At 30.7% G+C, this 72,089-nt stretch overlaps 5 protein-coding genes and 2 non-coding genes across 9 annotated transcripts; 4 read left to right on the top strand and 3 right to left on the bottom strand.

Moving 5' to 3' along the window:
• The first annotated feature begins 23,484 nt into the window (after positions 1-23,484).
• On the top strand, positions 23,485-26,829 carry LOC139847108 (protein BASIC PENTACYSTEINE6). 3 transcript variants are annotated; one of them, XM_071836716.1, is made up of 5 exons: positions 23,485-23,640; positions 24,744-24,792; positions 25,077-25,162; positions 25,247-25,383; positions 25,720-26,829. In XM_071836716.1, the coding sequence occupies exons 4-5, from the start codon at positions 25,345-25,347 to the stop codon at positions 26,626-26,628; spliced, it is 948 nt and encodes a 315-aa protein (XP_071692817.1). In that variant the 5' UTR covers positions 23,485-23,640; positions 24,744-24,792; positions 25,077-25,162; positions 25,247-25,344; the 3' UTR covers positions 26,629-26,829. The 3 variants fall into 3 exon arrangements, with proteins under 3 accessions (XP_071692817.1, XP_071692819.1, XP_071692818.1); XM_071836718.1 differs by lacking the exon at positions 24,744-24,792 and adding an exon at positions 23,723-23,788; XM_071836717.1 differs by lacking the exon at positions 24,744-24,792.
• Positions 26,830-30,029: 3,200 nt separating this feature from the next.
• LOC139850961 (small nucleolar RNA R38) lies at positions 30,030-30,113 on the bottom strand. The gene has a single exon (XR_011760333.1). It is a non-coding gene; the product is annotated as a small nucleolar RNA R38 (small nucleolar RNA).
• A 65-nt stretch (positions 30,114-30,178) lies between these two features.
• LOC139850966 (small nucleolar RNA snoR20a) lies at positions 30,179-30,272 on the bottom strand. The gene has a single exon (XR_011760337.1). It is a non-coding gene; the product is annotated as a small nucleolar RNA snoR20a (small nucleolar RNA).
• An 11,012-nt stretch (positions 30,273-41,284) lies between these two features.
• LOC139847293 (large ribosomal subunit protein eL8y-like) lies at positions 41,285-43,774 on the top strand. The gene is made up of 7 exons (XM_071836968.1): positions 41,285-41,349; positions 41,472-41,516; positions 41,854-42,055; positions 42,751-42,920; positions 43,016-43,144; positions 43,234-43,326; positions 43,446-43,774. Exons 1-7 carry the CDS (start codon positions 41,347-41,349, stop codon positions 43,575-43,577), a joined length of 774 nt encoding a protein of 257 aa, XP_071693069.1. The 5' UTR covers positions 41,285-41,346; the 3' UTR covers positions 43,578-43,774.
• A 942-nt stretch (positions 43,775-44,716) lies between these two features.
• LOC139848636 (uncharacterized) lies at positions 44,717-48,930 on the top strand. Its single transcript, XM_071838355.1, has 9 exons — positions 44,717-44,757; positions 45,396-45,569; positions 45,669-46,068; positions 46,552-46,835; positions 46,912-46,980; positions 47,059-47,115; positions 47,712-47,764; positions 47,847-47,922; positions 48,003-48,930. The coding sequence occupies exons 1-9, from the start codon at positions 44,717-44,719 to the stop codon at positions 48,928-48,930; spliced, it is 2,082 nt and encodes a 693-aa protein (XP_071694456.1).
• Positions 48,931-50,208: 1,278 nt separating this feature from the next.
• Positions 50,209-50,666, top strand: LOC139850699 (uncharacterized). The gene is made up of 2 exons (XM_071840256.1): positions 50,209-50,359; positions 50,462-50,666. Exons 1-2 carry the CDS (start codon positions 50,255-50,257, stop codon positions 50,546-50,548), a joined length of 192 nt encoding a protein of 63 aa, XP_071696357.1. The 5' UTR covers positions 50,209-50,254; the 3' UTR covers positions 50,549-50,666.
• Positions 50,667-59,471: 8,805 nt separating this feature from the next.
• LOC139847164 (uncharacterized) lies at positions 59,472-65,419 on the bottom strand. Its single transcript, XM_071836781.1, has 14 exons — positions 65,125-65,419; positions 63,994-64,084; positions 63,805-63,889; positions 63,642-63,726; positions 63,405-63,474; positions 63,119-63,188; positions 62,851-62,896; positions 62,510-62,756; positions 62,207-62,412; positions 61,878-61,952; positions 61,340-61,409; positions 60,751-60,831; positions 60,295-60,374; positions 59,472-59,649 (listed from the first exon to the last, which is right to left on the bottom strand). The coding sequence occupies exons 1-14, from the start codon at positions 65,256-65,258 to the stop codon at positions 59,571-59,573; spliced, it is 1,419 nt and encodes a 472-aa protein (XP_071692882.1). The 5' UTR covers positions 65,259-65,419; the 3' UTR covers positions 59,472-59,570.
• Between the last annotated feature and the right edge of the window lie 6,670 nt (positions 65,420-72,089).

The raw sequence follows: 72,089 nt of genomic DNA, 5'->3' as shown, positions 1-72,089 counted from the left end.
TAAGTTAGATACAAACATTAGATATATAGAAATATATATAATAAGTATACTACTTTTACTAATAAAATATTTTTTTGTTCATTTACGTTTTAATATAACTCAAATTTATTAAAAATATTGAAATATTAAAAATTATGAGTATTTAAAAATATGGATACCACGTATTTATTCTAAATATATTAATTAAGTATATAATATATTATTATCATAACCTAATGAAATATATAAAATAGAAATATTTAAGTAACTATAAATATTACATTTAATATCACAAGTATATTACTAAAATAAAAATATATATTCATTTGAATATTATTATATGTGTTAATATGCATACTTGATATAGGTTCGTGAATCTGAGGTCGACCCTGCATTGTTCAGTATCGTCGTATGAATATTTTTACTACAAAATATCGTATTGTGAGTTCATTTGCTCTCTTTTACTCTTTATATTTTTGAGACTGAGAATACATGCGCTGCTTTTACCACTGCTTTATTAAATGCTTTTGAAATATATTTTGAACTGAGAATACATAAAATGCTTTTATAAATGTTTGACGAGATAGACACAAGCAAAACATTCCTCGAATGAATTATTATGTAGACAGAAGTTTTGCGGATTATTATTGAATTATGTGGACATGATAATTGCCACCATTGAATTATGTGAACAAGATAATTGCCACCATTGAATTATGTGGACATGATAATTGCCACCATTGAATTATGTGGACATGATAATTGCCACCATTGAAATTATGTGGACATGATAATTGCCACTAATTGCTGTGAATGTTATGTATCGAGAGAATGATTTTTATACACAGGTTATGTGTATTATATTTTGTACACGAGATATGTGTACGGTTACTAAGATTTATGAAAAATGGATTTCGTACACGAGAAAGGTGTACTGTATTTAAAATATATCGCATGTACATTATAGGTGGGTGTAGGATTCGGGCCCATTTGTACCATGCAGCATTTAAATCTCGTGGTCTATCAAAATGATGAATTTTATTGTTTTATGATAAACCTATGAACTCACCAACCTTTTGGTTGACACTTTTAAAACATGTTTATTCTCAGGTCTGAAAGAATTCCGCTGTGCATTTGCTCATTTTAAAGATATTACATGGAGTCGTTCATGGCATTTAGAGGTCAGAACCTCACAATGGGACCATCTGTTGAAGACTTCGTCCAGGTGGATTAGGACGGGTCGTTATATATATATATATATATATATATATATATATATATATATATATATATATATATATATATATATATATATATATATATATATATATATATATATATATTGCAAAAGCATTTAAAAAGGGAGCAAATGAAACTCACTGTACTGTATTTTGTAGTAAAAATACATATGACGACATTGAACAAGTGTGGTTTGGCCTCGGATTCATGAACCTATATCATTCATATATTTATTAAAACATATTCTTGTAATTGAATAAATCAATATGTTTTTATTCTTGTACTTAATAATGTTAATATAGTGAAAATATATCTTTATATAAAATCTTCAATTTTTATATTTATCATCTTAACCAAATCTTTTTAACTTCTATTTTTATAATTATAATTATTTTAATAATAATAATATAGATATTACAGATAATAAAAATGATTGTTTTTAAGAATTACAAAAGGATACTTTTTGTAAAAATAACATTAATGATAATAACTTTTAATAATAATACTAATAATTGAAAATTCATATTAATAATAATATTTATAATAATAATATTAATACTTATTTTAGTAATAAAACGATAAAGATTATAATTTAAATGATGATAATATTAATTATAAGTAAATTAATAATTCTTAAGTTTATGAATGATGCTAATACTAATATTAATGAAGTAAAATAATAAATTCTATTATTTCATTACAATAATATTATTCATAATAATAATCATGATATCAATACTTAAATGATAATATTATTAATGATAAACACATTATTAATATTTAATAATAATAATATTATCAATAATGACATTACTTACTAATACTTAATTACAATAATAATAATAATCATAATTTTAATAATAATAATAATAATAATAATAATACTAATAATACTTATAATAATACTAATAATAACAATAATAATACCTAATGATATTACTCAACAACAAAAATGATAATAATAATATTAATCATAATATTTATGTTAACATAATAATAAAAACAATAATTAATGATAAAAGTAATAATAATAATAATAATAATAATAATAATAATAATAATAATAATAATAATAATAATAATAATAATAATAATAATAATAATAATAATAATAATAATAATAATAATAATAATAAGAGTAATAAGGGAATTAAATAACTACCTCAAAGAAGTAGTTCTAAAAAAAATTCCCAAGTCCGAGTTTGAACCCGCGACATCCTGCTAACCCGATAACACTCCCAAACCAATCCTTTGTCTCAACTTTTCTGATTTAATTCACACTATATTCTTATAACCCGTATTATTTCTGTTTGTTTTTCTTCCCAAATCATCATCAACATTTTCGTCATCTATCTTAACCATTATCATTACTCCATTTCGTGTTTCATCATTATCATAATTTATACGGATATCATGAATCATTATCATGTGATCATTATAGAATTATCACCATAAATCATTATCATAATCTACTCGCCATCATTTTATGTTTTATATCATCATCATACACTAACACCATCATCTACTCATCGTTGTAATCACATATCACCATCATTTACATAATTTCGTTTCACCACCATCATTCAAATCATCTTGTGATTATCATAAACACCATTATTGTTTTCTTAATATCACACTCCTTATAATAACCATCATCATATTGTAACTATCATTATCATTAACATCTCTAATATCCCGTATCAATCATCATTTTCACTTTCTTCTAATCATAATTTAATCATTATCCTAATTTAATCATCATGTTAACATCCTTATTATTATTATTCATTTTAATTACCTTCATGCTATTCAGCTCAACCGAATCATGACTCATCGACCCAAAAAGAAAAAAGTTGCGGCAAATTAGAAGTACACAAGTCCAACCTGTTATTTTGTTTAGTGGATCATGAAGCCCAATGATCTCAGCCCACTAAGGAAGTCCAATATGTTTGGAAGAAAATTTGGTCGAGCCACATAATCATTTAGCTGGGTTTTGTGGTTCCAACTTAGCAGGCGAATAAAAATAAAAAAATCAAGTTTTGGTTTATTTGCAAGTGGGTGTTTATAATCCAAGAAAAAGAACGCGTCTCTATCCTGACTCCTTTTCTAAACATCATCATTATCTCATTATCGGTAGTTAATCAATTATTACCATTATTAATGCTTACATCGTTTTAGAAAATAGGAAGAATGTACATCAGCAGCCGGTGTATTGATCAAAACGTAACGGGTCTTCAGCAGTAGCGATGGTAGCTTGTAACAGTAGCTGCAGTAGTAGTTTACAACTAAAACAATCGAGTAAGAATATGATGATGGTTGGTGTTCGATGGTAAAACATTGGAGGAACCGAATAGTAGCAGTGACAAGTTGCTTGTGGTGATGTTATGATGATCTGTTTGAAGACTAATATGAAGATGATGGTAAGAGTGACGAGTTATGGTGTTAGAAGGTCGAAGATGGTGGTTGTGGTGATTTTCTGGCGAGAATAGGAGAGAGGGAGAAACAAAGGAGGTTTTCAAGGGCTGAAGGTGGTGGTCATGTTTAAGAAGGTGGTGACGGTTCAAAGTGGATAAAAGTAGTGGCGATTGTTGAAGATGGTGTAGAACCATGGCTGTTCTTGGTTATAAATAGAAGAGAGAGAGGACAAGAGTGAGAGATGGGAAGGAGATGGCGGTCGACGATGGTTGTAGGATGATGAGGTAATGGCTCACAAAGAAGATGAAGTGACTAGAAATGGATGTGTTGCTTGGTTGGTGAAAACAAGAAAATGAAAAATTTTTAATTTTTTTTGTAAATGTGAGTCTTTGTATATTATATTTATATATGGAAAGGTGATGAATTATTGGAAAAGTGATGAATCATTGAACACACAGTAATCTTGTTTCATTTATCACGGACGTAATTAACTATTATCTTACCGACACTCTATATTATTTCGGGCTCCGTTGATAACTAGTGGCGGATAAAAGTTCACAGAAAAATTCCAAACTTTTAGATTAACTATATTTATTTATTTTAGTCATTATGGTATAAAATTCGATCATTAATTATTAAATAAAAATTACCTTAATTATTTACTCCAAACCCCAAGTAAACTATAAAAATTTTTAAAATTAAACAAATAGTTCCTATTTATATTTTTAAAAAGTCTATAGCTTATATTACTCATTTTCGGATCACCGTTTATTTTAAAATCATATAAGTTTGAATTTAACTTGCTTAAATATCAATTGAAACATCAAACGAGTATTACAATCATTTAATATTTATTTTTTTAATATATTTTATTTATATGTATTTATTTTAGTAATTATTTTTTTTACATAGTTAACTAAAGCTTATAGTATTTTAAATTTAGATTTCAAATATATACCTATCTATATATATATATATATATTGAAATATATATATATATATCTATTTACAAATAGTTGTTCATGAATCGTCGAAAATGGTCGAATGGTAATTGCATATATGAAACAGTTCAAAGTTTTTTTTTAGACTCAACCTAACCGACTTCGCTTATCATGTCGAAATAATATAAAGATTAAGTTTAAATTTGGTCGGAAAATTTCGGGTCGTCACATACACTTTCTACCCCTGAGAAAGTGTAAATTTGAGGGGCTGTTGTGTAATTTGAGACGAATTTGAGGGGCCGATTGTAGTGTGAACATAAATTCAAAACTACAATCCAAATCAGCTAAAACTACATAATTAGGCATCACTTTTAGTATATAAGGGTTAATTGTTGCAAAAAAAACATGTGTATCGGCAGGGACATGTTAGCCCTGTGTTGACTTTTTCAACCCATCCAGCGGTCCCCGGTAGCCCATTGGAGCTTGGCGAAACACCATCCCCCATTTCCCCATAGCATGCCAGGCCTGAGATTCGAACCTGCATTGTTATTGTTGCAATCTTCACATGCGTGGGACCAAGGGATCATTTGGGCCCGGTAAGAATGGTTTTTTGATCCAATTATTTGGAAAATCCTCACCTAGTATGAATCGAACCCCCAATGTGACGACCCGGAAATTTCCGACCAAATTTAAAACTTGACTTTATATGTTTTCGATACGATAAGCAAAGTATGTAATGTTGAGTCTAGAAAATTTTGAAATGATGTTTCAAATATTCAATTGACCTTCGACTGCTCTCGACGATTCACGAACAATGAATTGTAAATAAATATGTGTGTATGTATATATAAATAAATATTTTGAAATATAATTTGAAGTATTATAAGTTGTTGTTATTAAAAATTAATAAAATAAAAATAAGATATTATAATAATTATTATTTAAGATATATCTCTATATTTAAATAATGTATATTAAAAATAAATATTAAATGATTGTAATACTCGTTGGATGTTTCGATTGATATTAAGCAAGTTAAATTCAAACTTATGTAATTTTAAAATAAACGGTGATCCGAAAATGAGTTCTATAAATTATAGGCTTACTAAAAATGTATTTAGGATCTAGTTATTAAATTTTAGAACTTTTTATATTTCACCCATAAATGAGAGGGACAGTTGATGTAATTTTTATTTAATAAATTAATGATCGAATTTTATACCATAATGACCAAAATAAATAAATATAGTTAATTTAAAAATATGGGATTTTTTCTTAACACTTTTATCCGCCACTGACTTCACACGATACACAGTCAGTGAGAACTGTCGATAATATACATCTAAAAATTTGTCACGGGATGTAAATTAGTACTGTTTATTTAGGAATCATTTCTCTCCACTATGATTTATAATTATTGTTATATTATTATAATATTGTTATTAATCCACCACCTTTATATATATATATATATATATATATATATATATATATATATATATATATATATATATATATATATACATATACATAAGTTACAGAGATATTTATTTACATTCAATAATGCTTTAGATTGGAATCTTTCTTCTCTGCACAATATATCCATATGATAATTATATTACTAGTATTATTGTTATATTTAAAAATTAAAAAGGGTTATGATTATCAAAATAAAAATGTCAAATATAAATGTTATTATAAGAATGACAAAAACTATAATTTTGGTTATTTTTATGATTATTATTATCATTATTACTTTTAGTCTTATTATTATTATTGAGTTTATTTGGATAATAATATTATTATTATTAGTATGTTAATTATTATTAATAAAATATCAATATTATTTTTATTAATATAATTATTATTTATTAAAAATTAATATAATATATATAGAAAGCAGGTATATCACGCATAATATGTCTTGTATCTGCTTTAATTTTTTTATTATTATTCTTTCTCTCCATCTACTTTTCTGCTTGTGATTAAATTGTCCACCACCATCATAATACTACAAATGCAATCAAATCATATTTCTATTTCAGTTAGTCGATTAAGAATATTATTATCATTTATGTATATATTATATATTATGTTATTTGTGTTTGCTAAGGAAAATCAAACCCAAAAAAAATCAAGAACCACATGAACACCCGCACGCAACATTTTTTTTATCAAAAGTTCAAATCTGAATAATTCTTCAAAATCTAATAATGTGGTTGTGTTAGGAATCGTACATGTAAACTTTCTTCAAAATCTCAAATCCCAATTCTTTGTATCGAGTTAGAATTTCGGAGTCAAAGTTTTGTTTTGTAAAAGTCAACAAGTGTTCTTCAATTAAATTCGAATTCGTGTTTGTGTTTCAAGTTCAATTGATGATTTCAATAGTTTCTAGATACAATTTGGAAACTTTTTCATGAAGGAATCATTAGCTAAAACGTTCGTCAATTTAAGAATCAAAATTTTTTTTAATATAAAAAAAAAATCTGCGACAGCAGCTGTTTTTTTTTATTTTTTTTTCTTTCTTCTTTTAATTACCACTAATTATTCCTGTAATAAATTCTAAATTCTAAGACTATATAAGCTAACAAGCTGAGGGATTGGTTTTGAGTTTTGATCGAAATATTTTGTGAAAGAAGAAGAAGATGGGACAGAGATATATTAGATATATAGATACATAATGGATATTTAATCAGGAAATCAGATTTAGAGTAATGGTTATGGAGTTTTGCGGGTGAGCGAGGGGTCTCGGGTTCGAGTCTCGTTTGGGGCATTCTTTTTATAAAAAGCTTGGAAAGGGTATACACTCTTAATTTATTTCTATCCTTATTATTATTATCATGATTATTATTATTATTATTATTATTATTATTATTATTATTATTATTATTATTATTATTATTATTATTATTGTTATTGCTATTATTAGTAATTAAAATTGTTATTATATATATTAAGATTAATAACATAATTATTAGTATTACTAATATTATTATCATTATCATTACTAGTATTATCACTAAATATTATTATTATTGTCATTATTATTGTTATATTATTATTACTATTGTAAATGTTAATGATAATATTATGATATTGAAATGAATATGAGATTAGTATGATAAGTAATATTAACTTGTAATATAACGAATTTATAATATGAATATGATTGTAAATAAAAGATAAGTAGAATTGATTATGAAAATATGTGTGTATATATGATAAATGATATGATTAGTATATAAAGTATACAATATAATACGAAATATTATGATAAGTTAATTTGAAGATTAAGATTTGCGATGATTAAAAAAAATATAGCCATATGTAACATATATATATATATATATATATATATATATATATATATATATATATATATATATATATATATATATATATATATATATATATATATATATATATATATATATATATATATATATATAGAGAGAGAGAGAAAGAGATGTAGGGAAAACTTATAAGGGTTTAAACTTTAATATGAGTATTATTATGAATTAATATGAGTATTATTATGAACCTACTTTTAATATATATCGACTATTATCACTTTTATCCGCCACTGATTTCACACGATACACAGTCAGTGAGAACTGTCGGTAATATACATCTAAAAATTTGTCACGGGATGTAAATTAGTACTGTTTATTTAGGAATCATTTCTCTCCACTATGATTTATAATTATTGTTATATTATTATGATATTGTTATTAATCCACCACCTTTATATATATATATATATATATATATATATATATATATATATATATATATATATATATATATATATATATATATATATATACACATAAGTTACAGAGATATTTATTTACATTCAATAATGCTTTAGATTGGAATCTTTCTTCTCTGCACAATATATCCATATGATAATTATATTACTAGTATTATTGTTATATTTAAAAATTAAAAAGGGTTATGATTATCAAAATAAAAATGTCAAATATAAATGTTATTATAAGAATGACAAAAACTATAATTTTGGTTATTTTTATGATTATTATTATCATTATTACTTTTAGTCTTATTATTATTATTGAGTTTATTTGGATAATAATATTATTATTATTAGTATGTTAATTATTATTAATAAAATATCAATATTATTTTTATTAATATAATTATTATTTATTAAAAATTAATATAATATATATAGAAAGCAGGTATATCACGCATAATATGTCTTGTATCTGCTTTAATTTTTTTATTATTATTCTTTCTCTCCATCTACTTTTCTGCTTGTGATTAAATTGTCCACCACCATCATAATACTACAAATGCAATCAAATCATATTTCTATTTCAGTTAGTCGATTAAGAATATTATTATCATTTATGTATATATTATATATTATGTTATTTGTGTTTGCTAAGGAAAATCAAACCCAAAAAAAATCAAGAACCACATGAACACCCGTACGCAACATTATTTTTTATCAAAAGTTCAAATCTGAATAATTCTTCAAAATCTAATAATGTGGTTGTGTTAGGAATCGTACATGTAAACTTTCTTCAAAATCTCAAATCCCAATTCTTTGTATCGAGTTAGAATTTCGGAGTCAAAGTTTTGTTTTGTAAAAGTCAAAAAGTGTTCTTCAATTAAATTCAAATTCGTGTTTGTGTTTCAAGTTCAATTGATGATTTCAATAGTTTCTAGATACAATTTGGAAACTTTTTCATGAAGGAATCATTAGCTAAAACGTTCGTCAATTTAAGAATCAAAATTTTTTTTTAATATAAAAAAAAAATCTGCGACAGCAGCTGTTTTTTTTTATTTTTTTTTCTTTCTTCTTTTAATTACCACTAATTATTCCTATAATAAATTCTAAATTCTAAGACTATATAAGCTAACAAGCTGAGGGATTGGTTTTGAGTTTTGATCGAAATATTTTGTGAAAGAAGAAGAAGATGGGACAGAGATATATTAGATATATAGATACATAATGGATATTTAATCAGCAAATCAGATTTAGAGTAATGGTTATGGAGTTTTGCGGGTGAGCGAGGGGTCTCGGGTTCGAGTCTCGTTTGGGGCATTCTTTTTATAAAAAGCTTGGAAAGGGTATACACTCTTAATTTATTTCTATCCTTATTATTATTATCATGATTATTATTATTATTATTATTATTATTATTATTATTATTATTATTATTATTATTGTTATTGCTATTATTAGTAATTAAAATTGTTATTATATATATTAAGATTAATAACATAATTATTAGTATTACTAATATTATTATCATTATCATTACTAGTATTATCACTAAATATTATTATTATTGTCATTATTATTGTTATATTATTATTACTATTGTAAATGTTAATGATAATATTATGATATTGAAATGAATATGAGATTAGTATGATAAGTAATATTAACTTGTAATATAACGAATTTATAATATGAATATGATTGTAAATAAAAGATAAGTAGAATTGATTATGAAAATATGTGTGTACATATGATAAATGATATGATTAGTATATAAAGTATACAATATAATACGAAATATTATGATAAGTTAACTTGAAGATTAAGATTTGCGATGATTAAAAAAAATATAGCCATATGTAACATATATATATATATATATATATATATATATATATATATATATATATATATATATATATATATATATATATATATATATATATATATATATATATATATATATATATATATATATAGAGAGAGATGTAGGGAAAACTTATAAGGGTTTAAACTTTAATATGAGTATTATTATGAATTAATATGAGTATTATTATGAACCTACTTTTAATATATATCGACTATTATAACTTTAAGTTGTAAATATTAGTTACATATAAATTATGCAAATATTAAAGTACAAAATATATTAAGACTATAAATGAGAATTATGTATAAAATATATATATAGCTTAATATAGATTAATGAAACATTAGTAAATTTGATGAATGTAATTATAATACATGGTTAAGATTATAAGTATAAAATTGAAGGTTATATATAAAGATATATTAAGATACACAACCTAACTATATTAATATTATTATGTACAAAATGAAAATATATAAATAAATAATGTAACTTATAAATTTATAAATATAACAATTAAATCGCTAATAATAATATATAGATTTATTCGAGTACAAGTATATGTTTTAATAAATATACAATTGATATAGGTTCGTGAATCCGAGGCCAACCCTGCATTGTTCAGTTTCATCGTATGAATATTTTTACTACAAAATATTGAATTGTGAGTTTCATTTGCTCCCTTTTTTAATGCTTTTGCAATATATATATATTTTTGGGACTGAGAATACATGCGCTTTTATAAATGCTTTACGAAATAGACACAAGTAATCGAAACTACATTCTATGGTTGAATCGTTATACCGGATAACGCCCTTGTTGAACTTGGTAACCTAAGAATTGGTGTTTATTATAATTGCCACCAGTTGACGCAAATCCTAAAGATAGATATATGGGCCTTGACAAGCACCAGTCAGAGAATTTGAACTGCTTTAGTACTTCAATTATATGTTTGGGGATATTCTAGATGCATTTTGTTAATGTCGGTTACCAGGTGTTCAATCCATATGAATGAATTTTAAACACTTGCGAGTGTATGATTATTGAATAAATGAAATCTTGTGGTCTATTAAAATTATGGAAATGATTGATTATGATAAACCTATGAACTCACCAACCTTTTGGTTGACACTTGAAAGCATGTTTATTCTCAGGTATGAAAGAAATCTTTCGCTGTGCAATTGCATATTTTAAAGATATTACTTGGAGTCATTAATGACATATTTCAAAAGACGTTGCATTCGAGTTATTGAGTTCATCAAGATTATTATTAAGTCAATTATAGTTGGACATATTATGAAATGGTATGCATGCCGTCAACTTTCTATGTAATGAAAGTTTGTCTTTTAAAAACGAATGCAATGTTTGTAAAATGTATCATATAGAGGTCAAGTACCTCGCGATGTAACCAAATATAATGTATTCGTCCAGATGGATTAGGACGGGTCGTTATAGGTGGTATCAGAGCGGTGGTCTTAGCGAACCAGGTCTTGCATTAGTGTGTCTAACTGATAGTTGTTTAGATGCATTAGTGGGTCTGGACTTCGACCGTGTCTGCATGTCAAAAGTTTTGCTTATCATTTCATGTCGAAAATTACTTACTTATCATCCTTAAAGTCTAGACACATCTTACTGCCTCTATTGCCTAGATAGTGTATAGACAAAACTCATATTTTAGCGTATCTGCTAGCTCATATCTTAGCTTATCTATTTCTGTAAACTTTGCCTGACATATTCTGCAAATTTCTCCGTAATCTACGGGTTCTTCTGTACTATATATATAAGTATTCTATGTAATTAGAATATCATCCGACATCCGAAAATCATTTCATACCGAAAAACCCTTTACTCAATAGTACGAAATGGAACTCGTCACTAGATCAAGTTCTTCGGAACCCGACAGCTATTCCGACATGGATGTTCACCTAAGCTCCGAAAGCAGCCTCACCAGAATGAATCAACCAATCATCCATCCCCAATTCATCTGATGGGTTCGTAGTCGACTTAATCAATGGAGACGAGAAGAAGGCGATACTTTCCATCAACCAAATTTCCCTCTTGGCGATGAACCTGAATCACTTACCGGCGAATCAGTCCAAAACACCATTTTCACCCTCATTTCCAGAGTATCTCATCTCGATTATATACTATCTCAGATTCTAGATCTTATTCATCCGCTCGTCCGAACCGACAATCATCCCGGAGTAATAGCAGAAGTCAACGAGTTTCGCGCCCGAGTTGTAGCCTTGAAAAATATGGTGCAAAACTTACCAGCTTCAGCAACATCACCGGCACCAACAGTACCACCAACATCAACACCAGTACCACCAACAACCTAAGTTTCAACATCACACGCCTCAACATCGCAATCTATACCTCGAGCATAATATTCGTTCTACATCTTGTTCTACATCGGTTATCTTTGTTCTTCATGATGATTATGTAATCTCTAATGTTTTAGAGATTATGTATTCTAGATCTAACATTAAATCAAATGAAATTAATATCATATTAACTCATTAAATCCATTATTACATCTGAAGAAAATATATATGTAAGTATTTTTTCATAAAGATTGTGATTAAAAATTCTTTCGTACAAACTGTTAATGGTGAAAATATTTTAACGGGTAGGTAATACCCAATGAATATTTAGATTTCACATTAATAAGTTACACTGTACATTCTTCAAACTTGATTCGACCGTCAATTACTATCCTACTTGCATCCACAGATATATGTATCCGTTCACCATAGAATAACCATTTTCATTCAATTTCATATTTGGATTTTGACCTATCAGAATTCAACAAGTGGCATAATGAAGAAAACATTAGACAAAATAAAATTTGTTAGAAACAAACGAATTAACTATGAAAAATTTTGTTAAGAATTCACGCTAACAAAATCCTAGCTAACTGTTCCTAGCTAACTGTTAATTCCGTATTACATTTTATTTATCGCAATTTGATTATCGCAATTTAATTATCGCAATTTTAATTCTCGCAATTTTATTTATCGTCATTTAATTTCTGTTATTTATTTTACGCACTTTAAATCGGGACACGTATACAAGGTTTTGACATATCATATCGACGCCATCTATATATATTATTTGGAATAACCATAGACACTCTATATGCTGTAATGATCGAGTTCGCTATACAAGGTTGAGGTAGATTCTACAATAATATATATACTTTGAGTTGTGATCGAGTCTGAGACATGTACACGGGTCACGATACGTATTAATTAATTCGAATATTATATATTAAACTATATATGAATTATTGGACTGTTAACTGTGGACTATTGACTGTGGACTAATAACATTGAACAATTAAAATGAATTAAAATATTGATTATAACATATGAAACTAAACAATTCTTCAAGTTTGCCACTTGATTTCATCTTAAACCTCATTTGTATCTCGACGATTACAATCTGCGTTCAAACCTTTCATGATTCTTGAAAACACCTCAATTAAGAGGATGAACCAACCGCACTTCATCTACAGAAGAAAAGATTTATGCATATAGTTATGCACCTAAAAACACTCGGAACCTGAGTAAACATTTAACAAATATCTGTGCTAGCTCCTTTGGCATTGTTATTACCGAAAATAACATTGCAGTTCTTTTTCAAATTAGCAAATTTTTTCACAGCTCCAGCAAATCAACTTCGACTGTCATTCGGATTAGCCTTACTATAACCTTGATATATAAGTTGCCTTTCGTCATCGTTACCGGGGAACCGTCTATATCCCACCACATTAGCAGTAAACTTACCAACAACTTCACTGATCTTTGACTTTCTGAAAAATCTTTATAATTATCGAAACCCCATCATTTACTCATCTGCATCTTGTAACAAGAATTGTCATGCAAATTACTGGGAATCAGCAATTAGTTTTTTGAAATCTCGCAGCATGTCTACGCCAACAGATAAATGTGTACATATAACGTCTATCTCCTAGAGTTACGTACTTCGAATGTGAAGTTTCTGAAAAAAACCACAATCTACGATTTAGCTCTCTGAGTTTTTGGAAAAGCTGAATGAAGCAGCAGAAACTGTAAGACAACTGTAACAGTCAAAAGTTTGACGATAAAGAATAATGTGTTGACAAAGCTCAGAAAAGTTGGAACTGGAAAGCGGATTGAGCAAACCATGAAGGATGCTGTGGACAAATTACAAAGAATAAACCTGCCTTCAAAGAATCCAAATGATTCAGTACCTGCTGAAGTCATTAACGAATTCCTTGTTCCTGACTCTAAACTTTTACGGACAAATCTTATTCATCATTATCCATCGATATTAGAAATTCTAAGATATCATCGTATCTTTCTTTATTAATATCCTCAATATTTCTGAAGATATCTTCATAAATATTCTTGTCCGATATTACTTATCTCTCCGCTCTATCTGTGTTATATCATAAAAGAAACTGTTTTAGTTTCTAAAAATTCTGAAAAGTTCAAATTTGAATTATGAATGATTTTGAAGTAGTGTTGGAAATTGATGCATGGGTTAGTATAATATAATGACACTTTATCAACGTGATTATATTATAGTAAGTCATGCCGAGTTTCTAATGAAATGTGATGATTCACAGATCATAACATCATCATGTGCCATGTTACACGACTCTTACATTCTACCTCATCTCCAAACATATCAATAACGTATTTTCTTGATAGTCTTATCTTTCTCTTGATTCTGGTAATTTGACTGATGTGATAAAACCGACCTTTAAATTTTACAACAAAACTAACTAATAAATATTATCACACTACAGGCAACTGGTCCCGATCGTGCAGTAATAGATACTGGTAAGTCAAGTTCGTTCCACAGGGAGAAGCGTATTCAAGAATTTAACGACAATTAATTATACTAGAAAATGGGTTTTAATTGGTTTTTGGTTTTGGATATAATTAACTAAAATAAAAATAAAGATTACAATAAATAAAAATACGAGAAAGTGTATTTACTTAGATTTCGCCCCCCTCGTTGATATGAATCATAGAAAATTCATAATCAATTTACTATGGATTGTTGTTAAGTCCGATTACAATATTATATAGTATATAACTTCGTGAAAACCTCACGATTTCATAAAGTCTCGATTTACTAAGATTCAACTTAACTTTCGCTAATCTCGTCTTAACAAAACAAACTATACCCGATCATTCGAATTGTGATTCAACCTAGTTTTAACTTTCGCTAAAACCTAAATCGTAACGGTTCCCCTTTTTAACAATTTCACGACTATGTAAATATAAATATCACCCAATCACCAAATCCATATTCTTATATTTTTGTTAGAAATATAATCCTACGTTTTGTCTAGATCACAAATAGTGTTGAAGCATATTTTATATATCACCAATTTAACTTTCGCTAAATGATTCAATAAACTATGTGACGGGGATTAAGTATTAAATTTATATAATAATGGATCTTTTGATTGAACACAATATCTAAAATGATCTAAATATCATCTTAACTAACTAAATTCAATCTAATTTTCATTCGATCTTATTTTAGATAGTTAACAATATCCCGATTATCTAATTGAGACCTAGTCTAGTTTTGACTTTCGCCAAAACCCAAAGCATAACGGTTTCCCTTTTTATGATTTCACGATTATATACACTATAATATTACCCAAACCACCGAATCTTATTTCTAAATTGGTGTCAATAATGTATCCATAAGTTCGTCTAAATCACTTTTAGTGTTAAAGCATAATCTATATCAATAAAAATAACTTTCGCTATTTTTATCTAATAAATTAAGTGATAAGGTTAAATATCTAATTATATAACAATGGTTCTTTCAACTAGGCACAATATTAAAAATAATCTAAGTTACATTTTAGTATTCTAAATGATAACAATCCATAATCGAGGGGTTCTACATCTAAGCAAACACGAGAGTAAACTAACTAATCATAATAATAGGACGGGAGTAAAAATGCAAACATAAAATAATAAACATGGCAATAATAATAATTCTAGCAAAATGATAGTAACAAAAAAAAAGCTACAACTAATAACAATAATAACAATAATAATGATTGTAGCGATAATGAAATTTAAATAGAACAACTTACAAACAAAGCTTCAATTTATTGATTGGAAATGGTAAGAAATGGAAATGACAGCACCCGTGCACTCGCACAATAATACCCTTAATCACGAACAATACACCATTAATATTGAAACTATCCTAAATATTTGAATCTTAAAATTAATTGGAACTGAAATAAAAATGATACGAGTACTTAGATACTAGTAAAAATAAAATGATATCTCTCTGCTCTCTATCTTTCTGGTGTATATTCCATTTTTTCTTCTGATAATAGTACTTGTATATATCCTTTGAGAATTAAAAAGTGAACCAATTATTTAATCCGCATTATTCTCCTCTCTGTAAAGTTTGATAAAGAATATATAATAAAATTGAGGCGTGCTTCATATAATAACACAAAAGCTAGCCGTCCCATGTGAAGTTGGAATCTGATTCTCGTCCAAACATTACACGTTTCGCGTAGATGTGTACATGTTTCGCGTAAGGTCTCTTCTTGAAAGTTGTAGATTTTTTAATTACAGACGTCTGGACACCTGATTCGCCTTTTTTCGAGTCCGTATAATTTAGTTATGATTTTTTTCGTGCAGGCGCGCAGATTTTGTGATTTCGATCATTTTAACTTGTAGTCTTGAGGCGCGATGTTGTACTCTTTTGTTGCTCATTAGAAATCTTCAATTTATCTTCATTTTGATCTTTATATCATTAAAAATCCATAATAATATTTCATTCGACGCTTTGGACATTTTAACTAATTACAAACCTGAAAACTACTCGAATACAATAAAATCATAACATTTGGGACTGATATTGCGACTAAAAATATGCATGAATTGAGCAATATCATTGACAAATCAAATCGTGTTATTACGTTCTTTCTTGTTTAGAACATTAATTTCATTCGAAACTCCATACTTACGAATTCTGGACCATTACTCGCTTTACTAGAGGTCGAGAGGAGAATAAAAAGGCAAAGAGCTCCAAAATATAAGAGAAGATATAAAGCCCAATAACAACACAGAGGTTACAAACCATGGATATTAATACGAATAGCAATATAAAGACACGGTAGAATTAAGAATAGTATCACCCCAAGGTAATAGTAGAAGTAAACAGATTCTTCTGGTGGAAGATTGAAAAGAAGGATGACAGAAATGATAATTAAGAAAATATCAAGGATTAGAACGGGATTAAGCATTTGACAATCTTTTGGATGTATGAACTAAGAAAGAAAGTATAAGAATGGTGAGAATAATAGAACGGAAGAACTTAATTTATAATGGAAATATAAGACATAGTAATCGAGACAGATGGCCGCATTTAATTAAAGAGATCTTAATTTCCTTATTCGCCGAAGAATCAAATCTTTTAGATTTCGAAGATTTTCTTTAAATCTCTTGAATTCCGGAATTCAACCCTGACTCTGTCAAAAGTTAAGACGAATCTTTACTTTTCCTATTTTAATCTTTTGTGATAACTTCACTCGTACGCTTCGAATAATCGAGTTGTTTTATTCAAATCACCTGATGGGGATAAAACTTTAATTATTGACTCATATTAGTCATGAAAACATTTTTATTGTTAGCCATGATGACCACACTCAAATTTCGGGACAAAATTTCTTTAACGGGTAGGTACTGTGACGACCCGGAAATTTTCGACCAAATTTAAAACTTGACCTTTATATGTTTTCGATACGATAAGCAAAGTATGTAATGTTGAGTCTAGAAAATTTTGGAATGATGCTTCAAATATTCAATTGACCTTCGACTGCTCTCGACGATTCATGAACAATGAATTGTAAATAAATATGTGTGTATGTATGTATAAATAAATATTTCGAAATATAATTTGAAGTATTATAAGTTGTTGTTATTAAAAATTAATAAAATAAAAATAGGATATTATAATAATTATTATTTAAGATATATCTCTATATATAAATAATGTATATTAAAAATAAATATTAAATGATTGTAATACTCGTTGGATGTTTCGATTGATATTAAGCACGTTAAATTCAAACTTATGTAATTTTAAAATAAACGGTGATCCGAAAATGAGATCTATAAATTATAGGCTTACTAAAAATGTATTTAGGATCTAGTTATTAAATTTTAGAACTTTTTATATTTCACCCATAAATGAGAGGGACAGTTGATGTAATTTTTATTTAATAAATTAATGATCGAATTTTATACCATAATGACCAAAATAAATAAATATAGTTAATTTAAAAATATGGGATTTTTTCTGAACACTTTTATTCGCCACTGATTTCGCACGATACACAGTCAGTGAGAACTGTCGGTAATATACATCTAAATTTTTTTCACGGGATGTAAATTAGTACTGTTTGTTTAGGAATCATTTCTCTCCACTATGATTTATAATTATTGTTATATTATTATAATATTGTTATTAATCCACCACCTTTATATATATATATATATATATATATATATATATATATATATATATATATATATATACATAAGTTACAGAGATATTTATTTACATTCAATAATGCTTTAGATTGGAATCTTTCTTCTCTGCACAATATATCCATATGATAATTATATTACTAGTATTATTGTTATATTTAAAAATTAAAAAGGGTTATGATTATCAAAATAAAAATGTCAAATATAAATGTTATTATAAGAATGGCAAAAACTATAATTTTGGTTATTTTTATGATTATTATTATCATTATTACTTTTAGTCTTATTATTATTATTGAGTTTATTTGGATAATACTATTATTATTATTAGTATGTTAATTATTATTAATAAAATATCAATATTATTATTATTAATATAATTATTATTTATTAAAAATTAAAATAATATATATAGGAAGCAGGTATATCACGCATAATATGTCTTGTATCTGCTTTAATTTTTTTTATTATTATTCTTTCTCTCCATCTACTATTCTGCTTGTGATTAAATTGTCCACCACCATCATAATACTACAAATGCAATCAAATCATATTTCTATTTTAGTTAGTCGATTAAGAACATTATTATCATTTATGTATACATTATATATTATGTTATTTGTGTTTGCTAAGGAAAATCAAACCCAAAAAAATTCAAGAACCACATGAACACCCGTACGCAACATTTTTTTATCAAAAGTTCAAATCCGAATAATTCTTCAAAATCTAATAATGTGGTTGTGTTAGGAATCGTACATGTAAACTTTCTTCAAAATCTCAAATCCCAATTTTTTGTATCGAGTTAGAATTTTGGAGTCAAAGTTTTGTTTTGTAAAAGTCAACAAGTGTTTTTCAATTAAATTCGAATTCGTGTTTGTGTTTCAAGTTCAATTGATGATTTCAATAGTTTCTAGATACGATTTGGAAACTTTTTCATGAAGGAATCATTAGCTAAAACGTTCGTTAATTTAAGAATCAAATTTTTTTATATATATAAAAAAATCTGCGACAGCAACTATTTTTTTAACTTTTTTTCTTTCTTCTTTTAATTACCACTAATTATTTCTGTAATCAATTCTAAATTCTAAAACTATATAAGCTAACAAGCTGTGGGATTGGTTTTGAGTTTTGATCGAAATATTTTGTGAAAGAAGAAGAAGATGGGACAGAGATATATTAGATATATAGATACATAATGGATATTTAATTAGGAAATCAGATTTAGAGTAATGGTTATGGAGTATTGCGGGTGAGCGAGGGGTCTCGGGTTCGAGTCTCGTTTGGGGCATTCTTTTTATAAAAAGCTTTGAAAGGGTATACACTCTTAATTTATTTCTATCCTTATTATTATTATCATGATTATGATTATTATTATTATTATTATTATTATTATTATTATTATTGTTATTGCCATTATTAGTAATTAAAATTATTATTATATATATTAAGATTAATAACATAATTATTAGTATTACTAATATTATTATCATTATCATTACTAGTATTATCACTAAATATTATTATTATTGTCATTATTATTGTTATACTATTATTACTATTGTAAATGTTAATGATAATATTATGATATTGAAATGAATATGAGATTAGTATGATAAGTAATATTAACTTGTAATATAACGAATTTATAATATGAATATGATTGTAAATAAAAGATAAGTAGAATTGATTATGAAAATATGTGTGTACATATGATAAATGATATGATTAGTATATAAAGTTTACAATATAATACGAAATATTATGATAAGTTAACTTGAAGATTAAGATTTGCGATGATTAAAAAAAATATATAGCCATATGTAACATATATATATATATATATATATATATATATATATATATATATATATATATATATATATATATATATATATATATATATATATATATATATATATATATATATAGAGCGAGAGAGGGGTAGGAAAAACTCATAAAGGTTTAAACTTTAATATGAGTATTATTATGAATTAATATGAGTATTATTATGAACCTACTTTTAATATATATCGACTATTATAACTTTAAGTTGTAAATATTAGTTACATATAAATTATGCATATATTAAAGTACAAAATATATTACGACTATAAATGAGAATTATGTATACAATATATATATATATATATAGCTTAATATAGATTAATGAAACATTAGTAAATTTGATGAATGTAATTATAATACATGGTTAAGATTATAAGTATAAAATTAAAGGTTATATATAAAGATATATTAAGATACACAACCTAACTATATTAATATTATTATGTACAAAATGAAAATATATAAATAAATAATGAAACTTATAAATTAATAAATATAACAATTAAATCACTAATAATAATATATAGATTTATTCGAGTACAAGTATATGTTTTAATAAATATACAATTGATATAGGTTCGTGAATCCGAGGCCAACCCTGCATTGTTCAGTTTCGTCGTATGAATATTTTTACTACAAAATATTGGATTGTGAGTTTCATTTGCTCCCTTTTTAAATGCTTTTGCAATATATATATTTTTGGGACTGAGAATACATGCGCTTTTATAAATTCTTTACGAAATAGACACAAGTAATCGAAACTACATTCCATGGTTGAATCGTTATACCGGATATCGCCCTTGTTGAACTTGGTAACCTAAGAATTGGTGTTTATTATAATTGCCACCAGTTGACGCGAATCCTAAAGATAGATCTATGGGCCTTGACAAGCCACAGTCAGAGAATTTGAACTGCTTTAGTACTTCGATTATATGTTTGGGGATATTCTAGATGCATTTTGTTAATGTCGGTTACCAGGTGTTCAATCCATATGAATGAATTTTAAACTCTTGCGAGTGTATGATTATTGAATAAATGAAATCTTGTGATCTATTAAAATTATGGAAATGATTGATTATGATAAACCTATGAACTCACCAACCTTTTGGTTGACACTTGAAAGCATGTTTATTCTCAGGTATGAAAGAAATTTTCCGCTGTGCATTTGCTCATTTTAAAGATATTATTTGGAGTCATTCATGACATATTTCAAAAGACGTTGCATTCGAGTCATTGAGTTCATCAAGATTATTATTAAGTCAATTATAGTTGGACATATTATGAAATGGTATGCATGCCGTCAACTTTCGATGTAATGAAAGTTTGTCTTTTAAAAAAGAATGCAATGTTTGTAAAATGTATCATATAGAGTTCAAGTACTTTGCGATATAACTAAATGTAATGTATTCGTCCAGATGAATTAGGACGGGTCGTTATACCCACCTCCCCTAAAAGAAAGTGAGTTATTCACCACTAGGCTATTGACCCATTCTTATATAACGGTTAATTATATTATACCTATATCTAAAAGAGAGAGCCCAAATGAATAGTAAGGCTATTTTCGACTTTCCTATTTTTTTTATTTTTTAAATACTTAACAAAATTTCATTTGCACAACAAAGCCCCCTACACTTTTATTTGCACAAATCGCCCCCTCATACAGGGGTATAAACTGTCAAATTATTATTTTCATAAAAAATCTTAAGTAAACTCCACCCAAATATTCAACGGGTCATATCTTCTCGCTCGCATCGAGTCAAATTTTTCCGACACCATCGTTAAACTCGAAATAATTTTAGGAACACAATGTCACTAGCTATACGCAAAACGGATGCTTTTTAAAAAACGCTAAATATTTGGGGTACTTTTCATACACGTTTATTTTGCGTTAAATTTTTAAAAATCGAAAATTCCATAGCGAAACGCAGAGATGCACACATATTGTTAATTTAAAATAACATTTAAATCTTTCACGGGTTATACATTTTAGTTCGACTCGAGTTGCGCTTCAACGACATTATCGTTAGCCACGAAATAATTTTACAAACTAAACTAAACGCAATAAAATACATTGAATATCGAACACCCGGCGCGAAGCGAGGGTTCGAACACTAGCTATATCTAAAAGAGAGAGGGGTAATGAATAGTGCTCAAAGGCATTTTTGACTTTTCATATTTTTTTTTAACTTAACTAAAATTCATTTGCACAACAAAACCCCCCACACTTTCTTTGAAAAATCAAATCGGCCCCTCATACAGGGGGATAAAAGTGTCAAATTATCATTTTCATAAAAAATCTTAAATAAACTCCACCCAAATATTCAACGGGCCATATCTTCTCGCTCGCAACGAGTCAAATTTTTCTGACGCCATCGTTAAACTCGAAATAATTTTAGAAACACAATGTCACTAGCTATACGCAAAACGGACGCATTTTAAAAAACGCTAAATATTTGGGGTACGTTTCATACACGTTGATTTTGCGTTAAATTTTTAAAAGTCGGCAATTCCATAGCGAAACGCGGAGATGCACATATATTGTTAACTTAAAATAACATTTAAATCTTTCACGGGTTATACCTTTTAGTTCGACTCGAGTTGCGCTTCAACGACATCATCGTTAGTCACGAAATAATTTTACAAACTAAACGCAACAAAATACATTGAAAACCGAACCCCCAGCGCGAAGCGAGGGCTCGCACACTAGTTAATATCAAACGGTAGGAAATCTACCTTCACATGGAGACTGAACCAACAGTATCTCTAGTACGGAGTAAATAACATCACTCCTGTTCTGTACTAGCATTGACATTGACACTTTATCCTGAAGATAAAAAAAAAACAAAAAAGATGGTGACTGCCAATTTTTTAACAATTAAAATAAAGTGGGCACTCATTCATTGTTCTTTGCATCTTTACCCACTCACCTTGTAGATTTCCCCCATTTCTTCCTTCTTCTACCTTTTTAGGGTTTTTTTAGCCTTGAGTTCACTTCAAATTAACCATTAACTTTGTTCATCCTTTTTCTTCTTTAAAGTTCATTACTTGGGTGCTACACTTGATTTTGTAAGTGACTTAAAAATCCCATTTTTAACTTATTATTCTTATTATATACTGCATAAATGATCATGGTTTTATGTTTGATTAGTGATTTGTGTCCATTTATTGAAGATCTATTACTCATTTTTTGCTGTTTGCCAGCTAAAATCAAAAGGTTTCTTTTTTATCTTACAAATTGGTTTCTGGGATTTTGTATTGGATTTATTGCAATGATTGTTTGTGGGTTTGTGTTTTCTTGGCTTAATTTAACTTGATTGTAGCATAGTTTGTAATTTATTACATTGATTTGAAAATTAAAGTGTGCTTGATTCCTGGATACTGTTGACCTAAATTAGGTGATGTGTCATTATGTATAAAGAAAAAAGTTGTTACCTTGGTTCTAAAATTTAGTTGGATTGTATATTTATAAATATTATCCATATTTTATGGATTCATTTGAAAACTATTATTATTATTGCATCTTTGCCTTTTAGTAATTTTAAAGAAAGGTATACAACATATTGGTTTTATAAACAGATATTCATGAAGCCACATTGATCATCAAGTAAATTATATATGAATTTTTATGTATATGCTTCGAGTCCAACAAGTATTACGGAGTACATTTTCGTAATACATGTTGTCTTGCTAAAAATCAGTCAAGTGTTGTCTATTTGGTATGTTTTGTTAGTGCATTTTATGTTTTGCTGATCCAAAATGTGCATTAATGCAGCCATTTTTATATAGTTTATTAGGTATAGGTATATCTATGTTCTATGCACTTGGAAATGTGTACATATGCAACTTGTTTTTCTATGTAAAGATTTAAGCTTTTTTAGTTTTTATACTTGGAAATGTTAACAAGTATATGTACATATAACGATTTGACGGATTCTGCTACGTTTCGATAATAGTTGTTGAGTATTTGCTATTTAGTATTTTATCCAAAGACCCCGCAACATGGTTCGGCTGCTCTATCTATAGTTTGGGCTGTTTAATGATCATAATTATATAAGCTTAAAGGGTGTTTGGATGTGTATTTTAGAGCTCATAATATACTTGTCGTAACATAAAATCGCAATAATATGTTTTTCATGTTTGGATTAACATATTCTATTTCAAATCTCTAGATGAGTTTCAACTGCTTATTATTAGTACAACTCCAAGCTGGATAAACAGGTACAAAATGCACATAATCATTTTCAAAATGCACATCCAAACGCTCCTGTAGCTTCATATGAATTCGGTTGTTGCAACTCGGGGAGTACTGGGCAAGTACTCAGTCAAAGTTGGTCAAAGTCAAACTTGGTCAATATCCTAGCACTCCCCGAGTATCCGAGTAGTCCCTCAAAAGTCCGGACCGAGTACTCCCCGAGAAGCGATTTTTGCAACCTAGAGCTTCATATGGCTCGTGTTGTATAAAAAGTATTTTTAAAGATGTTTCCTTTTTTTCATCGTACCAGGCTTAACCTACGAAGAGCTAAACAATGAAGGAAATCAACAGGTTTTCAGTTGCTACAGGAATTTGCACGCTCTTAATACTACACTGGTAAAATCAAAAGATATTCATATGAGTCCTATTTAGTTTCTTGTTTCTTACTGCAACAACTTAAAAATATAATTTTGATTGCAGTTCTTGAAGCTTCAGTTACTTTGTAGAGGATCTCATTTGAGTAATAGCTTTATGAACAATTAGGGCTTATATTAGAAGTTATATCTATCGAATTTCAAATGGACGACAATGGCAGGCAAAAGCAACCTCAGGGTCAGGTATCATACTTTTTTTATTTGCACTAAAGGTGACAATTTTAACATTCTCTGTTAGTAATGATCCGATTTGGATGCAGCCCAGATCGTCTTTAAAGAATGCAGAATAATATGGTTTGATTAGTTCACCTCATCATTTATGACACATTATTTATTCATAAAGAAATTAACCCACATAAAAGTTCTTATTTTGACACGACCCGCCTTGTTATATCGTTAATCAAACACTTTTATGTACTCAAACAGACAAAAACGACTTTTTTGAACCAGCACTACAAATTGTTTATTTTGACCCGACCCACACACTAATCCACCCGTTTCTGATGGATCCATTTTCAGTGGCTAATGCAGCACCAGCCATCAATGAAGCAAATAATGACGATTATGGCTGAACGGGATGCAGCCATCCAAGAACGAAATTTAGCCATGTCCGAGAAAAAAACCGCCCTAGCCGAGCGAGACATGGCACTCATGCAACGAGATTCCGCAATTGCGGAACGCAATAACGCCATCATGGAACGCGATAACGCCATCGCCACTCTTCAATACCGGGAAAACTCAATGACAACCGATAGCAACAACAACAACAATATATCAACCTCGTGCCCACCCGGATGCCAAATATCCCGTAACGTCAAACATATTCACCACCCGAATCACTACCAACAAGAAGAAACGAGCTTTCTTGGCGGCAGCGGCGATCTGCCGCCACGAAAGTCGCCGGAAACAGACCCACCGAAGCCCGCCCGGACAAAACGCACGAAAGAACCCAAGTCGGTAACTACCACTAAAAAGACTTCGAAGTCAAGAAAAGTCAAACTTGAGTGTGATGATTTGAACAAGGCGATGTACGACGACGACACACACGATTGGTCAAATGGAGGTGTTGATGATCTTAACCGTGGGTCCCAGTGGAAGGATCAAGACCATGGTCTTAACCAGTTGTCGTTTGATGATACTACGATGCCGATACCTGTGTGTTCGTGTACTGGGGTGTTTAGGCCTTGTTATAAGTGGGGAAACGGCGGGTGGCAATCGTCGTGTTGTACGACTACTGTGTCGATGTACCCATTACCGCCGATTCCTAATAAACGACATGGGCGTGTTGGTGGTCGAAAGATGAGCGGAAGCGTTTATAATAAGCTGATTAATCGACTTGCAAGTGATGGTCATGATTTGTCGAATCCGGTTGATCTTAAGGAGCATTGGGCTAAGCATGGGACGAATCGCTACATCACCATTAAATAAAAAGTTTACAACTTTATGTTATTTTCATTAGTATTATTGAACGAAATTGGTGTTCATTAGTATTCAGATATGGATCTAGTGTTAAACCTTGGAGTAGGTGAAAATTTTAAGCATTGTAAAATCATAAGTTTATACATGACTTGCTTAATAATGTCGTAAAATGTGTTTTTTGTTTGTGGCGTTAAGATACCAGCTGTGTTTGTCGTGGTTCTATTTTGTTTTGCAATATGTTGTGTTAATGAATGGTTTGAAGTTTTATCACATCGCACAATGATGCATCATTTGCCATATGGTTATGGATGATTTGAACCATTCAAAACTGAAATTATCTTATAATCAAAACTGAAATTATCTTTTAATCATTAAATACTTAAATTATATGTCACACTCTATTTAAATATTCGTCTTAAAGGTTAATAAAATCACTTTATTAAAAATAATTATCAAACATGTTATTCAGAATAACCATTCAATTCTAAATCATTAATTCTTACTTTGCCAAACACACCTTTAATCTTAATTCTTAAGAAAACAGATTGAATGGATTTTAACATGAACAGTTTCAGGTCTCTATTTTGCAAGGTTGTAAAAGTCGCAAGTCGGGGACGCATCGGTCGAGACCTAAAAAGGACGCGTCGGTCGAGTCGGGGACGCATCGATGACGCATCGGTCGTTGACCAACGTTGACTTTATTAATAATTTCTTAAATATATATTTATATAGACAAAATTTCATTCCTCGTCCCTGAACTTTACATCGACTTTGACTCCCGGTCCTTTTTCTTTTTTTTGTGCATTCCGAGTCTCTAATGTATCAAAAATCTGCATCCCTCGTCCTTCCGTCTAGATTCTGTCAATTTCAGCCGTTTGTTCAGTCATGTGCATATCATGTGGGGGTATTTTTGTCTTTTCAATGTTTTCTTCCCCAAACTCTGCTTGATGTAAAGTTCAGGGACGGGGAATGAAATTTTGTCTTTTTTTTTTTTTTTTTTTTAGGTATATTCACCTTCATCTCCTTCAACCCAAATTATAAACCCGTATATGAATCTTAACATAAACTGTAACTGATTGATTGAAATTAATTAATTTGATTAATGAAATTAAAAAAAAAATTATAAACCATCAAAGCTTCGATCTAGAACAAAACTCAAAATAAAGCTCACATTCTCTGTTAATGAACAAAACCATACACAATCAATAAACTCAGTATGAACCTCACACATGAAACTCATCACCTAATAAACTTGCAGGCATCAAACCAATACACATAATAAACTCAACTAATGAACACAAATCAGTAGATACATCACGAAGTGTTGGGTGGTACCTGATGTAAATTACACCCTATCGACTACCTTTAATCTCCGGCGAACACCATCGACCACCATCGACTACCTTTAATCTCCACCATCACCCACGTGATACATCCACCAATGTTTACATGTTTTTCAGATGTCATCTCAGATCTGACCGATATTGAACCGCCGTCGTCAATCATATGCCATCTCAGACAACCGTCGCCGTCGCCGCTGCATCTCCGGACGGAGATATTGTAACCAGACCAGAATTTTCTGGAGAATAGAGGGTTTGGGACTGAGACTAGGTTTTAAACCATCAGAATTAGACGAATATGTTGAAATTAGGGATGGTGGTGCGTGGTGGTGGAGAAGCTTAAAGGCTTCCAGATCTAGATCTCCAAGATCTGAAAGTGATTGAATTTGAGATAGAAAATACCCTCAAAATTATGGGTTTTAATTTGATTTGTTTATTTTATAAAAGTATAAAAGTAGGGTTTTTAATTTGGGAATGATGAATATGAGATGATGAGGGTAAAAAGATAAATTAAATAATAAAGAAAAGAAATAATATAAAAAGACCAAAGTACCCTCACATGCTTTGCACATGACTGAACAAACGGCTTAAATTGACAGAATCTAGACGGGAGGACGAGGGATGTAGATTTTGAATACATTAGGGACTCGGAATGCACAAAAAAAGAAAAAGGACCGGGAGTCAAAGTCGATGTAAAGTTCAGGGACGAGGAATGAAATTTTGTCATTTATATATGTATAAAATAATTGATTATGTACTATAAATTTCTTAAATAAGAACTTGAATTTAAAAACAATCAAACATCAAACTTAATTAATGTTACCGAATACATAATCAGCAAGGACACAGAGAAAAGAGCGGCCCAAAAAATGAAAACAAACCCAAATTTTAAAACATATCACATATTGAAGAAAAATTTGAGTGATTTTGACCGTTTTTGACCAACTTTAACGAACTTTGATCAGGGGCGGAAATGACAAGGAGCAAGTGAGGTCACCCGACCCTAGTGAAATTTTATTTTTTAGTGCAAAAAATTTAAGTTTTTTCATTTCGAACCCAATGGAATTTTGTCTGGCTAAAAGTCTTCATATTTTGTCCCCAAAGTCTCAAGATTTTGCTCAAAAGCCTTCAAATTTTGCCCAAAAACCTTCAAATTTTGCAACAAAAATCAAATTTTGCCTAAAAACCTTCGTATTTTGTCAAAAAAAAAAATGCTACGCTTTTAAAAAAATTTCACCCCCAGTGAAAAAAATGTCTATTTCCGCCACTGACTTTGATCGAACTTTTAGCTTTGACCATCTTTTTCAGAAAAAAGCGACAGAGAACCCAAAAAATCGACGCAACGGCCGACGCGTTGGCGACTTTTACAACACTGCTATTTTGTTACAAACAATGTTTTTTTTATGCTAAGCAGAGTATATAAACTACAAATAACATATGAAATATTGACAATTCAGATTCAAAAAATTACAAACAATAAATACATCAATTTTTATTACACTTGAAGTTCACAGAATTTGATAATTCCCTACTTTTTTAAAATTTTTAGCTTCTTGATGCAGCAATAAAGCATCCCAATATTTCAATTGTAACAATATCCTGCAGAAAAATAGCAAAAATATACATACTAAAAATTTAATAAACCAACAATTAATCTGATTGGAATATGTGTTGTACCAATATACGGATATATCTATAGCAATGGCAATCAATACAATATCAAAAGATATACATAACATTCTTACATCATATATCCAAAAAAAAAGATATGAACAAAACATCGGATTGTATACTCCTTTGTTATAATATTAATCAAATGTATAGTTCTTCATAATCAAATGATTCAGAAACATGTGAACGACAATAAAGAGTATACATCAGATTCTTGCATCACAAAAATCAAAATATAATCAATAAGATCATATCTTATATCTTCTAATGTAAGATAAAAGAATCTGATATATACTCATTAATTGTAGTAACATGTTTTTAGTTTTATGCCATAACAATCTCAACCAATCAACACCATTTTCAATTTCATTAAAAAAATAAAAAACATTTTATAAGTGGGATAGTGTCAGATCACAAATTCTCATCAAATAATTGATCAGACAGGGATAACTGTGTAAACAAATGATATCATCATGCACAACCCACTTTACAAAAACCATTAAAACTTTAAAAAGATCATATATTTACAAAAATCAATCACATTAGAAGCCTCAGACCGTCCTAGTTCATGATTTTCAACAAGTTTACAAGTGTAAAAACTTGCATTTCAGTAAACCATAATTAAAAACTGTCATCAATGGCCAGTTAAACAGCAACAACAACACATACATATAATAATATCTTAAATGTATAATTTATGAAAAAAATCTAACTTTTTACAAAAAACAGAAGCAAACTGATATAAAAGAGGAAAGTGGCATCAGATCTTCCTATTCTGAGTGAGAATCACAATACACACATTACATAAATGTGTGTACTCAACTCGATTATATGAAACACATCATTTGGGCCTATTTTTTCAAAATTACAATAAAGATAAAAAATTTGATGAAATAATAAATAATAAATAGAAAAGCTAACTAGAAATTGAGAAGGTATGACGGCTATTGATTGATTGAATAGGGATTTGAAAGTTGTGATAGAGAAGGTGAGGTGAGTGAATTTTATAGGGCGTGTTATTGGTGGTAAGGGTTTCGATACAACGGGTCAAAATGGATCTAATTGGGCCAACCTACTTTATTATTAGTGAAAAATATTTGTCGGGCTGGCCTTGTATAGAACTGGTAAAGTTAAGTTTGAATGGAATAGAAGTTACACTATGTATATGAACACTGGGAGTCGTTCAGTGTTAAATTTAACACTGAATTTAACTCTGAATTTAAAACAGGTGAAATCATTCAGTACAGTGTTAATTATTATTATTTAATTTATTTTTATACTTTTATTTATTATTTAATTTATCCAACTAACAAAAAATATAATATAAATAAAAATAAGTATTATTATGATTTTTTTTTTTTAAAATCGACCCTTAATGGCCCCAAATATGGCCCAATTTAATATATTAAAACCCTAAAATACCTCTTTCATTCTTCTTCTTCATCCCTCTCTTTAAATCTTCTTCTTCATCCCTCTCTGTAATAAAAAAAAAAGACATTCATACACATGTAAACTGCAAAGAAAAAGAAGGAAAAATTAAAGAAAAAGAAGAAGAAAGAAAATAAAAAAATAAAAAAAACACAGCGTTAGCTGCTCGACGGTGAAGAGCGACGACGAGGTTTAATGGTGGTCCGACGCCGGCGCGGAGTGGCTGCAGGTCGACATCCCCGGCGTTAAATGGTTTAACGGTGGCAATTGTTGTCGACTCCCAGAGCTCTGAGGTCGTGTTTGACATAAACTTTTTTGAAGCTTTTAAGACCTTTTTAGTTCATAAATTTCATAAAAAAACTCCTATCAATTAAAAAACTTTGTTTGGTTACAAGAGTTTAGTATTGTTTAAGGGACAAAATAAAAAATAAAATATTAAGAGCTAATTGAACTAACATTTGTGAAAAAGCTCTTAACTTTTTGTCATTTTACTCTTTATATTAATAATTTTAGTTACTATGTCAAACACTTAAATACAATGACGGATTTAGTATATACCAAGTGATAGCGCGAGCTACCAGTAAAATACGCGATGTAATAGAAGTTTCTTACTCCCCGAGTTTCCGAGTAGTCCCTCAAAGTCGGTCAAAGTCAAACTTGGTCAATATCCGACTACTCCCCGAGCTTCTGAGTAGTCCCTCAAAAGTCCCGACCGATTACCCCGAGAAGCAATTTTTGCAACCTTGAGCTTCATATGGCTCGTGTTGTATAAAATGTATTTTTAAAGATGTTTTCCTTTTCTCTTTCATCGTACCAGGCTTAAGCTACAAAGAGCTAAAGAATGAAGGAAAGCAACAAGTTTTCAGTTGCTAAAGGAATGTGCACGCTCTTAATACTACACTGGTTTGACATTTTTTTGGTGTGATTGTTACAGACGAGGAGGTACTCATCTACGTACCATCTGTTTTGTTAAACATCATCATGTGTCAAACATCAGTATATTTATTTGAGGTGACATCATGGGGCGAGTTTGTTAAAATCACATGTGTGTCAAACATTAGTAGATTTTATTTTCTGTGAGTCAAATTAGATTAGACATGACGTTCGCAAGGAAATGTCATTATGTCTTCCAACTAACATTATTTAGATACATTGTTAATTGTGATGATAAGAACAATAGTTTTTACAAAGCTATCAAATGTTCTAATGTTCTGAACAATCAAATTTTCTGAAAATATGGTTTAAAATATGTATAAATTAAAAGTCAAGAACGATGATAAGAAGCATTAAAGTATTGTTTTTTAAAACAGCAGTTTTGGATCACCCAGGGGGACTAAATCACTCACGCGTTCATCTCCCGCAGTTGCATACCCCGCCCCAACTGCTGTCCAGAAGGAAACCCGGCCAAATTCGAGGGCGTGAGCGGTAAAACCCCCTCCCCACTGCCTCCGCAAGACGATGTGCGGAAGGCACCCTTGGGTGGAATCCAGGGGTTAAAGGGCAATATTTGTTGGTTTATTTTGACTAGTAGAAGATATGTTTATCCCACATTGGTGGGAGGAAGATGTGAGGGGTGAGTGACTTGGTTATATAAGAGGGGCTAAGTCTTCATTCCAAATCGCACCAATCAATACACTTTAAGTATTTGATTATTTCTTTCTTTCTTACCCTTGTTTGAGAGTTGTATTAGTTAAATATTTTGGAGAGTGTAGTTGGCTTAAGAGAGTCGTCTATATCATTGTAACAATTTGTGATATAGTGTATTTTCTCTCTTTGGGGGCCGGTGATTTTTTCTCCTGTTTTGGAGTTTTCACGTTAAATCTTGTGTTGTGTATTGTTCTTATTTCTTTACTATTATTGTTGGGCTGGGTGGTGGGAATTAGTGAGACCGTAATTTCCCAACAACTGGTATCAGAGCGTCAGGTTTGACGGGGGTCTCGGTTATAGGAGTCGGAGTATGCTCTGTGGTTGCCACGGGAGTGGATCGTCCACATCAGAAACGAGTTCTATTGATCGTATAGGGTATCTGGTTAGACAATTTTTTTCTGATTCGTAGTAATAGTTGGATTTATTAGTGGCGAGTTGTGGATATCCGATTTAAAGGGTCCTGGCTACCTGCTACATCTTTTGGCTATTCGAAACGTGAGCAAAATCAGAGAAAGTGTTGTCTATAGGATACGGATACGATGTTGAAGTTCAGTCCAATGAGGTTTGATGTAGAGAAATTTGATGGGATGATCAATTTTGGCTTATGGCAGGTTCAAGTCAAGGATGTGTTGATTCAGTCCGGTTTACACAAGGCTTTGAAGGGTAAACTCACCCTTGTTCCTGGCAGTGATTCTAGCAGTAAGTTCGATGAAGAAGAATGGGATGATATGAATTTGAGGGCAGCAAGTGCGATTCGTTTGTGTCTTGCAAAGAACGTGCTTGCAAATGTGCACGGGTTATCAACGGCAAAGGAGCTTTGGGTTAAACTAGAGCAGTTGTACCAGGGCAAGGGCATCTCAAATCGGTTGTGTCTTAAAGAACAATTTCATACTCTGCGTATGGATGGGGGTTCAAAGATTTCAGATCATCTAAGTATTCTTAACGGTATTGTTTCAGAACTGGAGGCTATTGGAGTTAAAACGAATGATGAAGATAAAGCTTTGAGGTTGATATTATCTTTATCATCGTCTTATGAACACATGAAACCTATTTTGATGTATGGAAAGAAAACTCTGAAGTTTGAAGACGTTACTAGCAAGCTCCTATCCGAGGAGAAAAGACTGGAAGGTAACGGGGTCTCGTCATCAGGAGATACGATAGTGTTGTGTTCGGATAGGCAGAAGAGAAACTCTAGAAAGAATCTGACATGCTGGAAGTGCGGGAAGACTGGGCATGTAAGGGTTAATTGTCCAGGTGGAGCTAATCCGGCAAATGGCTCCAAAGACGCTAACATTGTCTCCGTTGTTACGGAGAGTGACGAATTCCTCTGAAGTCACGTCATCCTCATGGTGTGTCCGCGCCACCGTGGAAAGGGATGTTCGTTAGCGGTTCCACAATTACACATGGGCATTGGTTTGGCATTTATGCAGGTTGTGTGGTGGAAACTGATGTTGTAGCTGATGGGACTTTCGGAAAAGCCAAACAGGGAAGTTGCACCATAAAGTTTCAGCTGGTTGTTCAACAACATGTGCCGAGGTGAAATGCTTGGAATGTGATATTCTAAGTGCTATACTCTTAATGGTGGAGTATGATAATTCTTGTTAAGAGTTATGATTGTCTGTGATGACAATGATTGTCGGTTTAGACAATGTTCGATGAAGATGCAAGTTTTGTCTCTTGGGAGATAATGTCAACGGCATGAAGATGAGGATCTTGAAGTTGTCGTCGAGGAAGCGTCTACATCGGTTATCCTTGCAATGTGGAAGCATGGTTATCTTCTTCTATTCAAAAGGTGGAGATTTGTTGGTTTATTTTGACTAGTAGAAGATATGTTTATCCCACATTGGTGGGAGGAAGATGTGAGGGGTGAGTGACTTGGTTATATAAGAGGGGCTAAGTCTTCATTCCAAATCGCACCAATCAATACACTTTAAGTATTTGATTATTTCTTTCTTTCTTACCCTTGTTTGAGAGTTGTATTAGTTAAATATTTTGGAGAGTGTAGTTGGCTTAAGAGAGTCGTCTATATCATTGTAACAATTTGTGATATAGTGTATTTTCTCTCTTTGGGGGCCGGTGGTTTTTTCTCCTGTTTTGGAGTTTCCACGTTAAATCTTGTGTTGTGTATTGTTCTTATTTCTTTACTATTATTGTTGGGCTGGGTGGTGGGAATTAGTGAGACCGTAATTTCCCAACACAATCTTGTGTGCAATGTTGCACCCCACGGGAGTCGAACTCCTTACCGCTCGCTAATAGAGTCAGATCACTACCACATGAACTATAATACAATTTTTTTTTTTTTTTTTTTTTTTTTTTTTACCATTATAACTAATTTGAATGTTGATTTTGTTCTCTCGCATATGATATAATCCATAATTAAATGGGTCAAATTTGAACTGTGATCTTTTATCGGGAGTGTGAGTCTAATGGTACTCACTTGATTAAAAAGTTCATCTTTCCTTCTTTGTTATTGAATCTTCAATGGTTAATCAATTTGGGTTTAAAGGCAAATTCTAAGTCTTCACTCGCTAAGTGATAGTTTATCTCATGAATGGGTTTAAGGCTCTTAAAACTCATCATAATTTTGTTTATTGTTATAATATATAAATATATATATATAAATGGATAGTCAATTATTGATACACAAAAGTAATATTATTGTATTACCTAAACTTGTGATATTTTTGCTATAAATAGCCATGAATGCAAGCATTAAACTTGCACCATTTCTCACACTTACAAAGTGTTTCTTTCTTTCTCTCCATTATCATCTTTGTTCTTACACTTCATTATTAGTATTCTAAATCAAGAATCAAATCACTAAAGGTAGTTATAAGCCTACTGAATTATAACACGTTATCAGCACGATAATCTTAATACTAATTATGGTTGGCTCTGCCACCTAAATGATATATGGTCGGTTATACCACCTGAATAATATATGGTCGACACTGTCGTCTAATTATCATTTATGTTACTAACATTTATATTTCAATTATCTAACATTTATATGGCCGACACTGTCGCCTAATTATCATTTATGTTACTAACATTTATATTTCTATTATCTAACATTTATATGGCCGACACTGTCGCCTAATTATCATTTATGTTTACTAATATTTATATTTATGTTATATAACATTTATTAATGATTGCTTACATATGGTCGACACTGTCACCTACTTATCATTTATGTTATATTAAATTTATGTTTAATGTTTATATACTTATGAATATAAAGTGACTATAATTTATCATGTTGTTTGTTTTAATAGAAAATGTCGAATCTGGAAAAGCTTAAATTTACTCCTTTAGAATCAACTGGAAACAACTACATGCCATGGGTTATAAAAGTAAAAATGCATCTTAAATCAATGGGTATTCTTGAAGCCATAAATGAAAACAACACTTGTTCTGAAAAAGAACAAGCAACGGCATGTTGCTTTATTCATCAACATATTGATGAATGCTTACAAAATAATTATGTGACTGTAGAAGATCCCCATGTTTTATGGGAAGGTCTCAAAAGCAGATTCAATAATCAAAGAGAAATTTTACTTCCAGCTGCTATGGAACAATGGAGAACATTAAGGTTCCAAGACTTTAAGAAAGTAAATGAATATAGCTCAGCTCTGTATAATACATGTTCACAACTTAAATTCTGTGGACATGAAATAAGTGATGCAGACATGATGGAGAAAACTTTCTCCACAATGAATGCTGCAAACATCACAGTGCAAAGAAATTTGAGAATGCTAAAGTTCAAAACATATCCTGAACTTAATTCATATCTCTTAGTTGCAGAGCAAAATGATGAGCTATTAATGAAAAATCAGCAATCCCGTCCTACTGGTACACTTGCAATCCCTGAAGCAAATACTGCAAATAATTATAAACAGGGACAAGGACGCGGGCAAGGTCGTGGTTATAATAACCATCACCATCATCATGCCAAAAGCCATAACTATGGTAGAAACCATCCTTATGGTAATGGTAATGGGCGAGGACGTGGTCGTGGTCGTTGCCGTGGTGGTCAAAGAAATAATAATCCACGAAAATATAAATATCAACCACAAAACAAGCCCACTAAACAAGATGTTGAAGAAAATTCTTCTAAAAATTCTGAAGAATCTTGCCACAGATGTGGTAGAATGGGCCACTGGGCTAATACTTGCCGAACATCTAAACATCTTGTTAAGATGTATCAGGATTCGCTGAAAGATAAAGAAAAGGAAGTAAACTTTGTGGATAACGTCGATCCAACAGTCACTGAGAAACCATCTGATTTATATGAAGATTTCTTGAATGTTTAAGTTGTGTGTCTTTTCGAAAAATAAACGATTTAATATCGTCTGTCTTTGTCATTATGTTTGCTAAATGTTTCAGTACTATCTATTTGCGTTTAAAATATTGTGTAATATTAATGTACTCACTATTTATTTCTTATATATGAAGTTCAATATGAATTTTGCTGGAATACAACATCAATCAAGTGGTGGAGATCTCTGTATAGCAGACAGTGGAACTACACACACTATACTTAAATCCGAGAAATATTTTATTGATCTAAAACCAACGGAAGGAACTATACATACAATATCAGGACCTGCTAACTTGATAAAAGGGATAGGAAAGGCAAATTTCATACTACCAAATGGTACAAAATTTTTAATAAATGATGCCTTATTTTCTCCCAAGTCAAGCAGAAATTTATTGAGTTTCTCCGACATATACCTTAACGGGTATATTATCAGTCAGTGACAACAGAAAATGAGAAATATTTAAGTATCACTGACAAGAGTCATGTGGTTGAAAAACTGCCAAGACTTAGTTCTGGATTACATTGTACACATATAAATGTACCAGAAATACATATGGTAGTTAACGAAAAATATATTGATCCTGGTGTATTCAGTTTATGGCATAACAGATTAGGCCATCCAGGATCAACAATGATGAAAAGGATTATTGAATGTACTCATGGACATCCACTAAAGGATAGAAAAATCCATCATGATACAATGGTTCCATGTACATCTTGCTCTCTTGGAAAATTGATAACTAGACCCTCACCACTTAAGGTTGAGAAAGAATCACCAATGTTTCTTGAAAGAATTCAAGGTGATATATGTGGACCAATTCATCCACCATGTGGACCATTTAGATATTTCATGGTTCTAATAGACGCATCTAGCAGATGGTCTCATGTTTGTCTGTTATCAAGCCGTAATGTGGCATTTGCAAAATTTCTTGCCCAAATTATTAAATTGAGAGCTCATTTTCCTGATTACACCATTAAAAGGGTGAGACTTGATAATGCTGGTGAATTTACATCTCAAGCATTTAATGATTATTGCATGTCTATAGAAATTGTTGTTGAACATTCTGTTGCTCATGTGCATACACAAAATGGTTTAGCCGATTCATTGATTAAACGTTTACAGTTAATCGCTAGACCATTGATAATGAGAACAAAACTCCCTGTATCTATATGGGGTCATGCAATTTTACATGCTGCTGCATTGATTCGCATCAGACCAAGTGCAAGTCATAAATATTCCCCCCTACAACTTGCTTTTGGTCAAGAGCCAAATATTTCCCATCTTAGAACATTTGGTTGTGCAGTGTATGTTCCAATTGCGACACCACAACGTACAAAAATGGGTCCTCAAAGGAGGTTGGGAATATATGTTGGATATGAAACATCTTCAATATTAAGGTATATTGAACCTATGACAGGTGACGTTTTTACAGCACGTTTTGCTGATTGTCATTTTAATGAAACATTGTTCCCTAGATTAGGGGGAGAAATGAAAAATAAAGAAAATGATGTTTCATGGTGTGAACCTCAATTAAAGTATCTTGATCCTCGCACAAAAGAATGTGAGACAGAAGTTCAAAAGATAATGCATATACAAGAACTTGCAAATCAATTGCCTGATGCATTTACAGATACAAAAACGGTGACAAAATCATATATACCAGCAGTAAATACTCCAGCTCGAATTGAAATTCCAAAAGCTGGCAATAACGTCACTCATGAATCTTTGCCACGTCAGAAACGTGGAAGACCAATTGGTTCAAAGGATAAAAATCCTCGAAAAAGAAAATCAGCTGATAATGAAGTAAAAGAAAGTGTTCAAGAAGAACCACAAATCAGTACTCCTACTGCAGAGGAGATTGATGATGTCAATACAGAAATTGCAATCAATTATGCATATTCAAAAATATTATGGAACCGAAATGAAATGAAAAATCTTGATGAGAAATTTTCATTTAATGTTGCATATGACATCATGAATAATGATGATGATCCAGAACCAACATCTATGGTTGAATGTCAAAATAGACATGATTGGGCTCAATGGAAAGAAGCAATACGAGCTGAATTAGAATCACTCAATAAAAGAAAAGTTTTCGGATCCATCATTCTCACTCCTAAAGATGTGAAACCTGTAGGATACAGATGGATTTTTGTCCGAAAAAGAAATGAGAAAAATGAAGTTACAAGGTATAAAGCTAGACTTGTAGCTCAAGGTTTTTCTCAAAGACCGGGAATTGATTATGAAGAAACTTATTCCCCTGTTATGGATGCAATTACTTTTAGGTACTTAATCAGTCTGGCAGTTTCTAAAAATTTAGAAATGCATCTCATGGATGTTGTGACTGCTTACCTATATGGATCACTTGATAGTGATATATATATGAAGATACCTGAAGGATTTAAGGTACCAGAAGCATCAAATGCAAAACCCAAAGAAATGTATTCGATTAAATTACAAAGATCTTTATATGGGTTAAAACAATCGGGACGTATGTGGTATAACCGATTAAGTGATTACTTGATAAGCAAAGGGTATACAAATAACCTTACTTGCCCTTGTGTTTTCATTAAGAAAACAACATCCGGATATGTGATCATAGCTGTTTATGTTGATGATCTTAACATCATAGGTACAAATAAAGAGATCTATGAAGCCATTCAACTTCTAAAGAAAGAATTTGAAATGAAAGATCTCGGAAAAACCAAGTATTGCCTTGGTTTACAAATTGAGCATATGCCTAATGGTTTACTTGTACATCAAACAACATATACTGAAAAGATTTTGAAACGTTTCAATATGGACAAGGCAAAACCATTAAGTACTCCTATGGTTGTTAGATCACTCAATGTTGAAACTGATCCATTTCGTCCATGTGAAGATCATGAAGATATTCTTGGACCAGAAGTACCATATCTTAGTGCAATTGGAGCTCTTATGTATCTTACAAATTGTACAAGACCTGACATTTCTTTTGCAGTTAATTTGTTGGCAAGGTTCAGCTCTGCTCCTACCAAAAGACACTGGAATGGGATCAAACACATATTTCGATACCTTCGAGGAACTACTGATTTAGGATTATTTTATTCTAACGAATCAAAACAAGATTTGGTTGGTTATGCTGATGCAGGTTATTTATCTGATCCACATAAAGCTAAATCTCAAACTGGATATGTATTCCTAAATGGAGGTACTGCAATATCATGGCGTTCTCAAAAGCAAACACTTGTTGCTACATCATCAAATCATGCCGAAGTGATTGCATTACATGAAGCTACTCGGGAATGTTTTTGGTTGAGATCAATGACACAAATCATTACTGATTCTTGTGGACTAGAACGCGATAAAAGTTCAACAATTATCTATGAAGATAATGCAGCTTGCATAGCACAGATGAAAGAAGGGTATATCAAAAGTGACCGAACCAAACACATACCTCCTAGATTCTTCTCATACACTCAAAATCTCATTAAGGACAACGAGATTGAAATGAGATATGTTCAATCCAGCAAAAACTCTGCTGATCTTTTCACGAAAGCACTTCCAACTGCTATTTTCAGAACACACGTTCATAACATTGGCATGAGACATGTTCAAAAGATGTAACAACCGAAGCGATGTCTACTTGAGGGGGAGTCAACTCCATGCTGCACTCTTTTTCCCTTAGCTAAAGTTTTTCCCACTGGGTTTTCTTTAGCAAGGTTTTTAACGAGGCAGTAACTTACAGTTGATCTTCAACAAACAAAATTGCTATCCAAGGGGGAGTGTTATAATATATAAATATATATATATAAATGGATAGTCAATTATTGATACACAAAAGTAATATTATTGTATTACCTAAACTTGTGATATTTTTGCTATAAATAGCCATGAATGCAAGCATTAAACTTGCACCATTTCTCACACTTACAAAGTGTTTCTTTCTTTCTCTCCATTATCATCTTTGTTCTTACACTTCATTATTAGTATTCTAAATCAAGAATCAAATCACTAAAGGTAGTTATAAGCCTACTGAATTATAACATTTATATCATATATGGTTATTTTATATTATTTTATATATACAGTACCACCATTTCCAAAAAAAAAAATTAGATACTACACATCACTTTTAAATGCTGGAGTGCGCATATTATACTTACATAAGATAATGGGCCATAAAAGAGTATTTACAAACCTGGCCCAACTCAGCCAAGTCTAACTTGAGCTCGTATACAAAACCCTAAACACCGAGTTATCATCATTTGTAAAAAGAAAAGAAACCCTAGGGTGTTCATTGTCGCCGTTTCTAAGCCTTGAATCACAGTTCTATCATGGTGAGTTAATTAATCAATTTTTTATAAATTGAATAGTATCAATGCTTAGTTTGATCTACGCTCGATTAATTATCTTTGATTTGAATCATACACTTATATTATTATTTTTTGATTAATTTCAGGCTCCGAAGAAAGGTGTGAAGGTTGTTGCCACCAAGAAGAAAACGGTATGATTACTGAAATTAACATCATATTTCCTTTCATTTTCTGTTCGCAGTAGCTAATATGCAACCACATATTCAGTAATATATCTGATTTTCGTATTGAAGTAGAAAACTAAGCTTTATGATTGTAGTATCTGCTGCATTTTTACATTTATAAATCTTATCATTGATTTTGATTTTGATTCTGATTCTGATGAGATATTTAACCTATAATGTAATTATATGAAAAACTGCAATTCATGTTTTTGTTTAAAGTGATGACAGTTAGATTGAGCTTGATGTTAAGTTATGTTGCTTGATTTTGATTATAATGAAAAATGAATTTGTGTTTTGTGTGCAGGAGAAGGTGGTGAATCCGTTGTTCGAGAAACGTCCGAAGCAGTTTGGAATTGGTGGAGCTTTGCCGCCTAAGAAGAATTTACATCGATTTGTTCGATGGCCTCAAGTGGTCCAAATACAGAGGAAGAGGAGAATCCTCAAGCAGAGGTTGAAGGTCCCACCAACTTTGAATCAGTTCACTAAGACTCTTGACAAGAACCTTGGTATTATTTGTTTTTCTCCACATTGTGTTTGTCATTGTATTAATTTAAGATATGACTTGTTGTGTTGATATTTAAATTTGTTAGTGTCTTTTGGATGATGTTATCTGATATATTGTTTGGCCACAGATGTATGTTTGTATATTTTGATACTATCACTTTCAGTTTTTTAATAGTCGGTTAGACGTTTGATGGCCAATAATGTATCTCCTGATCGGCTCAACCTGCTTGTGTCGTTTGTTGTTATAACTTTCCATGTTACTTTACCAGTTCAGATAAGTTTGACTGTTTTCGTTTTGATTCGTCTAGCTTAGCTTATTTCATTTGGTTTCGTTGCTTGCGGTTTTGTTTGTGTTACTTGGCTTGATTTTAGATAGCTTAGGTTGTTTGTTATGTCGTAGTTTTCTAGTTGCGAGCCGAGTTGTGTTGTGTTGTAGCTCTTTGTTGGCTTCTTTCATCCTTGAAATGAAAGATCCTCGTTCGTTTTTTCTTCAAAAAAAGTTCAGATATGTTTGACAGTATCATTTACTGTTTGTTAGGTCTTGTGTAGTAGTAGTAGTAGTTGTATTAAACTGCCTAATCTGTTACCTCAATTTTCATTTCATATTTTCGTTTTCTTAACATTGTTAAACACTTCATTTCATTTTAGATGTTATCTTATTGATTTGCGAGTCTCATTTACCATTTTCGATCTGCAGCAACTACATTGTTCAAGATGCTTCTGAAGTACAGGCCTGAAGACAAAGCAGCAAAAAAGGATCGTCTTTTGAAAATGGCTCAGGCTGAGTCAGAGAAAAAGACTTCTGATGCCAAGAAGCCAATCGTTGTGAAATATGGTCTAAACCATGTCACTTATCTTATCGAGCAGGTTTTATCTTTTGGCCAATACCAATAATGCATTATCTTCATTACTCACTATATAAACATTCATCATTATTTAATAAGTTTTTTTTTTTTTTTTAGAAAAAGGCACAATTGGTGATCATTGCGCATGATGTTGATCCAATTGAGTTGGTTGTGTGGCTTCCTGCACTCTGCAGAAAGATGGAAATACCCTACTGCATTGTGAAAGGCAAATCAAGATTGGGAACTGTAAGTATTTCATATAATACGAATCGTTTTCTTCTTTACCCGTCTCATTTTTGCAATAGAATTTAACGTATGTTCTCTCATTGTTGCAGATTGTTCACCAGAAAACTGCTGCAGCTCTTTGTTTGACTACGGTCAAGAATGAAGATAAGATGGAATTTAGCAGAATCTTGGAGGCCATCAAGGTTCATTTCCTGTTGAAAATTATCGTATTAATGCAAAACTTAATTATTAACTTTTGACCCAATCGTTTTAATCTTTTCTACTTTTGACCCAATTAATGATTTCTTATGTGATTTATTAGGCAAATTTCAATGATAAGTACGAGGAGTACAGAAAGAAGTGGGGTGGTGGGATAATGGGATCGAAATCTCAGGCTAAGACTAAGGCGAAAGAGAGAGTTCTTGCTAAGGAGGCTGCGCAGAGGATGAATTAGATACGCGTTGGTACTGTATTGTCTGCAGTTGGGATTATGTTTTTGATTTTAGAACTTTTTTGGTATGTTTTAGATTATTGTTCTTTTTGTTTTTGGACTAATGGAAGGTCAAATATTTACTTGCTCTGCGTCTTGTACGCGTTTGGTTGTTCGACTTATGATCGTAATCTAATATGAAGTTTTGAATTTGATTGCAAGTTTTGGTTTATAATGAATAATATATCATATAATATATGCGTTAATTTTGAATCTGTCAAGATTCAACATTGGATACATACTTTAAAATGTGAAAAATTATACATTACAAATGAAATTGTATAGAAATTCATTATAACTGATTTGATAGTTATAAATAGTACGGAGTAATAGAGTTCAGATGCATTAAGACCATTATTAGTAGTGTCGGGTGATGGGTCGTGAGGTGTTTTTGTGTGATGGAGTAATTGGTCCCATATTTTTAGTTATTATATTATTTTTATTAATTTAGTTAAACTATAAATATATATATATCTAAATCCTGATTGGTTAAAATTTTGGTCACGCGCATCACGCCAACAACATTTTCCTTCCATCACGCCCCCATAGTGGCTTGATGGGGATTGGGGGCGTGATGAAGGTAAAAAAGGATGCACTACTTGTGGTCTAATGTTTGACTGGTACAAGTTTTTTTACAATTTAACATCTCGTTAGAAAAATCTTAAAATTAATACACATGTTTTAATAAAACTGAAATAAAAAATACATAAAATAATACACATGGTCTAATAAACTTTCATCGTAGGCTCGTAGCTAACATATGTTACCATTTTTGATTGGGTAAATTATAAAAAAAAAAAACCTTTAAACTTTTGTTAACATCACAACCCTACCCGCCATATTTATTAGTCAAAGTTAACCTTTTTTTATCGCCTTAGACCCAATGAATTTTGCAACCTCTAATAATAAGTTTATTTTAGTTTTACAGAAGATTTGATTGATGGTAAACGAAAGATTCCCTCCACATTTTTAGTCTAAAAATCATCCTCATAATCTGTCTCTATAATCAAAGATAATAATAATCAAGATTTTATGGTTCCCCAATTCAAATAAGATCTTGGTTTTGACTCTGGTTCTGTTTTGCTCGATCCAAACTCAAGATCATGCAACGATTCGTCGACAACTTCCTCGCTGTCACGAAAGAGTTAGTTATTTTTTCTCCATCTTCCCTCAAATTCAAATCATATCTTTGTATTTTTGATTAACCTTTTGATATAATATTTGTAATTTGTAATTTGTTGAACACATGCTTTTGTATTTTTAAGCTTATAATATATATGCGTAAATGTTTCTGTAATGTGTATATTCGAAATTAAAAGTTCTGCAATTTATGATTTATATGATGTATGATGTGGATTTATGGTTGCTATGTCTTTGTTGTTACGTGTTTCTTTCTCTCCATTAGGCTTTATATAAGAATGAGATGACAGGAAACATGAATAATTCTAAACATTTAAAGAATTTGGGTATTAAATTAGGCTATAAACAAATTGAGAGTTCGAAAAACTAAAAAATTATGAATGTCTTCACGATTTGATAATGTATATGATATGATGTAATAGCATTTGACTGTATATCAGAGGATTCATTCAAAAAGTTTTTATGCATGTATATCCAAGAAGATCCTTTGTATGATATATAAGAGAATATAAAAATTGAATATTTCTGTCTTTAAAATGAAATTGAAACTCTTTTCGAATCATTATGGAATCGAATCAGAAAATTATTCCTATCTTTATCATTTTTTTAATTGTATCAATACTATTTTCTATTTTTATGCAGGTCTGTGAAGACTGTTACTTATGAATCATTAAGTAACATATTGAGACTAATAAATGGAATATCTGCACTTTTGTTGAAATTTTTGCCTGGTAAGGCTAGCATTCTTGAAGGAATTCAAGGTTGGGAGCTCAGACCAACTCTTCGTGGACCCCGGTTTCCACGTTGGATGGAAGAGTACGTTTCAATGTTAATGTTTTTCACCATCATTTAAAACTTATGTTAATGTTAATGTTAATGATAACGTTAAATCTTATATTTCTGTTTTCTTGACAGTGGGGTGTCATCGTTTAACCATTTTGTTCATGAACTATCGGTGAATTATGATCCAGCATCAACTGTTGAATATTCATCTGGAGACGATATTGATGATTACGATGGTGCTTACATGGTTCCCCCTACTCCGATAACACCAGGCTTTAAATTCTCGATATCACCGAGCTTTAAACGCGAAAGGCGTCGAAGACATTGGATTATATCCATAATCATGTTTCTATTACTTCCTGCAAGAATCTTTTTGGGGTTACCTTTATATGTGCTTAAAAAGATCTTTCAAAGAAGTATACAGGCACATGCGACATATCATCGAAGAGCGCAGAGTTCACGTGTTGCCACCAAGAAAGCGTTGGATCATGTTGTTCAACGTGCCACTGACAGAAGACGCGGTATTATAGAGGTTTGTTTGGAAAATGATAACGTCTTTATAATATTTAGATCAGATAATCAACTATAAAATATACTTCATCCCAAATCTATAGTGCAATATTTTTTTTTGGGTTGTCACAAATTAATTGTTTACTTTCATAAATAGTGAGATCAGGTAAAGTTCTTATTTACCCTTAATGTATACATATAAGACAAAAAGGTAGATAAAATGTGAGAGAATTGATATATCCACTATCTTTTTTGATACATTCATCATAAATGTCCATTGACAGTATAATATGTTAATGCATGTTCTATGGTGGATGTATCAAAAAAGATGTGGATATATCATCAACCAAAACGTAAATGATAAACTGTAAAGTAGACAAAAAGTACATTGTGATAATAACATTTTCTTAAACGTCGTGTTTTTTATGGGGGCACAATAGAATTAGGACGGAGGGAGTATGAGTTAGGAACACTTCTTATTTACAAGTTTCTTTTATATAACCAGGACCTTCATCTTGGAATCGAGATAGTTATAGAAACCATATTCGACGTTATTCATCGCACAATTCGTTGTTTTCTTTGTCCATTGGACTCATTAAGGATGCTATTAAGTTGGTCTTCTTCTTCTTCAAGTGGTACTAAAAAGAATCAGAGTAAAGATTCAGCTCCCGTTGTTGCGACTGCCACTCTTGCTGATTCTGATCCTGCTCCAACTGAAAAGAAGAGTAACTTAAGTAATAAACTAAATACAGATTCTAGAACATGTCGAGATGTCATTACAGAACTCGGGTAATTGATTAAGGCGTCTGCTGTTATTAATAATTTACTGTACATCTCAATGTTTCTTACTGTCTAAATTTATCAGGTACCCTTATGAAGCTATTAGAGTTGTAACATCAGATGGTTATGTCCTGGTTTTGGAAAGAATTCCAAGGTAAAAAAACTTGAAACGTTTTTCTTGTTTCATCTACAAAGTTTGTGTGATGAACAATGCTATAATTTTTCTCTGTAGACGTGATTCAAAGAAGGCCGTTTATCTGCAACACGGTGTCTTTGATTCTTCAATGTGGTAAGCTTCGTGTTTTCTTGTTATTGTTAGAAAACAGGGTTTGAATGGTGAAACACTTTCTGAATTAAATATTTCGACCCTACAAGTCTCGTTTACACGAAATTTCAATTGGAATAAGACAAAAACAATAATTTGATTCTAGGCAAGAAGATTCAAATCCGGATACTAGAGAATATGTGTTATTATGTGTGTTATGGAATGAAAAATGAACAGCAGTTTTTCTAGAGGGAAAAACTTTTGAAATTCAGTTGCAACCCTTCGTTTTGGCGGGACACGTTAATCCAAACGATGTGACTTTTGGAGGGAAAAGTCGTTAATCCAAAACAATGTGACGGCGCTGCCCCTTGAATCCCGCAAGGGGGTGAGGCCGCCTTGACCCTCACTATTTCTAAGACAGTATTTAAAACTCTTACGGGCATGCATTCCATACTCTCTGAACCTGTAGTTGAGTATTACTAGATAACTCTCGTTTTCAAGTTAAGCTGCAATTACCTATTACCCAAAATGATTGTTAGATGACACTAAAATCACAACAGTTATATCAATTTCGTGAAATTTCTGTTTATTCTAACATTCTAAACCTTACATTTTGTCAGTTGGGTATCTAATGGTATCGTTGGCTCTCCTGCTTTTGCAGCTTATGATCACGGTATGTGATAGATTTATCATTCACAAACTTACTAATGTTACAATTCACTGAACATATTGATAATTTTTTTCCTTATTTTTAGGATACGACGTTTTCCTTGGTAACTTTCGTGGCCTAGTGTCTAGAGAACACATTAACAAAAACCTTTCTTCACGAGAGTAAGTTCATGTTACAACACAATAGAAAAAAAAGGTAATGATCAATTGATCACATATATATTCTGTTTATTTTAATATAGGTATTGGAAATACTCGATAAACGAACATGGAACACAAGATTTACCAGCATTAATCGAGAAAGTTCATGAAGTGAAAACTTCAGAGCTAAAATCATCATCTAAAATCAGCACAAACGAAGAATCAAACCCTGATCAACCTTATAAACTATGTGCCATTTGTCACAGTTTAGGAGGAGCTGGAATTTTAATGTACATTATAACCCGTCGTCTAGAAAATAAGACTCATAGGTTATCAAGAGCAATCTGTTTATCTCCAGCCGGATTTCATCACGATTCACCTTTTTTCTTCACAGTAATTGAGTACACGTGTCTTTGGTTAGCCCCAATTTTGGCGCCAATCGTTCCTGGATTATACATACCCACAAGATTTTTTCGAATGTTGATTAATAAATTAGCACGCGATCTTCAAAACTACCCTGCAGTTGGTGGGCTGGTTCAAACGATTATGGGTTATGTGGTTGGTGGTGATAGTTCAAATTGGATCGGTGTAATGGGCCTACCTCATTATAATATGAATGATATGCCTGGTGTTGCTTTTCGGGTGGCACGACATTTGGCCCAAATAAAACATGCAAAAAAGTTTGTGATGTTTGATTATGGTAGTCGTGAAGCAAACACTCGAGTTTATGGCACACCAAAGCCGTTAGATTTGGGTGAACGATATAATTTGATCGATATACCAGTGGATCTTGTTGCAGGAATGAAAGATAGGGTGATTCTTCCATCTATGATTAGGAATCATTATAGGTTGATGAAGGATAATGGTGTTAAAGCTTCTTATAAGGAATTTGAGTATGCTCATTTGGATTTTACGTTTTCTCATCGAGAAGAGCTTTTGGAGTATGTTATGTCGCGTTTGTTACTTGTGGATTCGAAGCGTAGGGCTTTGAGTTTGAAGAAGAAAGATGAGATATTAGCAGTGAAGTGATAGATGTTAGTTGTTGAATGTTATGCTTTTGTATTGGTGTTTTGGTGAATATGTATGATTATATGTAATGTTTTGCTAATTTACAACTCTTGTACAAGTAGATGTTAGAGATGGTTATCTATGTGTATCCTTGTATATATATCTCATTGAATTCTTCATATTTGTGTTTAAGTAAGATGAAGATGCTAATGTAGATATGTGATTTCAAAGTTGAGTTGTAATATGAAGAAAATGTAGTTTATTTCTTAAAGCATTTTAGTCTGGATGTCTCCAATAATTAATAACATACTACAACGAATTTATTTTATATTTTTATATTGTATGTATAAAACGACAACGATAATTAATACGGATAAGGTTTTTCATGTACGGACTACCTTAAGAAATGAGTATGTTTTATTCAAATTTGCGCACAAGTCTATAGAATATTATTAACACGTCAAAGCATGCTCAATATATTTGTCGAAACATCACAAATTCTATGTTCTAAATATTGATTGAAGTACAAGCATTTATGCATCTAGGCATTTTTATCGTAGAATTTAACATTTCTTGTTAACACCACTCACTGATACACTTTCTAAACCAAATAGATTATTGAAGACACACAAAATGCACATTATATAACCATGCAGGTTTGTCTGAGTGGCTACCGAGTTGGCTAATGAAGCATATCACCCGGTTTAAATTCCTGTATATGTCAAATTGTTCATAGAAGATTTGTTCAACATTTTTTTTTATAAACATGAACATTTCCACGGTGTTAATAACCATTTCATTTCTATAAAAATGGATTTAGCCTTGTAAAAGTGGTATGCAAGCCACAGTATCATTGTAGCCCAAAGCTATAAAAGGTGGCCCATTATCTACTTTACTGATTTATGTTCGTAGTGTTGCAAAAAACCTGATTACTCGTCGATTAATCCCCGATTAATCATTTTTAAGAGCAATCCGTTCCGATTTTCAAAAATCCGTTTAATTAAAAGGTCAACGTCAATTGATGGGTCAAAATCAAATTTGGTAATCAAAGTTGGTCAAAGTTAAAAATGGTTAACATTTTAACATGAATTTATACTAGAACTTTATAGTTTTTGAGTAAAATAGATAATTTTAGACAATTATGTTAGAGTTTATTTGTATATTTATGGTTTTTTCTACATTTACACATATAACTTTTAAAATTTAGTATTTAAATATATACCGTATAATCCGATTAATTCCCGAATTACCGATTAATAGTTTTAAAGTCTGAACCGATTAATCCCTTAAACTTTCCCTTTACTAAATCCAAGGCCCAAATGTTGGTGCATCAGTGAGAAAGAAAATGGCTAGATCGATGGGATGGGGATACGTTCGGATCATGGCCGGAACAATCGCCGGCGGCGGTGTCGGTTTCTACATCATGCACCGTCTTGAAATCAGTTACAAGGTCCCCACTCTGATTCTCCTTTTGTTTATCATAAGGTTACTTAAATTTAGAGTTTTTGTTTTAATAGAATTTAATTTAATTATTTGTTTGACTGTTTTTTAGGAGAAGTGGGATGAACGACTGAGGAATTATGAGCAGGAATTGAACAAGAAAAAGGAGAAATCTCAAGAACTTGAAGAAACACTATAAGTTTTAATATCTTCTATTTGTTGGATTTGTGTTACATTTTAGGGTTTTGATTTTGGAACGACCTAGTGATGCTTTTGAACTTTAGAAATATATGAAATTTAACACTTAATATGTATGTATGTATCTGAACTGAGTTGTATGATAACTGATGTTCTATGATTGATGATTTTGAGGTAATTTTGTTTAGGAACTCGTATATCCATAACATTTTAGGGTTCTTATAGCTTATAGCTGCTGAGATTGAATAAGCTATAAGCTAAATCTTATAACTCATAAGATGTTAATAACTGAACTTGCTTTTTTCGAATTCTAGTAAGCCCATAAACCAAGAAGAAAAGCTCACATACATACCTCAAGTGTGACTCTGAATTGGTGGCAACCTCGAATGGATCGATCACATCTGGATCAATTGAACCATGTAAGCTGCAATTGTCTCATTGTTTTTTACTTCTTTAAATTCTTGCGTTTTGAGTAATAGTAGGAAATGGTCCTTATTCATGCTAGTTGCTAACCAGCTAACCTTATAAATTTCCGGCTCTATGTCTATAAGAAATTCAATACAAGTATTGTGTTTCCCCAAGCCTTATTTTTTCTTGAAGCTGTACTAGTTGGGTCATTTGGGCATTTAATTGCGGTCTTTTGTTGTCTGTAGGTAACTAGGTATACACATTCATTATAGGATTACCAAGTTACAGTGTGATGAGTTGCTTTGCATGTATCACAACATGACCCATTCCATAAGATGTTTGGCAACCTACATCTTGTTATCAAGGTTGTAAAAGTCGCTAGTTGGGACTAGTCGGTTGGGAGCTTGTAGGGACTAATTGGCTAAGTCAGAGACTAGTCAGGGCCTAGTTGGATGTTGACCCACTTTGACTTGTATCTGACTTATTTTGACCTAATAAATCCGACAGACTTTTGACAACTTTGACCGAATAAATCTGCCAAGTTGAACACTAGTTTTACTACTTCATAAATCCCAACTACTCGGGGGTCTTTTACAACCATGCTCGCGATAGAGCTCAAGTATATATTACGATGTACGTCTATTTTAAAATGGTAACTTGAAGTTGGGATATATTTGGCGTAATGGAAGGAGGTAGGATAAATTGTCCAGGATTATAAATGTACGAGATCTTAAGTTGTGACTGATGCATTGATTCTACATCGCTATTTATATCACGATAGGTACAAACGTAACAAAATTGAAAAATATCTAATCTAACAACACAAAAATCAAGTAAAACTTGTGGCATTACGATGAATCCAGGGTAACCAGAGCCCGACCCTACAACGTAAGACCAAGAGACAGGAAACATCAAGGCACAACCACAACAAGAACCACGAGAGAAGAAGCTTTGCAAAACACATACCGATCATCAAACAAACTAAACCAATTGAGATCGCAAACACACATTCTCCTAGGTCTACTAATAAAATAGTAGAAACCGCTAACAATAATCTGCCAAAAACCACACCGCAAAACCTTCCAAAGAATCTCAAAAACCATTCACCGGGAAAACGAATAATACCACTCGAGACCGGCTACTGGAAACATCATTTGTTGTTACCACAACGCTTTTGAAAAGTATTATATCAAGTGATTGATTCATGTAAATTAATGTGACCCATTGCAATTCAAACTACCAGAATCTAAAGGTAATCTAACAATGAAATGATATTGTTGAACCCTTCTTAAAATAATAAGATCTTGTCACGTTGATTAATGCTGAAGAAGTTAACTTCTTCACTGCAAAATACAAAATATGATAATATTTTGTTCAAGTAATGGTGTTCTTATATGATGGTAAGAAGAAGTAAAACAAGCTATTAGCGTTCAACACAATTTCTTATACGAACAGCATTTAAACTTATGTGTTTGTTAGGTGGTCAGAAAATGGTCAGAACATCCCTTTTAGGCACTTACGATTTCAGGATTGAAACGCAATGAGTTTGTGACTTTTTTTCAATACTAATTATATTTGAATACTAAAAATTGTTTACCTTAAAAAACTACAAATTCAAAATATATATGGGATATGACTAGTTAAATTTAGTAGTATCCTATACAATTTAAAGCAACTATAAATTCAAAAATATATATGAGATCATTTAGTTAAATTTAGTGTTGTCTTGTACATTTTAAAGAGTATTCTTTACACAAAATTTCCAAACTAGCTGTGTCGCGTGAGGCCACGAGCCAAAGGGTAGATTTGCGAGTTAAAGACCAGTTCTAATGTATCTTATGGATCATAGCACTAAATCACAAGAGAACTTTAAAATGTTATTTACAACAAATTTGATTATGTTGTACAAAGTTCACACCGATTGCACTTGATATTCATTCAAGGCAAACCAACATCACATGAGTTGCATTCCATGTACAATGGTGAAAAACTTCTTGAAATGAGCTGTTACATTTACTATCTCCAAATATTTACACCCTACCCAACCATAAAACAACCAAAATTAACTGAACAGTAAATTTTAAAGTTATCAAGAAACAGCAAAATTTGTATCTTGTGTTATAATTCAGTAGGCTTATAACTACCTTTAATGGTTATAAGAACAAAGAGAGAAAAAGAGAGAAGAAGGAGAGAAGAAATATTGATATTGATATTTCAAGAGAAATGGTGCACCTTAAATGGTTACCATACATGTCTATTTATAGTATAAAATATTACTATGCAAGAAATATAATAATAATAAAATTAACATCCAATCTAGATATTTTATAACACAATCTAGATATTTTATAACACTCCCCCTTGGATGACAATTTTATTAGAGAATAACTAGTACTGCCTCGTTAAAAACCTTGCTAAAGAAAACTCATTGGGATAAAACTTTAGCTAAGGGAAAAAGAGTGCAGCATAAAGTTGACTCCCCCTCAAGTAGGCAACGCCTGAGTTGTTACATCTTCTGAACATGCCTCATGCCAATATTATGAACGTGTGTTCTGAAAATAGCAGTTAGCAGTGCTTTGGTATAAAGATCAGCAGAGTTGTTGATTGAACGTATCTCATTTTAATCTGGTTGTCTTTTACGATATCTTGAGTATATGAGAAAAATCTGAGGTTTTCATCTGAAACTGTATCATCTAAATCTTTTATGTACAAGTTTGGCCCTCGTGATTTGTCTACAGTCTCCTTCATGGTTTGTTCAAACCGTTGTTTCAGTTCCTATTCCCTTTCAGTCTTTTTCTGAGCCTTACCAATATACCATTCTTTTCCATCAAACTTATGACCGTTAAGACCGTTTATAGCTTTAGCGCCTCGTCAGCATTTATGTTTTGTTCTGTCATTTTTGATACTCTTCTTTCATTTGTATTATGTAAGCTGTATTATCTTCATAGATAGTTGTTACGCTTTTATAGCGTTCTAGTCCACAAGAATCAATAATGATTTGTATCATTGATCTTAACTAAAATCATTCCCGAGTAGCTTCATGTAATGCAATCACTTCGGCATGATTTGATGATGTTGCAACAAGTGTTTGTTTTGAGAACGTCATGATATTGCGGTGCCTCCATTTAGGAATACATATCCAGTTTGAGATTTAGCTTTATGTAGATCGGATAAATAATCTGCATCTGTATAACCAAACAAATCTTGTTTCGAGTTGTTAGAATAAAATAATTATAAATCAGTAGTTCCCCGAAGGTATCAAACTATTTGTTTGATCCCATTCCAATGTCTTTTGGTAGGGGCTGAGCTGAACCTTGTCAACAAATTAACTGCAAAAGAAATGTCAGATCTTGTATAATCTATAAGATACATAAGAACCTCAATTGCACTAAAATATAGAACTTCCGATCTGTTAAAATTTTCATGATCTTCGCAGGGATGAAATAGATCAGTGTCAATATTGAGTGATCTAACAACAATGAGTTTGTCTTTAAAAAAAATGTTTTAAAATCTTTTCGGTATAAGTTGTTTGATGTACAAGTAAACCATTAGGCATATGCTCAATTTGCAATCCAAGGTAATACTTGGTTTTTTCAAGATCTTTCATTTCAAAATAATTCTTTAGAAGTTGAATGATTTCATAGATCTCTTTATTTGTTCATATGATGTTAAGAACATTGACATAAACAACTACGATCTCATATCCGAACATTGTTTTTATAAAACATACGTGCAAAATAAGTTTATATTTATACCCTTTTTTTATCAAGTAGTCATTTAATCGGTTATACCACATACGTCCCGTTTGTATAAACCCACTTAGAAATCTTTGTGATTTAATGGAATATATTCCCTTGAGTTTTACATTAGATGCTTATGATACCTTAACCCTTTAGGTATATTCATATATATCACTATTAAGTGATCCATACAGATAAGTAGTAACAACATTCATGAGATGCATTTAAATAACTACCAGGTTGATTAAGTATCTAATAAGTAATTGTATCCATTACAGGAGGATAATTTTTCCTCCTAATTCATTTCTGGTCTTTGTGGGAAATATTGAGTTACAAGTCTAGTTTTGCCTTGTAACTTCATTTGCACATTTCTTTTCGGATAAAAATTCATTTGTATCCCATACGTTTCACATCTTTAAAAGTGATAACGATTGATCCGAAAACTTTTCTTTTATCGAGCGATTCTAATTCAGCTCTTATTGCTCCTTTCCATTGAGCTCAATCATGTCCATTTTGTATATTCAATGACTGATTTTAGTTCCAGATCATCATCTTTATTCATGATGTCATTGTAACATTATATGAAAATATCTCATAGAGATTTTAGTTTCATTTCGGTTCCATAATATTGCATAATTTATCGCAATTTTAGTATTTACATTTATCAATATCCTCTGCAGAAGGAATATTGATTTGTGGTTCTTCTTGAACACTTTCTCTTACCTCATTATCAGCTGATTTTCTTTTTCGAGGATTTTTATCTTCGGAACCAATTGATCTTCCACGTTTGATGCGTGGCGAAGACTCAACAGTGACATTATTGCCAGCTTTTGGAATTTCAGTTCGAGCTGGAGCATTTATCGCTGGTATATATGATTTAGTCACTTTTTTATATCTGTAAATGCATAAAGTAATTAATTTGCAAGTTCTTGCATATGCATTATTTTTGAACTTTCGTTTCACATTCTTTTGTGCGAGTTCAATATACCTTAATTGATGTTCACATCATGAAGCATCATTTTATTTTTTATTTTTATTTCTCCCCCTAATCTAGGGAACAATGTTTTATTAAAATGACAATCAGCAAAACGTGCTGTAAAAACATCACCCATCATGGGTTCAATATATCTTATGATTGAAGATGTTTTATATCCAAAATATATTATCATCTTTCTTTGAAGAACCATTTTATTGTGTTGTGGTGATACAATTGGAACATACACTGCACAACCAATGTTTTAAGGTAGAAAATATTTGGCTCTTGGCCAAAATCAAGTATTAAGTGAAAATATTTACGACTTCCACATGGTATAATGCGAATTAATGTCGCAGCATGTAAATTTACATGTCCACATATAAATATTGAGAGATTTGTACTCATTATCAATTGTCTAGTTATTAGCTGTAAGCGTTTATCTATTGATTCAGCTAAACCAATTTTGTGTATGCACATGAGCAACTGGATGTTCAACAACAATCCCTGTAGATATATAATGATCATTAAATGCTTGAGATGTTAACTCACCAGCATTATCAAGTCTCATACTTTTAATGGTGTAATCAGAATAATGTGTTCTCAATTTAATAATTTGTGCAAGAAAGTTTGCAAATGCCATATTACGGCTTGATAACATACAAATATGAGACCATCCGCTAGATGCGTCTATTAGAACCATGAAATATCAAAATGGTTCACATGATGGATGAATTGGTTCATATATCTTACCTTGAATTCTTTCAAGAAACATTTGTGATTCTTTTTCACAATATACTTTTCATTAATCACCATATGTGCTTTCCATTAATCACCATATGTGTTTTTTTTTTTTTTTTTTATAAATCACCATATGTGTTTTTTTTTTATCATATATCCTTTTCACCATATACGCTTTTAATCATATGCGCTGTGTTTTTCACCATATGCGCTTTTAATCATATGCGATTTTCATCATATGCGTTGTGCTTTTCATCATATTCGCTTTTTATCATATGCGCTTATCATATGCGATGCGCTTTTTATCATATGCGTTTTTTTATGTGAATAGTAAATTAATTAATTTCGTTTTACTATTCATATGAATTAATTTAGATTTACTATTTTGTTAATTGAGTAATATATATATACATCATATACTTGTGACTCCGAAGGCTCAAATGAATTTGACCATATAGTTATACGTTGTACCTTGCACATTAATTTTCAGTAGAAGCTTTAGATGCATATTATTTTCAGTAGAAGCTTTAGATGCACTTTTTTTTTTTAATCACCAAATACCACAAACACTTTGTTTGCGTTTGTTCATAGTCATCAATGAAAACCATTTTCTTTAATTTTATTTTATACAATAAAATTAACGCATCATTATTCTTTTAAAAAACAATAATCTATTGTTATTGTTCACTTGTGCCATGTTTAACAACAAAAGTCAACAACCTCTGTCTTGTTTGTTGTGGCAACCAAAAACAACCTTTGCTTTTGTTACCGAGAATCCAAGACAAAAAAAAAACAATTAATTTTTAATTAATCTTTTATCAAAACCATAAATGATTTTATTGATCTACGTTGATATGGCCATAAAGAATTGACGGCTGACCTACTTTTGTAAGTGTATTTCGGCTATCATCCCGAAAACGCACAACGACTTTTTTTTTTTATGAAGTATTTGTTTCATATCTAGCTTAGGCAATTATTGTGAACATTTGGTCCCTATAAGAGCATTTATTTTTTAGACTTTTAGTTGATTTGTACTTGTCACAATTAGGGATAGCACCCGCGGATCGTGGATGCGGATCCATTGGATCCATCACCCGTACCCGCGGATTTTTTTTAAGAGACATCCAATTGAACCCTTGTTCGTTGAAACAATTTGACTATATTTTTACTCCCCATTATTAAACGGGCCATTTTGATGCACACTCTTAAAAAAATAATTTGTTTTTTAAGTTTTATTATTCAACCTCCTTTTTTCAACGGTCACGTTTTTAACAAAACATTTGACAAGTTTGGAAAAAAGTTTTTTATTGATTATCATCAAAAGTTTTCTATTGTCACTCTACTGGATGGAATTATGGCATACAACCAAAATTGCAACCCAACACTACATAAGAACAAAAAGGTTGTTTTTAATTAACATATGTATATGTGTTAAACTCGGAATAATAATAACTTATTTTAGAAAATTAATATAAGACATGTTGAAACATTTTTGTCACATTTAGCTCATCAAGTCTAATACTTATCATTGATAGATTTTATCACGTCTAGGAGATGTTTACTTTTTTCTTGTATTAAGTCCTACTTTCATTTACCTTTGTTTGAAAAAAAGTTTTTTTTTTACTTTGCTTTCCCCCTTTCTGTAAAACTCATTTAAACACTTTCTTTATTTATTTTTTTTTTTAAAAACTTCCTTTTTTTTACGTTACCTGTAAATTATAAATATATAAAAAAAACTTTTTGTTTAAATTTTTTTTCTAGTTTTTAAAAGGCCACTTGACCAATTTTTTAATTCTTTCACAACACCTGATATCGTGATCGTGACTTTTCACCAAAGCAAGAGATATTCTTGATAAACTAAACACGAACTCGTGTTTGAAATTGTCGGCCACAAAAAAATTCATTTGATAAAAGTATATATTTTTTTTTTAGTTATAGAAGGAGACCACTTCATTTTCAATACTTCATTTTTGACAAAAAAACTATTCCATTTTACCATCCCTTTTTTTTTCTTACTTTAACTTTTAAGATATACTTTTAATAAAAAATACAAACTACTTTTTCTTATTTTAACTTTTAAGATTTACTTTTAATAAAAATACAAACTACTTTTTGTATTTTAACTTTTAAGATTTACTTTTAATAAAAGTACAAACTACTTTTTCTTATTTTAACTTTTAAGATTTACTTTTAATAAAAATACAAACTATTTTTTTATTTTAACTTTTAAAATTATAAATTTAAGAATAAACATTAGTATGCATGAAATAAATAATGATTAATTGCATAAGTAATCATAAATGTTAGATAACATATAAAGACCCCGTCGTATTCGTATTGATCGGAATTAATCTCGACCCATGGTACCGTGTTGTCAAATGACGTGTTGCGTACATAAAGTACCGTGTTGTCAAATGACGTGTTGCGTACAATCATGAGGTCTTATTAACATAAATATAAATGTTAGTGAAGTTAATAAGAGTTAGATTACAGAAAATATAATTCAGGTGGTATAACCGACCATATATAACTTAAATAACATAAATATAAATGTTAGTGAAGTTAGTAAAAGTTAGATTACAGAAATATAATTCAGGTGGTATAACCGACCATATATAACTTAAATAACATAAATATAAATGTTAGTAGTCCAAAATTTGATATATTCGAGTCTGAAAATTATTAATAATTTCATACCTTGATTAGTGATTCGTGATCGTTTGAGATATCTTTTAATTACACTAAGCTTTTCGTGCTGATAACGTGTTATAATTCAGTAGGCTTATAACTACCTTTAATGGTTATAACTACCTTTAATGCTTATAACTACCTTTAATGGTTATAAGAACAAAGAGAGAAAAAGAGAGAAGAAGGAGAGAAGAAATATTGATATTGATATTTCAAGAGAAATGGTGCACCTTAAATGGTTACCATACATGTCTATTTATAGTATAAAATATTACTATGCAAGAAATATAATAATAATAAAATTAACATCCAATCTAGATATTTTATAACACAATCTAGATATTTTATAACATCTTGAATGTTTTTTTTTTTTTTTTTTCTTTTGTATTGCTGGAACCAATCTATATTTCCCTGAGATTTCATGTACAGCAGATCTTTCATGGGTCTCGCAAACTTTGAGCTGAGATCTGAGGCTATACATCATATATAGGTAACCGTTCCTCGATACTAACGCGACAAATAGGGCATTTCTTACATTTTTCAGAGCAGATACTGCAAAAAGACATTAAAGTTGCAACGAGAATTTAAAGAGGATAGACACAAATTAGATGGAAAATTTTGACTTATTTTCTTATAACAGGGTTGAATCATCATTGTCAAACCCGTTATAATATACTCCTTCCGACCCAATTTTATCGTCCCCCGACAAAGAACGCGCAGTTTAAGAAACATCTATGTTTTATTCTTACCATTGTACTTTTTGCCAGCTTTACACTTTTACCCTTTACTTATTACCTATCTTTTTGTCTTACAAGCACAGCACACATTAACGTATAAAAGAACTTAACATTACTATTTTTATCTATATTTATGAAAGTGGCCAATTAATTAGTCACATTTGAAAAAATAATGTAATAGTTGACATAAAGTAGGGATGGATGGAGTATAAACAAACCTAAAAGAACCTTTAGCAGGAAACACTTTAAAAGAGGCCCAAAGTAGAACTCCTCGATCATTATTTCAAAATAACGACTTATGTAGTCGTCATTGACACATTAAATAGATTTAACTAGATGTTGCTCTTGAAGACGTGTTCGGTGTTGATCTAATACACATGTTTTTGACAACCCAATTAGCCTATTACTACACACTTATTTGTCAACTTCAATAATTATTTGAAGGAGCAACACAAATTACCTGCAAAGAATGCGATGCCTACAGGGGAGGAGTACTGTGCTTATCTCTCCTTCAAAGCAAACCCGACATAACACTTTTTCCTGCCAAAAATTTGTTCATATACAACAAGAATGACTATGAATACACTGTCCCAAAATTAGCACTATTAGTTATTCCATATGAACCATTAGGGTCTCATATTTTTCATATACTTCTTTGTATGAAGAATATGACGCAAGGTCAAAAACGTAAATACTAAGGTTCTTCAGTTATAACTACTAAAAAGTGTTTTTAGAGGTTGACCAAGAGACGAGAAGATAACTGATGAAAAAGAAAACATAAGATTACCAATTAATGAGTTCACGATGACAACATAAAAGTGTGACGAACTTCGAAATATGAAGACATTTTTGTTTTTGTTTTTCATTGTTTGTAAAGTGGCCATCTACAGCCAAGAATCAAAAGTTAGAATGTTACGTTTTGAAGTCTCTCATACTCCTGTTGGCTAAATTTTGTGATTTCTGTCTGCTCACCAAGAGCTGCTTGAAGCCTCCAAACCTGAAAACAAGCACGGGTCAACGTGTTTATTAGAGGCTTCAAATTATAGAGGCAGGTGGGTCAGTTAAGGGGCAAACAGGTGAGTAGTTTTTGGTTAAGTGAACCAAAACACTTGTTGTCTAATATTTCAAACGTAAATAATTGGTGTGTTAAACATGACAATTAGAAGTTTTTATACCAAAAGATTTATCTTTTTATATGTATTGAAAAATTTAAAGTTTATAAGGGCCCATTTTTATATATCGAACATGGACTTACAAATTAATGAGACGATAGTAATATAACTTTTTCAAATAAACAGTTTCAGAGATCTTTTACACATCTAAATTACACTTTAAGAAACTTTCAACCTACAAGTTTAGCTAGTTTGATCATTTTTTGCTAATATATTGAGTTTATCCGCAGGAGTAGATTATTATCATTGTAAGAACTATAAAGCAAAAACAAAGCCCGAAAGTTACAAGAAAAAATTGCACTTTAAAAGAAATAATAAGATAGTTGTGGTTACCTCTTCAGCAAGATCTTTTTTTGGCATTTTCTTTACTATTTCAGGTGGATAACCACAAAAAGTGTTGTAACTGCACAGATACAAACATACAGGAGAGAAAATTAAAGACATACTATAGAAGTATTTTCTAATATTGCATTCTTTAAACGAAAATTTCCAATAAAATAAAATAAAAATGATAATTACATATGCGCAACATAACAAATTATATAATGCTGTTAGTTGGGTAATATCACAATACATACCATGTCTAAATATGCAATCTTATAATGAAACATATACACGTTAAAAAGATAAAAACTTAGCTAAATATCAATTTCGGCATCTAATGTTTTGTGACCATCAAGAGAACCTACATAGGTAATCAATGTTGTAACAGAAGTTGACAAGCTATTTGACGCATAAAAAGAAATAACTTGGTTAAATATCATGACATGATTAATACTTTTAATTTGAAGTTGGGAGCGACTAATGATTGCATGAGATTCAAAAACAAAAATTAAAATAATCAAGTAAAGAAGATGTTAACATCACTTACCCTGAACCCACTTCATGATAAAGTCGTGCCCTTTCTTCTCGACTTCCTTCGTCTATAGACCACCAACCAAGCAGCCTGCATGGGTCAATTTCAAACATGTTTATGGATCGATTCGCGTCATGTTATATCTCTAATGGGTCAAACGGTTCATAAGAAAAGTATTGTTTACACAAATACAGATAACAAGTTAAAACTCAACCAGTGAACTATTAACATATAAATAAAAACCAACACAACTTTTCTCAAAATTTTAAATCACTTTAAGACAATTGCGATATTAGTATTAGTAATGATATTTAAAACAAAAAATTCAACCAATTTCAGTATACCTGGAGCCATGGTGCAAAAAACCAAAGCATTCACGAGCTCGGGCAGAATACGTGAAATATCTTCCGGTGCTGGTTCCGCTACGTAATAAAATAACAATTTTCTCCACCAATCTTGATGCAGAAAGTAGTAAACCAACTCCTTGCAATAAAAATAAAGGAGAAAAGATGACTGGAATGGAAATAGATTTCGCAGCTAGAGGTTTTTCCTGAAACTCAAATTAAAAATAAAAATTACTTTTAAATATTTAATTTCACCGATAAACAACACTCAAATGACCAGAGAGTATAAATAATCATATATACCTCGAGTCGCATACAGAGAAGAATTTGGAAAGCGATAATTGGGATTTTCATTATGTGTCCACCAATGTCTTGTAGACTACACAGGCCACCGTCAGATGTATCATCTGATGAAACGATTAAGCCGCTGTTCCAATCGAGATATCTAATAGCCGTAGATGATGAGCTGGCATCAGAAGTTGGTGAATTTCGGTGAATAACTGGATTAGACCACTTCGTACAAACCAGAAACGAAAAACATTCTGCAATGCTGAAAATAGGACAAATTGTGATTAGTTTGAATGAGAACAAATTTTATTGTAAAGAAACGATGCAAAAATGTGACGATCTTAAAGGAAAAATACCCAAAATTTATAAGCAAATCCCACCAGCCTAAAGCGTCTACAAAACCTGTTAAAGAAATGAAAGTTAATGAAAGCTAACGTAATATGATATGTGAAAACTCAACAAATCAATAACACTATACGCTTGTAAGCAAAAATCATATATCAAGAGCATGATACAGATACATTATACGAACTTGAGAAAGAAAGGAAAAGATTATGAATCTATAGACAGGTGCTAAATCAAATTGCAATTATCATTTACACTACAAAAAAGAGTAAAAAATACCAGATAGCTTCAGAAGAGTAAACACGGTAGCAGCAATGAAGAAAACCATGGAAATAGCAACCCAAAAATGCTGAAAGAAAACATGACCACCATTTTATAGTAGTTGTTTTGGAAATTTAAAAAAAAAAAAAAGAAAGAAAGAAAAATCATATAAAGATAAATTATCCGAATCATAAAATCACACAGTTAATATTGACTCCTTGAGTACTTGAGATAACATTGTTTACATAAAAAACTTCTTATTTTCCGGCCTTTATATAATCTAATTATAAATAATCAAACTTACGGGAAGTGTCTCCCATATTGCATCATCGCTTACAGTTTCATCATCTCCCGGTAACAGGGCCTTGCACATTCTATGCATGACAAACAATCAAAAGTTTATACATTGTGTCGCGTTTCAAAGTTAATAATATAATCAATCACTTTCACTTGAACTGGATATAGCAGAAGTGTTTTAAGTTAATAAATAAAACTGTTCATTGCAGAAACAGGACTTGGAACCAAATTTAGTAACAAGCACCTGAAATTGTCAACAAGAATGGCTACTTCAAATGCCAAAAGAGGTAGGAACACAATTTGCAAGCTTACAGGTGGAGGCTTTGAAACTGCGCAAAGTAACGTAACATAAAGTCAGAATCTTTACTGTTGAATATTCAAATTAACTAGGTTACATGTTAATTTACCAGAAACATTCTCCAAAAAGATACAAAGAAGCAATTCAAATGCAATTAGCAAAGGTGTGGCAACAACTGCATGACATGGTGCCCACTGTACGATACGTTAAGTAAATAAAAAGTTTTCATAATGAATATATCAATAAGAGAGATTATAATTATAATGAATCAAAAAAGAATAAAAGAATGATATCATACATCACGGCCATGGGGAACTGACGGTGCAGGTAACGAGAATCTTCCTCGGGCAACAATCCCATGAAACACGAAAAGCGGGAAGAATATAACCCTGCATAATAGATCAATAATTAGTTTGATATATTTTTAATATCTATATGACTATCTTAAAGACACTATATACCAAGGGTATGTTTTGCGCGGAGCTTTTAGCTTTTATGAAAAAGCTCCTATTTAATAAAAAGCTCCATTTGTTTAAAGGTGCTTAAAGCTTTTAGACTGAGGGAAAAACCTAAAAGCTACTAGATAAATGGAGTAGCTTTATCTGAATAACCGCTCTGTTAAGATCAAATACATTGTTGAATGCTGACTCTACCTAATGTGTTTGTATACAAGCAAACCTACATGAATATTCCCTAATAAAAACTGAAAAATGATTATTATTACTACTACTGCTAGTACTAGTATTATTGCATCTAAAAACTTCTAAATAAAGCAAATGGTCATATTATATTAATTATACAAATCATTACACTTATAAGCAAGGTCGCAAAACTCATTATTTGGGGAGTAATCGGTCGAGACTTTGGAAGGAGTAATCGGCAATTCGGAAATCAATCAGGTTGTAATTTTTATACATGCAAATAATAAATTTCAAAATTATATGTGTAAATATAGTAGAAAACCACAAAAACAAACATTAACATAATTGTCTAAAATCGTTCATTTTGGTCAAAAACTCTAAAATTCTAAATTAAATTCATGTTAAAATGTTGATCAATTTTGACTTTGACCGTCTATGATCAACAAATCCGACGTTGACCAATTAACTAATGTTGACCGGCTAATTAAACGGAATTTGGAAAATCGAAACGGATTGTTATCGAGGATTAATCGGGGTTTTTTACAACATTGCTGATAAGTATCCTAAAATGGATGTATCTACTATCCTAGTTGCTTAAAAACAACAAGATATAAACTTGTTCCTTCAACCTATGATACAGCTAGCACACATGCATAATACAATTATAATTTCAAAACACTTTCTTCAATTAGCATATGCTTAAACATGTTTCATTAACACTAAATACCCGAAAAACTAAAATTGAGACATAAATTAAAAATAAAACATAAAATTGAAATGAAACTGACCACCATGAGTACGGAACAACGTGATCGAGTTTAAAAACAAGCAAAACTGTGAAACAAAACAGTGAAGTATGAGCAGAAAACGCTTGTACGGAATTTGATACTCTGCGCCAGCTCATATTTTTCCTTGTAATCATACGAGATTATACAGCTTAACTACACTAGTAACGGACACGATAATTGCCCTAAAATCGGTACCAAAATTGAAGAGTGATTATAACTTAGGGTAGGGTTTGTATGAAGAACATATAGAAGCGTTTTTAAATTAATAAAGATTCTTGTGAAATGTTATTGGTTTGATTAGTAATTGGAAATGGAAAATGGAATTTGAAAGTGAGAAAATTAAAAATAATAATAATAATAATTAATAAATCTTTGAGTAGAAAACAAAATTTTGGAATTTAGTATTAAAAATGATTTTTTATCAAGTAGTGTGTATGACGAAGGAGATGCCTTCACGCCAACGCTACGTAAACGCAGCTTGTTTTCATTTACATGATATTAATCTACGAGTGTGTTTGGATCAAACTAACTGGAGCTGGAGCTTATAGTTGGTGTTGGAATTTATGAGCTAGAGTTAGAGTTGGAGCTTATTTTTAAAGTTGGTAACTGGAGCTTATTATTTTTTATAAGTGTTTGGTAAATTAGCTGGAGCTTATTTTTCAGTTCATAAGCTCTACTTTTTCTCATAAACTACTAGAAGTAGCTTATTTTTTTAGAGCTTATGATTTTCATAAGCTCTACTTTTTATGTCTACCAAACAAAGCTTATTACTTGAAGCTTATTAAAATCATAAGCTCAAGCTCCCATAAGCTCTCATAAGCTGTTATAAGCTCTTGTGCCAAACACACCCTATATCTATATCTATATATAAAGGTCTAAGATGATGTATCATTAAGCTAATTACCTTTTAATTTTTATAATGATGATATCATAATTTTATATTAATTTAATATAAAAAATAATACGAAATTTTTTATAAAAGGAAATACTAATCTCTCCTAAATTGTAAAATTTTCTACACAGAACACCCAAATTTTAAAGCATATTGTACAATTTTTATATAATAATTGTATTTTAATTTTCTAAAAAAATTTAAAAGACATTTATTATTTATTACTAGTGAAATGACCCGTGGAACCACGAGTTTCTTTAAACGAAACAGTTTAATGATATGTTTTAAGTATTAAGTGAACGTAAATGCTAAAATTATTTAGCTTAACGACCCGTGAAACTACATAGTCCGACTAAGAAACTCGGCAGCTAAACATTTCATCAAACACCTAAAATGCATATTAAACAATCCAAATCCAATCATAAGAGATAATATCGATTGTCATTTTATTTTAAAAGTGTAAATTTAAATTTAAATTTAAAATTAGTTTCCTTCTGCCTATCTTTTATATCTTCTCGTACTCAATTCAAAATAATTAATTACAGTAATTTAAAATTATTTAATTTTAATAATTAAAATAATTATTAATAAGATTTAATAATAGTAATTAATTAATAAAATTTAATTTTAATTCAAAATATTAATGACATCATCCACCCTGCTTAAATTTTTTTCTTTTTCTTTTTGATTTTTTCTTAATAAAAGAATTAGCCTAATAATGACATCATCATTATAGAATTTTAATATTAACTATAGATTACTAATAATTATAATAATTATTATCATATAAATACTCAGCTTTCGTTACATATATTATATGCGAAAAATACATGTCTCTATATATTTGTAAAAACGACAAGTTTCTTGTAAAATGGGTTATTAAAATAAATGATTTTAGCATTTACATTCACTTAATACTTAAAACATGTCATTAAATTGTTTCGTTTAAACAAACCCGTGATTTCACGGGTCATTTCACTAGTTTTTATATATAAAACATTTTCTATATTACTCCTTATTTATGATTTTTAATTACTATATTATTTAATTATTTAATATTTATTTATTAAATTACAATAGATGTATGATCTATCTTCTATCTATCTATACATTCTATAAGACAAGGTTTTAAACATCTTATGTAGCCGCCTTAATTAAAACTGATGACATGTCAATTTATTAGAGAAAACAAATTTTAATTGCATATATTGAAAGGTTATATATATATATATATATATATATATATATATATATATATATATATATATATATATATATATATATATATATATATATATATACTAGATTTTTGAGCCCGTGCGATGCACGGGGGATATAATATACTTTACTATAAATGATTTTTTATTAAATTAGTATCAACTTACAACAAATAAAAAAATATATTTTTTGAATCAAATATAATATAATTTTAATTTGTCAAACAATTTTTCTTTGTAGGTTGTTCGATTATTATATCATACATGATTTTATATAGTTCATTTATTCGAGTCACAATTGTTAGTTGTTTCTAAAAATGTGAATACAAACATTTAGAAGTAATGATATGTAATTAAGAGTTAAATGATCTCATAAAAATGAAACATAGTACTAATTTCTAACAAAAGAAACATTAAACATACATTATATTTCAATGATGTCCAAATCTCAAATACAATCAAAACATTTCCTAATTTTATGTCTATAAGTGTTGCAACACTTCTTTGAATACAACATTTTTGGTTTTGTTTAAAATTTGATTATCCTTGTCTAGAATTAGTATCTTTATTCCTTGCCGATTTGTTACTCGTGAAAGTGCAACATATAGTTGTCCATGACTAAAGACGGGTTTTGGTAGAAATAAACCGACATGCTCGAGTGATTGTCCTTGACTTTTATTTATGGTCATTGTAAAGCACACCGACAACGGATATTGTCTTCTTTGGAATCTGAACGGTATTCTCTTGTCCGTAGGAACGATTAGCATGAAGCGACCCGTCCTAATCCATCTGGATGAAGTCCATATCGATTACAAACGATTCACAATAGTTGATTTGATCGCGAGGTATTTGACCTCTATATGATACATTTTACAAACATTGCATTCGTTTTTAAAAGACAAACTTTCATTACATCGAAAGTTGACGGTATGCATACCATTTCATAATATCTATCTATAAATGATCTAATCTGACATTTACTTAATCATAATCTTTACTGAACTCAACGACTTGAATGCAACGTCTTTTGAAATATGCCATGAATGACTCCAAGTAATATCTTTAAAGTGAGCAAATGCACAGCGGAAGATTTCTTTCATACTTGAGAATAAACATGCTTTAAAGTGTCAATCAAAAGGTTGGTGAGTTCATTAGTTTAACATAAATAATCATTTCCATCATTTTAATAGACCACAAGATTTTCATTTTTCAGTTCTTATAAATATACGTCCCATGCAGAGAGACAAAAATATCATTCATATGGATTGAACACCTGGTAACCGACATTAACAAGATGCATATAATAATATCCCCTATCATTCCGGGAAATCCTTCGGACATGATATAAACGAATTCGAAGTACTAAAGCATCCGGTACTTTGGATGGGGTTCGTTAGGCCCAATAGATCTATCTTTAGGATTCACGTTAATTAGTAGATCGGTTTACTAATTCTTAGGCTACCAAGCAAAAGGGGCATATTCGGCTTCGATCATTCACCCATATAATGTAGTTTCATTTACTTGTGTCTATTTCGTAAAACATTTATAAAACTGCATGTATTCTCATCCCAAAATATTAGATTTTAAAAGTGGGACTATAACTCACTGCAGCGATTTTATGATTTGGAATTGATAATAAGGTTTGAAGAATTGAATGGTTTATTGTCGAGATCATGATGTGATCGAATGGGTTCTTGTTGAAATGTCCCGTTCTTATTGACTAAAAACGTTCCATATTAATTGATTTCGTTGCGAGGTTTTGACCTCTATATGAGACATTTTTCAAAGACTGCATTCATTTTTAAAACAAACCATAACCTTTATTTCCTAGATAAAGGTTTTAAAAAGCTTTACGTAGATTATCAAATAATGATAATCTAAAATATCCTGTTTACACACGACCATTACATAATGGTTTACAATACAAATATGTTACAACAAAATAAGTTTCTTGAATGCAGTTTTTACACAATATCATACAAGCATGGACTCCAAATCTCGTCCTTATTTAAGTATGCGACAGCGGAAGCTCTTAATAATCACCTGAGAATAAACATGCTTAAAACGTCAACAAAAATGTTGGTGAGTTATAGGTTTAACCTATATATATCAAATCATAATAATAGACCACAAGATTTCATATTTCAATACACATCCCATACATAGAGATAAAAATCATTCATATGGTGAACACCTGGTAACCGACATTAACAAGATGCATATATAAGAATATCCCCATCATTCCGGGACACCCTTCGGATATGATATAAATTTCGAAGTACTAAAGCATCCAGTACTTTGGATGGGGTTTGTTAGGCCCAATAGATCTATCTTTAGGATTCGCGTCAATTAGGGTGTCTGTTCCCTAATTCTTAGATTACCAGACTTAATAAAAAAGGGGCATATTCGATTTCGATAATTCAACCATAGAATGTAGTTTCACGTACTTGTGTCTATTTTGTAAATCATTTATAAAACCTGCATGTATTCTCATCCCAAAAATATTAGATTTTAAAAGTGGGACTATAACTCACTTTCACAGATTTTTACTTCGTCGGGAAGTAAGACTTGGCCACTGGTTGATTCACGAACCTATAACAATATATACATATATATCAAAGTATGTTCAAAATATATTTACAACACTTTTAATATATTTTGATGTTTTAAGTTTATTAAGTCAGCTGTCCTCGTTAGTAACCTACAACTAGTTGTCCACAGTTAGATGTACAGAAATAAATCGATAAATATTATCTTGAATCAATCCACGACCCAGTGTATACGTATCTCAGTATTGATCACAACTCAAACTATATATATTTTGGAATCAACCTCAACCCTGTATAGCTAACTCCAACATTCACATATAGAGTGTCTATGGTTGTTCCGAAATATATATAGATGTGTCGACATGATAGGTCGAAACATTGTATACGTGTCTATGGTATCTCAAGATTACATAATATACAATACAAGTTGATTAAGTTATGGTTGGAATAGATTTGTTACCAATTTTCACGTAGCTAAAATGAGAAAAATTATCCAATCTTGTTTTACCCATAACTTCTTCATTTTAAATCCGTTTTGAGTGAATCAAATTGCTATGGTTTCATATTGAACTCTATTTTATGAATCTAAACAGAAAAGTATAGGTTTATAGTCGGAAAAATAAGTTACAAGTCGTTTTTATAAAGTTAGTCATTTCAGTCGAAAGAACGACGTCTAGATGACCATTTTAGAAAACATACTTCCACTTTGAGTTTAACCATAATTTTTGGATATAGTTTCATGTTCATAATAAAAATCATTTTCCCAGAATAACAACTTTTAAATCAAAGTTTATCATAGTTTTTAATTAACTAACCCAAAACAGCCCGCGGTGTTACTACGACGGCGTAAATCCGGTTTTACGGTGTTTTTCGTGTTTCCAGGTTTTAAATCATTAAGTTAGCATATCATATAGATATAGAACATGTGTTTAGTTGATTTTAAAAGTCAAGTTAGAAGGATTAACTTTTATTTGCGAACAAGTTTAGAATTAACTAAACTATGTTCTAGTGATTACAAGTTTAAACCTTCGAATAAGATAGCTTTATATGTATGAATCGAATGATGTTATGAACATCATTACTACCTTAAGTTCCTTGGATGAACCTACTGGAAAAGAGAAAAATGGATCTAGCTTCAATGGATCCTTGGATGGCTCAAAGTTCTTGAAGCAAAATCATGACACGAAAACAAGTTCAAGTAAGATCATCACTTGAAATAAGATTGTTATAGTTATAGAAATTGAACCAAAGTTTGAATATGATTATTACCTTGTATTAGAATGATAACCTACTGTAAGAAACAAAGATTTCTTGAGGTTGGATGATCACCTTACAAGATTGGAAGTGAGCTAGCAAACTTGAAAGTATTCTTGATTTTATGAAACTAGAACTTTTGGAATTTATGAAGAACACTTAGAACTTGAAGATAGAACTTGAGAGAGATCAATTAGATGAAGAAAATTGAAGAATGAAAGTGTTTGTAGGTGTTTTTGGTCGTTGGTGTATGGATTAGATATAAAGGATATGTAATTTTGTTTTCATGTAAATAAGTCATGAATGATTACTCATATTTTTGTAATTTTATGAGATATTTCATGCTAGTTGCCAAATGATGGTTCCCACATGTGTTAGGTGACTCACAAGGGCTGCTAAGAGCTGATCATTGGAGTGTATATACCAATAGTACATACATCTAAAAGCTGTGTATTGTACGAGTACGAATACGGGTGCATACGAGTAGAATTGTTGATGAAACTGAACGAGGATGTAATTGTAAGCATTTTTGTTAAGTAGAAGTATTTTGATAAGTGTATTGAAGTCTTTCAAAAGTGTATAAATACATATTAAAACACTACATGTATATACATTTTAACTGAGTCGTTAAGTCATCGTTAGTCGTTACATGTAAATATTGTTTTGAAACCTTTAGGTTAACGATCTTGTTGAATGTTGTTAACCCATTGTTTATTATAACAAATGAGATATTAAATTGTTATATTATCATGATATTATGATATATAATATATCTCAGTATGATGTATATACAGTTAAATGTCGTTACAACGATAATCGTTACATATATGTCTCGTTTCGAAATCATTAAGTTAGTAGTCTTATTTTTACATATGTATTTCATTGGTAATACACTTAATAATATATTTACTTATCATTTAACATAATTAACCAAGTGTATCAATATCTTAATATGATTCATATGTACCTAGTAAGACGTTGTTATAACGATAATCGTTATATATATCGTTTTCGAGTTTCTTAAATTAATAGTCTCATTTTTATGTATATAAC

Source organism: Rutidosis leptorrhynchoides, chromosome 5 (genome assembly GCF_046630445.1).
Source record: "Rutidosis leptorrhynchoides isolate AG116_Rl617_1_P2 chromosome 5, CSIRO_AGI_Rlap_v1, whole genome shotgun sequence".
NCBI classification, from domain to species: Eukaryota; Viridiplantae; Streptophyta; class Magnoliopsida; order Asterales; family Asteraceae; genus Rutidosis; species Rutidosis leptorrhynchoides.
The sequence above is the reverse complement of the archived record's forward strand: the minus strand, read 5'-3'. Positions and strand labels throughout refer to the sequence as shown.

Coding starts and splice junctions, on each gene's coding strand:
- LOC139847164 (XM_071836781.1), bottom strand. CDS start 65,258: ATGATTACAAGGAAAAATATGAGCTGGCGCAGAGTATCAAATTCCGTA. Junction 61,953..62,206: donor TTTTTGCACCATGGCTCCAG/GTATACTGAAAT, acceptor TGACCCATGCAG/GCTGCTTGGTTGGTGGTCTA. Junction 60,375..60,750: donor AGTATGAGAGACTTCAAAAC/GTAACATTCTAA, acceptor AATTTTTGGCAG/GAAAAAGTGTTATGTCGGGT.
- LOC139847293 (XM_071836968.1), top strand. Junction 41,517..41,853: donor TTGCCACCAAGAAGAAAACG/GTATGATTACTG, acceptor TTTTGTGTGCAG/GAGAAGGTGGTGAATCCGTT. Junction 42,056..42,750: donor GACTCTTGACAAGAACCTTG/GTATTATTTGTT, acceptor TTCGATCTGCAG/CAACTACATTGTTCAAGATG.
- LOC139850699 (XM_071840256.1), top strand. CDS start 50,255: ATGGCTAGATCGATGGGATGGGGATACGTTCGGATCATGGCCGGAACA. Junction 50,360..50,461: donor GTCTTGAAATCAGTTACAAG/GTCCCCACTCTG, acceptor ACTGTTTTTTAG/GAGAAGTGGGATGAACGACT.
- LOC139848636 (XM_071838355.1), top strand. CDS start 44,717: ATGCAACGATTCGTCGACAACTTCCTCGCTGTCACGAAAGA. Junction 47,116..47,711: donor GTCTTTGATTCTTCAATGTG/GTAAGCTTCGTG, acceptor ACATTTTGTCAG/TTGGGTATCTAATGGTATCG. Junction 47,765..47,846: donor TTTTGCAGCTTATGATCACG/GTATGTGATAGA, acceptor CCTTATTTTTAG/GATACGACGTTTTCCTTGGT.
- LOC139847108 (XM_071836717.1), top strand. CDS start 25,345: ATGGACGACAATGGCAGGCAAAAGCAACCTCAGGGTCAG. Junction 25,384..25,719: donor AAAAGCAACCTCAGGGTCAG/GTATCATACTTT, acceptor ATCCATTTTCAG/TGGCTAATGCAGCACCAGCC.